General features: G+C 36.2%; 7 protein-coding genes and 2 pseudogenes across 22 annotated transcripts; all 9 read left to right on the top strand.

Moving 5' to 3' along the window:
- Window positions 1–11,946: 11,946 nt before the first annotated feature.
- LOC127091072 (40S ribosomal protein S10-1-like) lies at window positions 11,947–13,824 on the top strand (annotated as a pseudogene).
- Window positions 13,825–14,521: 697 nt separating this feature from the next.
- On the top strand, window positions 14,522–15,988 carry LOC127091081 (uncharacterized). The gene is made up of 3 exons (XM_051029613.1): window positions 14,522–14,788; window positions 15,512–15,666; window positions 15,922–15,988. The coding sequence occupies exons 1-2, from the start codon at window positions 14,627–14,629 to the stop codon at window positions 15,653–15,655; spliced, it is 306 nt and encodes a 101-aa protein (XP_050885570.1). The 5' UTR covers window positions 14,522–14,626; the 3' UTR covers window positions 15,656–15,666; window positions 15,922–15,988.
- A 3,728-nt stretch (window positions 15,989–19,716) lies between these two features.
- Window positions 19,717–35,313, top strand: LOC127091076 (uncharacterized). Of its 5 annotated transcripts, none has more exons than XM_051029604.1 (4): window positions 19,717–19,905; window positions 20,172–20,362; window positions 21,006–21,160; window positions 35,295–35,313. In XM_051029604.1, exons 2-3 carry the CDS (start codon window positions 20,201–20,203, stop codon window positions 21,147–21,149), a joined length of 306 nt encoding a protein of 101 aa, XP_050885561.1. In that variant the 5' UTR covers window positions 19,717–19,905; window positions 20,172–20,200; the 3' UTR covers window positions 21,150–21,160; window positions 35,295–35,313. The 5 variants fall into 5 exon arrangements, with proteins under 5 accessions (XP_050885561.1, XP_050885562.1, XP_050885560.1 ...); XM_051029605.1 differs by lacking the exon at window positions 35,295–35,313 and adding an exon at window positions 32,325–32,565; XM_051029603.1 differs by lacking the exon at window positions 35,295–35,313 and adding an exon at window positions 24,388–24,407.
- Window positions 19,756–35,382, top strand: LOC127091079 (uncharacterized). 4 transcript variants are annotated; one of them, XM_051029609.1, is made up of 4 exons: window positions 19,756–19,905; window positions 25,494–25,684; window positions 26,408–26,562; window positions 35,295–35,382. In XM_051029609.1, the coding sequence occupies exons 2-3, from the start codon at window positions 25,523–25,525 to the stop codon at window positions 26,549–26,551; spliced, it is 306 nt and encodes a 101-aa protein (XP_050885566.1). In that variant the 5' UTR covers window positions 19,756–19,905; window positions 25,494–25,522; the 3' UTR covers window positions 26,552–26,562; window positions 35,295–35,382. The 4 variants fall into 4 exon arrangements, with proteins under 4 accessions (XP_050885566.1, XP_050885564.1, XP_050885567.1 ...); XM_051029607.1 differs by lacking the exon at window positions 35,295–35,382 and adding an exon at window positions 33,474–33,686; XM_051029610.1 differs by lacking the exon at window positions 35,295–35,382 and adding an exon at window positions 32,325–32,565.
- On the top strand, window positions 19,758–38,988 carry LOC127091075 (uncharacterized). 8 transcript variants are annotated; one of them, XM_051029597.1, is made up of 4 exons: window positions 19,758–19,905; window positions 31,097–31,271; window positions 31,915–32,069; window positions 33,474–33,686. In XM_051029597.1, exons 2-3 carry the CDS (start codon window positions 31,110–31,112, stop codon window positions 32,056–32,058), a joined length of 306 nt encoding a protein of 101 aa, XP_050885554.1. In that variant the 5' UTR covers window positions 19,758–19,905; window positions 31,097–31,109; the 3' UTR covers window positions 32,059–32,069; window positions 33,474–33,686. The 8 variants fall into 8 exon arrangements, with proteins under 8 accessions (XP_050885554.1, XP_050885553.1, XP_050885556.1 ...); XM_051029596.1 differs by having other exon boundaries at window positions 19,836–19,985; window positions 31,081–31,271; XM_051029599.1 differs by lacking the exon at window positions 19,758–19,905 and adding an exon at window positions 19,962–19,985.
- LOC127091073 (40S ribosomal protein S10-1) lies at window positions 23,004–24,721 on the top strand. Its single transcript, XM_051029590.1, has 3 exons — window positions 23,004–23,510; window positions 23,597–23,738; window positions 24,388–24,721. Exons 1-3 carry the CDS (start codon window positions 23,326–23,328, stop codon window positions 24,460–24,462), a joined length of 402 nt encoding a protein of 133 aa, XP_050885547.1. The 5' UTR covers window positions 23,004–23,325; the 3' UTR covers window positions 24,463–24,721.
- On the top strand, window positions 30,665–38,988 carry LOC127091080 (uncharacterized). Of its 2 annotated transcripts, none has more exons than XM_051029611.1 (4): window positions 30,665–30,814; window positions 36,402–36,592; window positions 37,316–37,470; window positions 38,776–38,988. In XM_051029611.1, the coding sequence occupies exons 2-3, from the start codon at window positions 36,431–36,433 to the stop codon at window positions 37,457–37,459; spliced, it is 306 nt and encodes a 101-aa protein (XP_050885568.1). In that variant the 5' UTR covers window positions 30,665–30,814; window positions 36,402–36,430; the 3' UTR covers window positions 37,460–37,470; window positions 38,776–38,988. The 2 variants fall into 2 exon arrangements, with proteins under 2 accessions (XP_050885568.1, XP_050885569.1); XM_051029612.1 differs by having other exon boundaries at window positions 30,745–30,894.
- Window positions 33,911–35,628, top strand: LOC127091074 (40S ribosomal protein S10-1). Its single transcript, XM_051029591.1, has 3 exons — window positions 33,911–34,417; window positions 34,504–34,645; window positions 35,295–35,628. Exons 1-3 carry the CDS (start codon window positions 34,233–34,235, stop codon window positions 35,367–35,369), a joined length of 402 nt encoding a protein of 133 aa, XP_050885548.1. The 5' UTR covers window positions 33,911–34,232; the 3' UTR covers window positions 35,370–35,628.
- Window positions 38,989–40,152: 1,164 nt separating the features above from the next.
- Window positions 40,153–42,063, top strand: LOC127091082 (mitogen-activated protein kinase 4-like; annotated as a pseudogene).
- Window positions 42,064–70,581: the final 28,518 nt, after the last annotated feature.

Below are 70,581 nucleotides of genomic sequence, written 5' to 3' on the forward strand. Positions count from 1 at the left end.
TTCAAGAGGGAGATCATGTGTTTCTTCGTGTTACTCCGATAACTGGGGTTGGTCGAGCTTTGAAGTCGAAAAAGTTGACACCTCGATTTATTGGTCCTTATCAGATTTTGGAGAGGATAGGGGAGGTAGTCTATCGTATCGCTTTACCGCCGTCACTTGCGAATTTGCATGAGGTTTTTCATGTGTCTCAATTGAGGAGGTACATTCATGATCCGTCGCATGTGGTCCAAGTAGATGATGTACAGGTGAGAGATAACCTGACTGTTGAAACATCACCTATGAGGATCGAGGATCGAGAGTTGAAGCAGTTGCGGGGTAAAGAGATTGCCTTGGTGAAGGTAGCTTGGGGAGGACCAGCAGGTGGCAATGTGACTTGGGAATTTGAGAGTCAGATGAAGGAGTCCTATCCAGAGTTATTCGCTTGAGGTATGTTTTCGAGGACGAAAACTCTTTTAGTGGGGGAGAGTTGTAACACCCCGATAAAAATAAGATAATTATTTAATTTAAGTTAATATTATATTTATTAATTTAATTAAGTAATTGGAATTATTGGATTATTATTATTATTATTATTATTGGAATAATAATTATTGGAAAGTATATAAGTGGGAAATAAGAAAAGAGTTTCATTTTTGGTAAAGAGGGTTTTACGTGAGAAGCAGAGAAGCGGTTGAAAAGGGAGAGAAGGGCAAAGAGGAAGAGCAAGAGAGCAAGGGTTGAAGAAGGGAAAAGCTCGAAGCTGAAGGATTGCCGGATTAACTCAGGTAAGGGGGGTTTATCGTCGTTTAATGGGTATTATGGGTTAACATGTAATGGGTAGTAATAAGCCATTGATTTGACCTTAATTGGGATGTTGAATGCTGAAAAATTGTGTTGGATAAGTTGTGTTAAAGCTGTAATTGAATCTGTATTTGTGTGAGTCGTGATTTCCCGAACGTATAGCTTTTTACGGAATTGGAATCGGAGGTCCGGAAGTCCTCCAACGGCGGAAAATGCGGAGAATTCTGCATTCTGCTTCGTGTTAGCGCAGGGACAGCTTTCTGTCTTGCGTTAACCGGTTAACCCAGGGTGTTAACCGGTTAACACTGTTGTGATTTATGAAAATTGCTGTTCTGTTTGCGTTAACCGGTTAACCCAGGGTGTTAACCGGTTAACACTGTTAAAATGTGCCAGGAAGCGTGTTCTGTCTGCGTTAACCGGTTAACCCAGGGCGTTAACCGGTTAACCCAGGGCGTTAACCGGTTAACACTGTTGAAAAGTGGAAAAATTTATATTTAAAATGTTGTGTACATGTTTGATGGTTGGCCTATATCGGTGTATGATATAGTAGGGATCATTTCCCGTTGTTTTGAGCAATATAGGTATTAGTAGAGTGTGTTAATACTGTGATTGAATTAATTGGCATGACATGATATGAGTATGTGATAAATATGCAGATGATGTGTGAAAATATGCATAATGTTGTGAATGTATATATTATGCATGTATTTGTGAATGGACTGTTTTATGGCTTAGAGTGTGAGCATATGTCATTGTGGATTGTTGTTGATGGTTGTATGCTAGGTGAATTAGCATGCATATTGTGGCCTTTATGGTGGTAGCTAATTCCCATGGTGAGGAATTAGTGAGTAAATCATTGTGGATTGTTGTTGATGTTTTCATGCTAGGTGATTAGCGTGCATAGCATAGCCCTTGGGGTGGTAGCTAATTCCCATGGTGAGGAATTAGTGAGTGAGTCACTAGGTCTCAAATGAGTGGGACTAGTGGGCTTGGTAGCCGTATCTAGATTTGATCGGTGAGGTTGAACTATATGTTCACGAATAGTCGGTACCGCATGCATGGAGTCTCATTGCATAATGTATGTATGGCGTATAATATGAATGGATGTATTCCAATATTATACGTGTGTTTGTGTTGATATTGAGTATGAGTATGAGTTGTATTGGTATTGAGTATGATGTTGAGTTGATGTGCCGTTACCGGATGTGTGATATGATTAGGGTGATTAATGTGTTATTTACTTAGCATTACATGATATTTTATAATGCTTATTATATCGATTGAGGAACTCACCCTTACAACTATGTTTCAGGTAACGAGCAGTGATTGAGTAGAAGCTAGAGCTTGGAGTCTAGTGTAGTTCCTTAGTGGGTCATGCTCTGATAGATGTAACATCGGGACGGGATGTTTTACCTTGTTGAATAATTTTACATGTAATGTGTTACATGTTTTGCATGATTGATTTGATTTCTATCCGCTGCGTATTGTGCAAATGCTTTATGTTTTGAATTAATAAAAGAGCATGACAGTTATTTTGATGAATGTGTGAAGTGATTGTGTGACACCCTTAATTGCACCTTTACTCTGATGTATATATTTGTTGTTTTAATTAAATATTTGGGGTATTTTAGAAGGGTGTTACAATAACTATTAGGCTCGAGTCAGTCTCCCTTCTAGTTTGTCATTTCCCAGTCTCTGGTTAGGATAGAAATTTCTCCCATGTTCAGGGGAACTACGTCACCCTGATCCTCATACCAGATGAGGTACGTAGGCAGGAGATCGTGCGAGATCTCTCCGAGCGCCCTTTTTCTTTTTCGCGTGTGTTTTGCTTGACAATTATTAGACTCGAGTGCCAGACTCTCTATTAACTTGTCTGTTTGATAACCTTTTTATGTGTGTTAGGAGATGAATGTAAGACCAGCGATTGGCAATCCATATCCTCTTTGCGTTTGTGTGTTTGGAGGCTGATGTAAGTCCAGCGATTGGCCTTCGGCTTCCTTGTGTTTCTTTTGTTTGGAGTCGGACGTAAGCCCAGCCATTGGCAGTCAGTTTCTAGTTGTGTGTTTGCTCTGATGTTTCAGCGTCTTGGTGTGTGTTCGTTTCGGCGTGTGTTAGCCGAACTACGGTAGCTCTGATTCTCATTCCTGATGAGATACGTAGGCATAAGATGCGATATCCTAGCGAGCCCGTTCCCCGTTTCCCCAAACTACGTCGACTCTGATGTTTGTTTCTAACAAACTACGTAGGCCCAGGATGCGACATCCTACCGAGTCCGCTTCCGTCTCCTTCCACCTGTGTTTTATTCCAGTGTGCGTGCATTCTTTTGAGCAGTGTTTAACAACCTTTCTTCTATCCTTTTGAGCGTGGATCCCGTCGAGTACGACGGATGCGTAGGGGTGCTAATACCTTCCCTTCGCATAACCGACTCCCGATCCCATCTCTCTCTAGTCGCGAGACCATGTCTTTTCCAGGTTTACTTCGAGCGTTTCCTTTCCCTCGTTTGGGATAAATAACGCACGGTGGCGGCTCTGTTTGTTTTGCTTTTTCCCGCCGGTTGTTTTTCGCGGATGCGTCACTACCCTACCCGTTTCTGAAGCATAAATGCTGAACGAAACCACCTCACCATCATCTTCCTCACCTTCATCCCCACCATACTATATTCTCTCATCAGACAACGAACCATCTGACCCTCAATCCCCCACTCTAGCCCAACTTCAGGCACGTGCTCTGGCCTCACAGCAGCCATCATAACTTGAACCTCAACCTGAAGTCACCTCTCCACCCCCTGAACAACAAAATCCACCTCCATCTCATCAACCTCAAACACCAACCCCTGAACAAAAAAATCCACCTCCATCCCATCAACCTCAAACACCAACCCCTGAACAACAAACTAATCCACCTCCTGAACAACCAGTACCTTCAATTCCCTCACCATCTAAACATTAACCAAATCCACAACCTGAACAAACAACGTCACCTCCCTCTGATATTCCCCCGTCACCAACCTCTGATGCCATCATCACTCCTACTCATGACCCCGTTGACACCAATCCAACTCCATCATCCTCCCCATCCTCTAACTCTGAACCAAAAACTACCTTCCCCGTATTAGAAGAAGCAATAACTTTGTTTGTAGAGTCTTTAGTGTAGAAGATCAAGTCTTTGTCTGTCAACTCTGGCATCACTGATGATCCTTCTGCAGTGAGAATCCAATGGAATAGAGTGATCAGATGGATGACCTCTGAAGCCTTCAAACTGAAAGGCATCTTTGAACAAGTCCGTAACGACTTCATTAGAGATGCTGGAATAAGGCTACATGCTCGCTTGGGCAGAGAGGTTGAGGAAAAGGTGTAATACCCCAAAATTTACCCTTCATTTTTCTTGGAAGCATGGGATTGTGTTTCACATTGCACTAGCATCATACTAGGTCATACTCATTGCATACTACATCAGTGACTTGGGAAATCAGGGTTTGATTGATCACTCCTTACCAAAAGGAGCCCACACAAGGAAAGACTGAGAATTGAACTTCATTCTCCAAATATACAAGTCTCAAGGGGTTCCATATGTCTTATTATGGTCCTCAGTTCATCAGTGGAAGATTCAAAACTCTCAGAGTGTGCATCTGGATTTAATCAGAAATCGGGGTTTCATGGCTATCTGCAACAGGCAAGATTTGGTTGGAAGTAAAGGGGGCTCATTCATGTCATGATTATAGAGGCATCTTGGCCTAGGAAGATTCATAATCATCTCACAAAGATCCATTGGCAATCAGTGCAATCAGTGCAATCAGTTCCTAGTCATTTTTGCCCTAAAACTAGGGTTTGGTATAAAATCGGTTTATTTCTGATTCCTTGGGTGAAACTCATTTCCATGGCCCTCCATATGTCCACAAGGATCTACATATAAAAAATCAGCTCTTTATTTGAGCCAGAGGTGCTTCAATTGACCAATGGAATCGGGAATCAGACATTTTGGGAAAAGTCAAATGTGGGGCCCAGAAAAGTCAACTCCTGACATTTTGAAAGTGGAATCTCAAAATTAATGCCTAAGGGAGCCTATATGTGAAATTTGATCAAGGTTGGATCATGGATTCATCATTTAATCAGGAGTTGGAAAAGTTACCAAATTGGGAAATAGTTGACTTTCCATTTAAGGCAAGTTTTTATGGTTTTTGCACCCACTTTAAGCCAATTTTACATCAATATGCAAGCTCCATTGGAAAATTCCTCCAACATAAAAGTTGTTCCTCTTGTTTCAAGCTTTCTATAGATATAAAATTTGTTTCATTTGGATTAAAATTGAGAAAGTTAGGCTTGGTCAAAGTAAGACATTATTTAAGAACACTTAGAAATTTTTTTAAGTCCAAAATTTGAAAAATTTGTCAAGACTTATGGGCCAGATTTCTTGCACTTCAAGGAATCTTTTGAAAACATTTTCTTCATGACAGTTGTACCTTGATATGTGCTCTTTCACACCTTTTTGGAACCACCCCATTTGGATCATTGGTTTGGAAGATACACTTATCTAAAGTTGGTATCATAGGCTGAATTTTTTGACAGCATTTAGGCCAAACTGGCCCAACCATTTTGCAGCCATGAAACCTGAACTTTATGGCCATTTTCCACCCCTTTCCACTCACCATTTCAAGATGTGTTCAACATGAAAAATATTAAGTTCCATGCCCTCTTTCTACTGTTTGCATTGCCTTGCCATTTGGACATGTTCTCATCAAGTTACAAGGTCATAAAAAAACCCTCTTGAATTTATTTCAAAACAGAAAAACCATGTCATGTTGCACAAACCAACCAACACACTCTTTTCCTCATTTGGTCATTTGTTTTATGATCACTCACTTAAGTTTTGCTACTTTTAGAACTTGTTCATACCACCCCACTTTTTGCATCATTTTGCATGAATAAAAAAAACAAACATTCCAAGCCCATTAGCCATCATTGAATCCAACATATATAAACATCATAAAACCCTAATCTGAGATGGAGGCTGCCACTATTTTCAAGCAAGCAAGGCAAGAGGAAAAGACCAAGTTTCACTCCATTCTATTTCACAAGCATTGAAGCACCATTGAAGAGCATCTCATTTCCTTCCATTCCTCCACTATCAAGAAGCAGCGGACATTCTTCCACTAGGTAAGTTTGCTACTCTCTTCCATGGCCTTGCTCATTTCATGAATATTATACTTGTTCACCACTTGTTTCTTCCATGCCTACCATCTATACTTCATGCTATTTTTCATTTATACCATGCCATGCCATGCTTATTTTCCATGTTAACAATATACCATGCTTGTTTATGAAGCCCTCACCACGAGGCATTGCTTTAAATTGGAGTTTTGTAACTTTGAATTTTCACTCATATCCATGTTCATATGCTTGCCTTGTTGTTCATTTTTCTTCATGCTAGATTCATCATTTTGCATAAAATAAAATATCATGTTGTTCCTCTCATTTTGTACTTGAAGTTTACTTTTTATATCATCCCGTTTGGAGCACCGTAGCTCGAGTTATGCTGGCTGGAAAACGGACATGAAATGCTGCATTTTTTACAAATCCAATATGCATGTTGTATGTTCTTTTCACGTTGCATGGGAGATAACGCGTGGCAGGCTGTACAGCCGTCCGATCGCGTGCTCCCTGTTCGATCCTAGCCGTGCGCAACATTTTTGTCTTATTTGATTTAACCCCAGCCTCGCCGGTTCGATACCCATTGTTTGCACAAATTTATTTAATGAACCTTTTTAATTCATGTCACATGCTGAGTAATCCTGGACCGGGCCTTAACTTCGCTTGCTACCCACACCCCTTTCGCCAGGCCCACTAACACATTTCCCTTTTATTTTCATTTCTTTTCTTAATTCATTTTTATTTCCTGTTTTTCATTTTAATTAATAAAAATATGTTATTTATTCATAAAAATATAAAAAAATACTTTTTACATTTCTTAATGTCTTATTTAATTTATTTAATTTTTATTTTCATATTTTGTTTAATGTTAATATTTAATTTTAATTATTTATTTCAAGTGGTTCTTTTAAGCATACTTTTTTCATGACTTAGGATTATTTTTAACTTCCGATTTTTGGGATGAGGGTTAAACAATGTTTCATGGTCAACTTGACCTTTTATTGGAATTTTATTGCCCATTTTCAATTTATTTTGGATTTATTTTTGATCTAGTTTGCTTGGTTGACTTTTCATTTGACTTCTGTTTTATTTCAATTAATTTATACACTAATTTTCATTATTTTTGAAATCTTTTTGGGGGATGATGGTGTCCTGACCCCACCTAACTTAGTTTAATTTTTCATAATTTTTGTGATTAATTTACTATTTATTTGACATTTTTTAAGTTGACTTGACTATTCGGTTGACTTTTGTATGATTGATGTTTGACATAGGGATTGCTTAGGGAAATTGAAGAGATCTTTTGATCCTCCCTTGTTCATCTCATATGCCACATATTAGAGGCCTTTCATCTTGATTTTATTTGATCCTTGCATCATTTCCCGATTAAATTATTCATTGGTTCTTTGTGTGCATAGTTTCACCTGTCTGATTTCATCTGATATTTTTTATACTTGTTTCTTTCATCCATGCTTAATTTTATTTGATTGTCTAACATGTTCATACTCTCATACATTGTTTAATGTCTCATTATTTCATTCTTTGATTATTTGATTTGATCATATACTTGTTTATATATCTTATCTGTCTGATTAATAAATGTTGCCTACTTGTATGATGTATGAGGCGTTTATTCTTATTTGTTTGATTGCCATGAGCAATCCCCATTCATAACAAATGTATCCCTCTCCCATGAAATGTATAATATTTTTTTCATTCTTTATTTATCTGTTAATACAAGAATTAAAACGAACATTCGATAACCATTTCAAAACAAGATCAAAACCTCGATCCAACGTCGAGTAATCATTTTTCAAAACCTAACAGAACCAGCACGTATTCATCCACTTACCTTGTAAGTCGATTGCTTTATGCATCGCCATCAACCTTGTAAGTCGATTGCTTTATGCATCGCCATCAACGTTGTAAGTCAATTGCTTTATGCATCTCCATCAACCTTGTAAGTCGATTGCTTCATGCATCGCCATCTACCCTTATCCCTAACACCTCTCCTTGCTTCATTCGTCGATTCTTGTTCCATTTAGGTAGCACCCATTAGGTAGGATTCCCATATCCTTTTGTATGATAACATAGGTAGGATTCCCATATTCTTTTGTATGATAACATAAGTAGAATTCCCATATCCTTTTGTATGATAACATAGGTAGGATTCCCATATCCTTTTGTATGATAACTTAGGTAGGATTCCCATATTATTTTGTATGATAACTTAGGTAGGATTCCCATATTCTTTTGTATGATAACTTAGGTAGGATTCCCATATTCTTTTGTATGATAACTTAGGTAGGATTCTCATATTCTTTTGTATGATAACATAAGTAGGATTCTCATATTCTTTTGTATGATAACATAGGTAGAATTCTCTTATTACTTTGCACGCTAACATTAGGTAGATGTTCCCATTTGTAAATCCTAACATATGGGTCCACATTGCATGACAACTCTAAGGCAGAGCTTCCCCATCTTGTGGCATGTAGTCCATTCTATTGCAAAGAGGTAACTGCCTAAGACTCGATTCAGCGAGCTGCGACATCTGCTGCTAGGACATGAACATATTGCCCACTCTCTTTTGACACAACTGGTGTCCTCCTTTGTAAGTCCATGTTCAGATGGCAACCCGTAGTTAGTCGAACTATGACAACTCTGATTCTCATTCCAGATGAGATACGTAGGCACGAGATGCAATGTCTTGCCGAGTTCTTTTCTTTCTTTTTGACTGACGACTAACAACTAATCCTTGTTTGTTTTCGCCTTTGTTGCGATCCTTTTCTCTCGCCCTCGTTGCAATCGAGACTTTCCCTTTCTCTTGCCCTGGTTGCAATCGAGACCCTTATTCCCGTAGTTTGTTGAACTACGTTTTGCTCTGATTCTCATTTTAGATGAGATACGTAGGCATAAGACGTGATGTCTTAGCGAGCATACATCTCTTTCACCCATAGGTAGCCGAGCTACGAAGACTCTGATTCTCATACTCAGATGAGATACGTATGCAGTGGATGCGACACCCGTGCGAGTCATTTTCTTTTGACCCTTTCTTTTAGTAAATAGTACATTAGATAAACATACACCCTTTAGACAAGAACAACAAGAGTGGATCCCGTATAGTACTATGGATGCGTAAGGGTGCTAATAAGTTACATAAGTTAGTTGTTGGAGATTATGTGGACATGCATTGACAGAGGTATCACATTAAACCATCAGGGAAGATACCTCTGTCAATGCATGTCCACATAATCTCCATAATGCGATGACATATAGGCAAGACATCCTTAACATGATCTAAATGTGCCTACTCCTCCTCTAGTATCTCCTGATGAGTTAGCCTCGGTGGATCTCCTAGAGCAGCCTACACCATATACAAATGTGACACCCATGAAGAACCATATATTGTACCCGTACCCATAGCTCTAGCCGCTCTCAACTATGGTACTTTGTGCCTCCTATAGTACCAGATGACTCTCATAATCATAAAAAAATATCATTCATTTGCCTACGTGTCAAAGCAGGAGGAGCAGATACAACAGGGTGTCCGAGAATGGTTTAAGTGTAGTCGAACTTTCACATGACACACTCAGACAAATGAAGGGAAGTGAGACGTGATCTACATGCCAACCATCCAGAGTATAACATTGTCTCGTCAAATGGTTGTGTCTCACGGTGATCGACATAGCTGTTGAAGTGCATGTCATCGGCAACTAAGCGCTCAAGATACACTTTGAACGTCTCATTCGTCTGGTTCCCTTTGAACGGGGAAAATGCAGTAACACATAACATATCATTCATGTAAGTCGGTACACTCGCCTAGCCAGAGATGCGCAGGAAGTGTTGGAGGATCCAAGCCTGAAATGTTTGGCACACACAAATCATAAGTAATGGTATTATAAATATGAAGTGAAAATGACACAAGAGGATTAAAAGACCAATAAATATTACCGTCAGTAGTGTGATGCTGCATGTGACTTGCTTCGTCTTCTACCTATAACCCTTTGATAACTTCGAGTACAAGTAGACCAAACAAGCGACCCCTTAGTTGTACGCATGGATCTTCTTGAAATTCTCGAAGTACCGTATGTATATGACATTAATATAAGTGGCACTCTTGTCCATAAAAATCATAGTGCCAACCAAATATAATAGGTATGCTCTCATAGCATGCACTCTATGGAGCCCCACCTGTGGCCTGATGTGCTATTTATAACTCATATGTATATACCTTTTTCAGGTATTCAAACCTAGCATGAGCCCCCTGGTCATAACTAACTCCTCCCCCGCCTTCCTTGGGTCATCCCCTAGATAGTCTACCACCATCTCGAGTGCCTCGTCTTTGCTAATCCTCCCATGATCTACAAGTCTCCCCCGATAGGCATCTCACCAAGCGGGAGATGAAATGACAAGGTCTCTGAGCGCCATCTCTCCATGAATGCATTAAGCATCCCGTGGTTGACCGTAGTGTAACCGGTAATGCACAAGTCCTTTATCCCAAATAGGGACAAAACTGCCTGAAACCAATCCTCATTCGGCCGAGGCAAGCCAATAATCTTTCGTTTGTGGTTAATAAACTTCAGTGGATCACGGTCTTGCACAAAATAAAAATCAATATCAGAAACTTGTCAAATAAAATAAACGTAAATTAAAAAGAATGAATCTATCTAATGATACCTCTCTGTCCCAAATATGTCTGGCGGTATGGTCTAGATACAAAGGCAGTAGTGACAACTTTACATGGTCTCCTCTGAATGTATTTGGTTTAGCATCCTGAGTAGTCTCACCATCCAGAGGTGGCACTGGCTCAACATCATCAACAATAGAAGGTGACACTAGCTCAACAACATCAATAGTAATAGGTGGCATTGGCTTAACAACATCAGCAGTAAGAGGTGGCATTGTTTTAACATCATCAGCAGTATAAGGTGACACTAGCTCAACATTAGTAGTAGGAGGAGGTGCCTCTGGTACCACCGTGAATCAGGTACCTCTGACGCCTGAATAGGTGAAACCTGGCGCCTACATGAGGATAAGGGGAATGATACGTCTGTAGGTGAAACCCGTCTTTTAAGGGAAGAAGAAGATAAATAAGCATGGGGAGAATCACATACCCTATAATGCCTCCGCATGGGCACGGAACATGAGCCTCCGAAACCTGACTCTTCCCCCACCACACTGATGCATGCTGTGTAATTCTTCCGTGTCTCAGTCTATCGGGTTTATCAGCCATAATGCCTGAAAGATAAAGTAAATCAGACAATCAGTGTAAGAAAGCAACAATACAAGCAAGAAAATAAAAAAAATACTGAGAAAATTCTAGAGATGCATCTCCGGTTACTGGGAAAATTAAACATTGAAAATTTTTCGGAGATGCATCTCTAGAATTTTCTACAATATCGGTCGCGTTAATGGCACCAATGTACACATGCAATCACAAAAAACAATGTTTTTATCATCCTTTTCAACTAACAAATGTGTTTTACACTATGTCTAAACTATCATACATACAACTTCTACTCACTTATAACCTTAATCATCAATTCCTACTCATTTACACAAACTAAAAAGCTTTTCAAAACATAAAAAAGCTTGCAAATTTCAACTTTGCTTCAGTTTTGAATGATGTCTCTGATGTTGATTGAAGTTTCCTTGAGTTTTGTTATTTTATTTTGGACTTGGTGATAAGAAAAAATTTAAGAGAGTTTAAAGTGGTTTTGAAAAATATCAGAAATGAGGAAGGAAAATGGCTCTGCCCAAGCTCTAAAATATTTCGGAGATGCATATCCGAAATAAGTTCGAAGATACATCTCCGAAATAAGTTCGAAGATGCATCTCAAAAATATTTTAATATTAAATGAGGATTCAGTGCGTTCGGAGATGCATCTCCGAAATTTAAGGGCATTTAAGTATTTTCACGTGGTGTAATAGTAAGATCTAAAGTGCATTAAGAAATTCTAAAAAAAATGATATTCCCATCTTAAAATGAAAATTGGGCCATTATAAATCAGGCCCAAAAAGAAAGGTCCATTATAAACGAAGGAAACATAAATTAGGGTTTTGAGTTCAGATTGCAGCAGCTAAGCGATAGAGAGTATTGGGAGTTTTTGCTGCTGAACTTTCTCTTGTGCCGCCTCCACATTGCAACCATGGTACTTGATTTTCTCGTCTCAATTCCTTTGCAAACACTAATCGAAGTTCTATATCATTGTTGTATTCGAATTTTGCGAATCTATTTTTACATTTCTATGTTTATTTTTACCAGATCTTATCCGAGAAAAATCGCAGAGAGATCTCCAAATACCTCTTCCAAGGTTCGTTATTATTGTTCAGTATTTTAGGGTTTCGTTTTGTTGTGATTTTATTTCGCTTTTGTGTTTGAATCGGTTTAGTTGTTGTTCAGAGGGAGTTTGCTATGCAAAGAAGGACTTCAATTTGGCAAAGCACCCTGAGATTGATGTACCAAATCTGCAAGTGATTAAGCTGATGCAGAGTTTCAATGCGAAAGGAATATGTGAGGGAGACTTTTGCTTGGATGCATTATTACTGGTTTTTGACTAATGATGGAATCGAGTTTCTCAGGACTTATCTCAATCTTCCATCTGAGATTGTGCCAGCTACTTTGAAGAAGCAGGCTAAGCCAGCTGGTAGACCATTCGGTGGTCCACCTGGTGATCGCCCTAGGTAATTTTGGGGTGTTGTTTTTGGTTTGGTTAATTCGATTGCTCTGAGTTTTTGTGTGTTAATCTTGTTTATTTGTCTTTGAACAGAGGCCCACCTCGATTCGAGGGAGAAAGGAGATTTGGCGGTGACCGTGATGGGTACCGTGGTGGTCCAGGTCCCAGAGGGCCTGGTGGTGAGTTTGGTGGAGACAAGGGTGGAGCTCCTGCTGACTACAGACCTTCTTTCGGGGTAATCTTCTTGCATCAGTAGTTAATTTGAATAAGTTTGAAAGTTGTGTTCCTATTGATTTGTCTATTCATTTATTTTCAAAGATGATTTTGTTTTCATTTTATTATGTGGTTAAGGGTGGGTTAATTTTGGTAGCTTAATATCTGCTTCAGTAATATATTTGACACCTATGGTTTTGGATGCTCCTCTTGCTGTTTACATTGCTTTTTGTTTAGTTTCCATTTTCAAGACTGCTTCTCTAAATATAGATTAACATCTCAGTCTTATAAATTTGATTCTGTTAGCATTTAGTTACAGCCATGTTTTATTTTTTCCAAATTATGCTGTTTTCTTGACTTCTCAATATACCTTAGATCTTGGTTGTGATTCCTATGATCAAATTATGTTAGCCTGTACTTGCAAGATTTCTTATGTGACACAATGACTTGTCATGAATGCTCTTCTAATTTCAAATGATGATGCACTAGTTTGTTCTACCTTCCGAACTTCTATCGTTCTACAAATAAAGTATTTTTTGTATTTTTAGTGGAATATTGTTTAACTATGAAGTTCTCTTTCTGTGTAATTCAAATTCTATTCATTCTTTCATCATTTGTTGAGTTTTATAGTCATAGTATTGATCGAAATTTATTCTTCCCATTATTGTAGGGTCCTGGTGGAAGGCCTGGCTTTGGTCGTGGTTCTGGTGGCTTTGGAGCACCAACAAGTTCAAACCATGCTTAAATGTTATGATTTCGGATCCAGTTCTTGCAGTTTTGGCTGTCTTTAGATCCTATAGTATTTCCAGACAATATGCATGATTAATATGAGCAATGAAGTGTAAAATAAATGATTTTTACTTGAAATTCTATCTTACTTTTCTCCCTTCGATGTGATGAACCACAATATTGGAGATTTTGAGTGAAAAAATTGGATTGGGAATGAAGAGCTTTTAGGTGAGGGTTTGTGTTGGAAAACAATAATGACAATGGTTGTGTGATCATGCAGTTGTTTCTTTCATTAGATTATTTCGAAGATGCATCTTCGGAAACATCTAACATGCAAATGTGACATAATATTTCAAAATTTTGTCCAAACTTTTGGAAATGTGGCTTCAAAATTTCTACTAAATTGATCAATTATCAATATATTTCTTGAAATATTTCGGAGATACATCTCCGGAATACAAATAATCCAACTTATATTGCGTCATTCATAACGGTGTATTTTGTGTGTATTAAATTGCATTCAGAGATGCATTTTCAAAAAATATGATACATTTTATTATTTTCCGTGACGAGAAATCCTCACATACTAATACCAAGCCCAATCCATTTCCTTTCCAACTGGCCCATCAAGTCAGTTCTATCAAACAAGAAAAAAAAAATCCAGCACCAGCCGCTTAGGTGTATCAGAAACAAGTTGGAGTCGCCGAACTGAATCAACTCATCGGAAAACGCAGCCAAAACCCGCCACAAACAGTGACAAATCCTTTCAAGTTTTTATTGTTTTTTCGTTTTTTTTTTTTTTTTCTTCACGCCGCATCGAGATTTCACATTAAAGAAGCGCGCATTGACAAAATAGTTCAGTATGTAAAACCTTCACAATCTAAATTTTTGCGCCGTTACGATTATTTGATTTTTAGGAGAATAGTAGTTAAACGTGGTAACAATTATTTGTGATTAATATATTTTTCACTTGGAAATTCACTTGTGATAGTGTGAGATTTTATTTGCTACTAGTTTGTTTTTACTGATACGAATGAATCTGAATTAGGGTTTGTTGGGATTAGGAGATAAGGGAAAATGAAGCAAGTAGTAGGAATGGTGGTTTCGAATAAAATGCAGAATTCGGTTGTGGTGGCAGTGGATAGATTATTTCACCACCCGGTGTTCAACAGATATGTTAAGCGCACTTCAAAGTTCATGGCTCACGACGAGAACAATCTTTGTAATATCGGTGACCGGGTTAGTATTTGTAAAGTTATGTCTATTGATTTGATTGTATAGTGTTGTTGAATAGTGGCTATAACGATGTTATCGATTTTAAAAATTACTATTGTTTGTAATAGGGATATGTAGTACAAAATGTTTTCTGATAGCCGCTATTACGGAATATAGACAAACCACTTTTTTTTTGTGATCCAGGATTGATAACATTTTCTTGTACTACAAAGTGTCAACAAGTATATGTTTCAAAAGGATGTCATGGTTTTAAATTGAAGTTGCGGGTGTTGCGATTGCGGTTCTTGCATTGTGAATTTTTATTGAAAGATGTTCGAAATACATGGTGAAAAAGCACTTAAATTAAGACTTTTTATTTCATCATAAGTAAATTGAGTCAAAGGGTTTTGAAATTTTGATTTTTGAACTTTTGATGAAAATACTTAAGAAATATTTGAGAAATTGTCTGATGTGGTTTCTTATATGATTGGACATTTGATTTTAGATCACATTGCAATTGCGGTCCTATGCGGTTGCAGAAGCTACCGCATCAACAATATTGCAACCACATGCGGTTTTGGATGTTACCGCATCAGCAATATTGCAGCCCCAATTGTGGTTGCGGACTACAATTTAAAACCACGGGTGTTATAATTTGAGACTGATGGAGTTCAACTTTGGATTGGTTGTGTTCTTGGTTTTGCAAGAAAACTAAACAAGTGTATGTTTTGATGGTTCTTATTTCAGGTTCGATTGCATTCTTCTAGGCCTTTGAGCAAGCGTAAACATTGGGTGGTTGCTGAAATTCTCAAGAAAGCACGCATATATGTTCCTCCTTCTGCACCGGTGTCTGAGAATGTGAGCTCCGGAGGACCTACATCTACATCATGAATTGGTTAAAGGTATTAATAAGTTTATCTCTGCTGCTAGATTTATGCAGTTTCTAAATGTTGGTGTGTGGAAGTGGAGTGTGTAATGAAGTTTAGGTGAGTGAAACCACTTTAGTCTAGTACATATAATTGACAATATGGTATATGATACTGTGTTTTCAGTAGTAACTTATAACTATAAGTTTGCATGCTTTTGCTACTTGAATTTTCCCATGCTATTGTGCTGGCAAAATAACTCAATAATGGAAATGCTAATTTTTATGGCAGGAGGAATTTTAATGTGACATGTTCCAAGGTTGATTAGCTTGTTTGTTGATGGGTTAGAACTTAGAATTAGTCTTCTGCAATTTCACGTGATTTTTGAATTCTTATTAGACGTCGAGATGCTATGTGTGATCTTTATTGCCATTTGTGCAAATGAATTATAGTGTAGGATGATTACAAAAGGGTTTGTATGTCTGCAGATTTCAAATTTTCATAATAATTGATAAGACGTTTACATGCGTTATCGTATTGCATTTTCTTTTAATTTCTCAACAAGGATGAAAAGGCCTTAACTTTTGAATTTTGCTATGCTTTAGCGCCTCTATTTGAAAACACTAATAGGCATAGTTCAGATAACGGACAATTGTAGTTTGCCTAAATTCCAACATAGCTGCTATTTGTTATTTGACAACACTTATCACAACTAAAGAAATCACAAATTGGAAAAAGCAAATTGAGATGAATAACGAATTCTATATAGTGATGAATGCTAACCTTAGTCAACTAATGTTATATATGTAGATAGAATCGGACTGTTCATGGTTCAGTTATGTAAGAATAAGAAAACTGAACCGAATCATAAGAGTTCAAAAGAACCAAACCAAATTGTTATAGTTTTTTTTTCCTGAATCAAACCAAACCGAGTTAATAGTTCGGTGAACCAATTCTTAGTTTTGAACCAAACTGAACTGCTATTAAGCCATTTTTCCTGAATTGTACTGTTTTAATGGTAAACCAAACTGTTATATCTTTTTTCTAAATTCTTTTAATAACTACCGAGTTCATGTTGTTTGAACTACTTGTTTAGTGGCCAGTGAATGAATTTGTGGAGAGTATTTTTCAGTTTCATTGTTTCAATTGTTTCAATTTTCATTGCCTACATGATAATGAAACCAATCTTTGATTTCAAAAATAAAGGTAATGATTAAAGTGAAACTGATTGGGAAAATGGTCAAGAAGAATTACATTGAAGAATTCAGCAAAACTCTTTACTCTCACATTACCCTTTTATTTGTATACACGGCTCTCTAAAGTTCATTTGTCGCTTTAAAAACTGAGTCTGAGAGGTTATTTGCTGTTCAGTTCTTACAGTTTGGTTGAGTTATTTCCAGTTTGGTTCTGGTCAGTAAAGTATGGGAAATAATAGTTTGGTTGGCAAATTATCTAAATTGGTTCGATTAATTTCAAGACAGATTGGTTCAGTTTGGCAGTTTAGTTAGCTTAGTCTTGTTCTTCTTTGAGGTTATTTTGACCCAGCCTAGATGTATATATCTAGGGCTTGTTTGAAAGACTTTTAATTTTTAGTTCTAAAAATGTGTTTTGTATATCTGTTTTAAACAATTATTTTAAAAATGAGAATGAGAAAAAAAGTTGCTTGATAATCAATTATTTGAAATCTGTTTTTAGGAGTGAGAAAATATATTTGAATATTTAATTTTTTAAACTGTTTTAAAAATAATAAGATGATAAAATTCTTTGATAATTTAATTTTTAAATTTGATTATATTAAATAACAAAAAATCAGAAATAGTTTTATGATCATTTAGTTCCTAACGAATTATTTTTTATTATAAAGTAGAGTTAAAGAAAAATTTATATCTAATCAAACATGTTTATTATATAGTTAAATATTTTTAATAATGTAGACTGATTGATAATATAAAAATATATACATTAAACTTATTTATAAATTTAATCAATTATAAAATATTTAATATAATGAGTTAATTTGTAATATATTATACAACAAAAAGAAGTTAAAAAATATACAATCTTATAAATCAATAAATAATTAAGTTAATCTATAATATATATATATATATATATATATATATATATATATATATATATATATATATATATATATATATATAAACTGATGGTTTATAGTAAAGAGAATGTACAACAGAATTTATACAAAAGTTTTATATAATTATTGTGCCATTAATAAAAAATGACGTGTTTTTTTTATCATTTTTGAAAACAAAACTGAAAAATGAAAAGAAAAACATATTTATATTGTTTTGGTTTTTTAGTTTTGAAAACTGAAAAATTAAAAATAGTTTTGCAAAAGTATTTTTTAAAACAAATCATTCAAACAAATTTTTTGTTTTTAAGTTTTTAAAACTAATTCAAACAAGTCCCTAGTAGTTCTACGTAGGGGTGTGAAAAAAATGAATTTTTTAATGTTCCATATATATTATTTAGGCACCACATGAAAATATTAAAATGTTTATAAATTTCGAAAATGCATCTCCGAACATATCTCATACACACAATTCATTCGGTTTTGAGTCACGTCCTAATTTTATGACTTAAATTATTCCGGAAATGTATTTCATGTCTTTGGAAATATAATTCTAGAACTCAAAAACATTTCCAAACATTACTTGTATAATCCATAAGTAACTTCAAGTATTTTTTTTAAAAATTCCTCGTCTCTGTTGTTTAAGGATTCAAGTTATACTTTTGATTGATGTATTTTTCATCACATTTAGCTACATGCATCTAACCTACGATATTTTCAACAAAACATTGTCCAAACAACCTTTTTTATTGACAATTATTTCATTCACAACCGATACTATATTTCAGTTTGTCTTTTCTTGTGAGTTTAGGAAATGTATTTTCGGAGACATTCTCAGAATGCTATTCCGGATAAAGTAAGTTATAAAATTGGGGAGTAGTTCAAAAACGAATGAGTTGTGTGTGCATGTGATACGTTCGGAGATGCATTCTTGAAATTTGATGGGCATTTTTGGTTTTTTATAGGGTGTTTTTCCATCCCATAGGATAGGATAAGAAATTTCTGGAAAAAAATAGTTAAAATGTATTTTTTATCACTTTACTTCAAAGTCAATTTTAAATTAAAATGTATTTTTTATAACCATTTAAACGTGACTTTAATCACTATGGTTATAACAGTTTTGATTTTTAGTTTCGATAAGTTTTGTTATTTTAATCTCTACAAAATAAAATTAAAAAAATATATATTATTTTTATTTTTTGATATCAAAATTATTAGATCACGTATGATATCTCTGAAATTACAAAAAATATTTTTGAATTAGTATACATTGAATTTAAACATTTTTTTGTTGTAAATTATTAATCATTATAGTAGTAATTTTGAGTGTGTTTTAAAATAAAAAGAAAATATTCAAGTGAAGATTAATTTTTGAATTCAGAAATAGACAATACTTATGAAGTGTTGGAGTATGTTTAAATTCAAATATAAACAACATTTCTGAAGTGTTGCAACAGATTTGAAATTTATAATTTTTTATCTCATATTATATGTGCATGCTAATATGAAAAAAATTATTTCTTGATCATTTTGATATTAAAAGTAATTTATATTTCTTTTTACTATTCAAAGTTGACAAATGTTTATGAAAAAAGTTATAGAAAATATTAATGATTTTGGTTCATAATTTATTTTCTAATGTGTTTCTTATATGGATATAAAATAAAATAGAACATTATTAAACATGAAATTAAGAAATATAATTCATTATGCATATATTAGTTATGCAACAAAATATTTATTTTAAGAGAATATAAATAAATGGGTATTAGTTAATATGGAATGATTTTTATGTTTTAAACCTCTTTATAAAATAAAAGTTATGATCATGAATGTCTATTGCTATAAATATTTAATACATTGAATATATTTTGGATATATTAAAATATAAGTTTACTATTTTCAAAAATTATGATACATTTTACTATTTTCATGTGAGGAAAAATCCTCAAATACCAATACCAAGCCCAACCCATTTCCTTTCCAACAGGCCCATCATCAAAAAATCCATTTCCTTTCCAACAGCCCATCCAGTCGGTTCCATCAAACCAGAGAAAATGAATCCAGCCGCAGCCGCAGCCGCTTAGGTGTAGCATCAACTTATCGGAAACTAGCCGAACTGAATCAACTCATCGGAAACGCAGCCAAAAATCGCCACAAACAGTGACAAATCCTTTCAGGTTTTTATTGTTTGTTCGCTTTTTCGTTTTTTCTTCACGCCGCATCGAGATTTCGCATTAAACAAGCGCAAATTGACTCCGTATGTAAAACCTTCACAATCTAAATTTTTGTACCGTTACGATTATTTGATTTTTAGGAGAATAGTAGTTAAACCTGGTAACAATTATTTGTGATTAATATATTTTTTCTTGGAAATTCACTTGTGATAGTGTGAGATTTTATTTGCTACTAGTTTGTTTTACTGATACGAATGAATCTGAATTAGGGTTTGTTGGGATTAGGAGATAGGAGAAAATGAAGCAAGTAGTAGGAATGGTGGTTTCGAATAAAATGCAGAAGTCGGTTGTGGTGGCAGTGGATAGATTATTTCACCACACGGTGTTCAACAGATATGTTAAACGCACTTCAAAGTTCATGGCTCACGACGGGAACAATCTTTGTAATATCGGTGACAGGGTTAGTATTTGTAAAGTTATGTCTATTGATTTGATTGTATAGTGTTGTTGAATAGCCGCTATTACGGAATATAGACAAACCGCTTTTTTTTGTGATCCAGGATTGATAATATTTTCTTGTACTACAAAGTTTCAACAAGTATATGTTTCAAAACGATGTCATGGTTTTAAATTGCAGTTTCGGGTGTTGCGATTGCGGCTGTTGCATTGTGAATTTTTATTGAAAGATGTTCGAAATACATGGTGAAAAAGCACTTAAGTTGAGACTTTTTATTTCATCATAAGTAAATTGAGTCATAGGGTTTTGAAATTTTGATTTTTGAACTTTTGATGAAAATACTTGAAGAAATATTGGGGAAATTGTCTGATGTGGTTTCTTATATGATTGGACATTTGATTTTAGATCACATTGCAATTGCGGTCCTATGCGGTTGCAGAAGCTACCGCATCAACAATATTGCAACCACATGCGGTTGCGGAAGTTACCGCTCAGCAATATTGCAGCCCCAATTGTGGTTGCGGACTACAATTTAAAACCACGGGTGTTATAATTTGAGACAGATGGAGTTCAATTTTGGATTGGCTGTGTTCTTGGTTTTGCAAGAAAACTAAACAAGTGTATGTTTTGATGGTTCTTATTTCAGGTTCGATTGGATTCTTCTAGGCCTTTGAGCAAGCGTAAACATTGGGTGGTTGCTGAAATTCTCAAGAAAGCACGCATATATGTTCCTCCTTCTGCACCGGTGTCTGAGAATGTGAGCTCCGGAGGACCTACATCTACATCATGAATTGGTTAAAGGTAATAATAAGTTTATCTCGGCTGCTAGATTTATGCAGTTTCTAAATGTTGGTGTGTGGAAGTGGAGTGTGTAATGAAGTTTAGGTGAGTGAAACCACTTTAGTCTAGTACATATAATTGACAATATGGTATATGATACTGTGTTTTCAGTAGTAACTTATAACTATAAGTTTGCATGCTTTTGCTACTTGAATTTTCCCATGCTATTGTGCTGGCAAAATAACTCAATAATGGAAATGCTAATTTTTATGGCAGGAGGAATTTTAATGTGACATGTTCCAAGGTTGATTAGCTTGTTTGTTGATGGGTTAGAACTTAGAATCAGTCTTCTGCAATTTCACGTGATTTTTGAATTCTTATTAGACGTTGAGATGCTATGTGTGATCTTTATTGCCATCTGTGCAAATGAATTATAGTGTAGGATGATTACAAAAGGGTTTGTATGTCTGCAGATTTCAAATTTTCATAATAATTGATAAGATGTTTACCTGCGTTATCGTATTGCATTTTCTTTTAATTTCTCAACAAGGATGAAAATGCCTTAACTTTTGAATTTTGCTATGCTTTAGCGCCTCTATTTGAAAACACTAATAGGCATAGTTCAGATAACGGACAATTGTAGTTTGCCTAAATTCCACCATAGCTGCTATTTGTTATTTGACAATACTTATCACAACTAAAGAAATCACAAATTGGAAGAAGCAAATTGAGATGAATAACGAATTCTATATAGTGATGAATGCTAACCTTAGTCAACTAATGTTACAGATGTAGATAGAATCGGACTGTTCATGGTTCAGTTATGTAAGAATAAGAAAACTGAACCGAATCATAAGAGTTCAGAAGAACCAAACCAAACTGTTATAGTTTTTTTTTCCTGAATCAAACCAAACCGAGTTAATAGTTCGGTGAACCAATTCTTAGTTTTGAACCAAACTGAACTGCTATTAAACCCTTTTTCCTGAATTGTACTGTTTTTCTAATTTCCTGAATCAAACCAAACCGAGTTAATAGTTCGGTGAACCAATTCTTAGTTTTGAACCAAACTGAACTGCTATTAAACCCTTTTCCCGAGTTAAGTGTTCAGAAGATTTCTTATGTGACACAATGACTTGTCATGAATGTTCTTCTAATTTCAAATGATGATGAACAAGGTTAGTGGTATATTGGTGCAAAATAAAAGCTATTGTTTTAATATTTTTTTGACTAGTTAAGTGAAGATGCACTAGTTTGTTCTACCTTCCGAACTTCTATCTTTTTACAGATAAAGTATTTTTTTGTATTTTTAGTTGAATATTGTTTAACTATGAACTTCTGTTTCCGTGTAATTCAAATTCTATTCTTTCTTTCATCATTTGTTTAGTTTTATAGTCATAGTATGAAATTTATTCTTCCCATTATTGTAGGGTCCTGGTGGAAGACCTGGCTTTGGTCGTGGTTCTGGTGGCTTTGGAGCACCAACAAGTTCAAACCATGCTTAAATGTTATGATTTCTGATCCAGTTCTTGCAGTTTTGGCTGTCTTTAGATCCTATAGTATTTCCCCCTCCTCTCAAAGTTGTTTAATCCCTCTGACATTTTAATTTATAGTTATTCATGCAATGAAGATTTTGAACTGAATGTTTTTGTTTAGTATTATGTTGATTTGTTTATGTTTGGATAATAGATCGTGATGGTGTTGGTTAAAATGAATGTTTTATAGATCGAGGGTTGTTGAGGTAGGATTGGAAAGTGCATTTTATAAAAATCTCAAAAAAAACTTTGAAAAACAATTCTGATTTAGAGATTGGTTATGTTAAAGAAGTTTTTAAAATAAACTAGTTTGTGTTTATTTCTGTATTTGGGAATTGCTCCACTATGCAGTGAATATAGTGGTAAACTAGTTTTCTTGTCAGACATGTTTTCGTAGACAAAATTCCAGCGCTTCCATGATGTTGGAATAAGCGTTTTATAGGACTAATATTTAAACTAATGAATATATTATGTTTTAGGTCGGATTTTATTCTAAATTCTAAATTATTTGACGTATGTTGTCTTAAATTTTTAAAACTTCAAAATCATACTTAAGCATCATGTTTATTTTATGCTGGATTTGGTTGACATTATAAAAATTCAAAGAGCAATTTGATATTTGGAACTTATTTGTTCAAAAATGACCATTTCAATATGCGAAAGGAATATGTGAGGGAGACTTTTGCTTGGATGCATTATTACTGGTTTTTGACTAATGATGGAATCGAGTTTCTCAGGACTTATCTCAATCTTCCATCTGAGATTGTGCCAGCTACTTTGAAGAAGCAGGCTAAGCCAGCTGGTAGACCATTCGGTGGTCCACCTGGTGATCGCCCTAGGTAATTTTGGGGTGTTGTTTTTGGTTTGGTTAATTCGATTGCTCTGAGTTTTTGTGTGTTAATCTTGTTTATTTGTCTTTGAACAGAGGCCCACCTCGATTCGAGGGAGAAAGGAGATTTGGCGGTGACCGTGATGGGTACCGTGGTGGTCCAGGTCCCAGAGGGCCTGGTGGTGAGTTTGGTGGAGACAAGGGTGGAGCTCCTGCTGACTACAGACCTTCTTTCGGGGTAATCTTCTTGCATCAGTAGTTAATTTGAATAAGTTTGAAAGTTGTGTTCCTATTGATTTGTCTATTCATTTATTTTCAAAGATGATTTTGTTTTCATTTTATTATGTGGTTAAGGGTGGGTTAATTTTGGTAGCTTAATATCTGCTTCAGTAATATATTTGACACCTATGGTTTTGGATGCTCCTCTTGCTGTTTACATTGCTTTTTGTTTAGTTTCCATTTTCAAGACTGCTTCTCTAAATATAGATTAACATCTCAGTCTTATAAATTTGATTCTGTTAGCATTTAGTTACAGCCATGTTTTATTTTTTTCCAAATTATGCTGTTTTCTTGACTTCTCAATATACCTTAGATCTTGGTTGTGATTCCTATGATCAAATTATGTTAGCCTGTACTTGCAAGATTTCTTATGTGACACAATGACTTGTCATGAATGCTCTTCTAATTTCAAATGATGATGCACTAGTTTGTTCTACCTTCCGAACTTCTATCGTTCTACAAATAAAGTATTTTTTGTATTTTTAGTGGAATATTGTTTAACTATGAAGTTCTCTTTCTGTGTAATTCAAATTCTATTCATTCTTTCATCATTTGTTGAGTTTTATAGTCATAGTATTGATCGAAATTTATTCTTCCCATTATTGTAGGGTCCTGGTGGAAGGCCTGGCTTTGGTCGTGGTTCTGGTGGCTTTGGAGCACCAACAAGTTCAAACCATGCTTAAATGTTATGATTTCGGATCCAGTTCTTGCAGTTTTGGCTGTCTTTAGATCCTATAGTATTTCCAGACAATATGCATGATTAATATGAGCAATGAAGTGTAAAATAAATGATTTTTACTTGAAATTCTATCTTACTTTTCTCCCTTCGATGTGATGAACCACAATATTGGAGATTTTGAGTGAAAAAATTGGATTGGGAATGAAGAGCTTTTAGGTGAGGGTTTGTGTTGGAAAACAATAATGACAATGGTTGTGTGATCATGCAGTTGTTTCTTTCATTAGATTATTTCGAAGATGCATCTTCGGAAACATCTAACATGCAAATGTGACATAATATTTCAAAATTTTGTCCAAACTTTTGGAAATGTGGCTTCAAAATTTCTACTAAATTGATCAATTATCAATATATTTCTTGAAATATTTCGGAGATACATCTCCGGAATACAAATAATCCAACTTATATTGCGTCATTCATAACGGTGTATTTTGTGTGTATTAAATTGCATTCAGAGATGCATTTTCAAAAAATATGATACATTTTATTATTTTCCGTGACGAGAAATCCTCACATACTAATACCATGCCCAATCCATTTCCTTTCCAACTGGCCCATCAAGTCAGTTCTATCAAACAAGAAAAAAAAAATCCAGCACCAGCCGCTTAGGTGTATCAGAAACAAGTTGGAGTCGCCGAACTGAATCAACTCATCGGAAAACGCAGCCAAAACCCGCCACAAACAGTGACAAATCCTTTCAAGTTTTTATTGTTTTTTCGTTTTTTTCGTTTTTTCTTCACGCCGCATCGAGATTTCACATTAAAGAAGCGCGCATTGACAAAATAGTTCAGTATGTAAAACCTTCACAATCTAAATTTTTGCGCCGTTACGATTATTTGATTTTTAGGAGAATAGTAGTTAAACGTGGTAACAATTATTTGTGATTAATATATTTTTCACTTGGAAATTCACTTGTGATAGTGTGAGATTTTATTTGCTACTAGTTTGTTTTTACTGATACGAATGAATCTGAATTAGGGTTTGTTGGGATTAGGAGATAAGGGAAAATGAAGCAAGTAGTAGGAATGGTGGTTTCGAATAAAATGCAGAATTCGGTTGTGGTGGCAGTGGATAGATTATTTCACCACCCGGTGTTCAACAGATATGTTAAGCGCACTTCAAAGTTCATGGCTCACGACGAGAACAATCTTTGTAATATCGGTGACCGGGTTAGTATTTGTAAAGTTATGTCTATTGATTTGATTGTATAGTGTTGTTGAATAGTGGCTATAACGATGTTATCGATTTTAAAAATTACTATTGTTTGTAATAGGGATATGTAGTACAAAATGTTTTCTGATAGCCGCTATTACGGAATATAGACAAACCACTTTTTTTTTGTGATCCAGGATTGATAACATTTTCTTGTACTACAAAGTGTCAACAAGTATATGTTTCAAAAGGATGTCATGGTTTTAAATTGAAGTTGCGGGTGTTGCGATTGCGGTTCTTGCATTGTGAATTTTTATTGAAAGATGTTCGAAATACATGGTGAAAAAGCACTTAAATTAAGACTTTTTATTTCATCATAAGTAAATTGAGTCAAAGGGTTTTGAAATTTTGATTTTTGAACTTTTGATGAAAATACTTAAGAAATATTTGAGAAATTGTCTGATGTGGTTTCTTATATGATTGGACATTTGATTTTAGATCACATTGCAATTGCGGTCCTATGCGGTTGCAGAAGCTACCGCATCAACAATATTGCAACCACATGCGGTTTTGGATGTTACCGCATCAGCAATATTGCAGCCCCAATTGTGGTTGCGGACTACAATTTAAAACCACGGGTGTTATAATTTGAGACTGATGGAGTTCAACTTTGGATTGGTTGTGTTCTTGGTTTTGCAAGAAAACTAAACAAGTGTATGTTTTGATGGTTCTTATTTCAGGTTCGATTGCATTCTTCTAGGCCTTTGAGCAAGCGTAAACATTGGGTGGTTGCTGAAATTCTCAAGAAAGCACGCATATATGTTCCTCCTTCTGCACCGGTGTCTGAGAATGTGAGCTCCGGAGGACCTACATCTACATCATGAATTGGTTAAAGGTATTAATAAGTTTATCTCTGCTGCTAGATTTATGCAGTTTCTAAATGTTGGTGTGTGGAAGTGGAGTGTGTAATGAAGTTTAGGTGAGTGAAACCACTTTAGTCTAGTACATATAATTGACAATATGGTATATGATACTGTGTTTTCAGTAGTAACTTATAACTATAAGTTTGCATGCTTTTGCTACTTGAATTTTCCCATGCTATTGTGCTGGCAAAATAACTCAATAATGGAAATGCTAATTTTTATGGCAGGAGGAATTTTAATGTGACATGTTCCAAGGTTGATTAGCTTGTTTGTTGATGGGTTAGAACTTAGAATTAGTCTTCTGCAATTTCACGTGATTTTTGAATTCTTATTAGACGTCGAGATGCTATGTGTGATCTTTATTGCCATTTGTGCAAATGAATTATAGTGTAGGATGATTACAAAAGGGTTTGTATGTCTGCAGATTTCAAATTTTCATAATAATTGATAAGACGTTTACATGCGTTATCGTATTGCATTTTCTTTTAATTTCTCAACAAGGATGAAAAGGCCTTAACTTTTGAATTTTGCTATGCTTTAGCGCCTCTATTTGAAAACACTAATAGGCATAGTTCAGATAACGGACAATTGTAGTTTGCCTAAATTCCAACATAGCTGCTATTTGTTATTTGACAACACTTATCACAACTAAAGAAATCACAAATTGGAAAAAGCAAATTGAGATGAATAACGAATTCTATATAGTGATGAATGCTAACCTTAGTCAACTAATGTTATATATGTAGATAGAATCGGACTGTTCATGGTTCAGTTATGTAAGAATAAGAAAACTGAACCGAATCATAAGAGTTCAAAAGAACCAAACCAAATTGTTATAGTTTTTTTTTCCTGAATCAAACCAAACCGAGTTAATAGTTCGGTGAACCAATTCTTAGTTTTGAACCAAACTGAACTGCTATTAAGCCATTTTTCCTGAATTGTACTGTTTTAATGGTAAACCAAACTGTTATATCTTTTTTCTAAATTCTTTTAATAACTACCGAGTTCATGTTGTTTGAACTACTTGTTTAGTGGCCAGTGAATGAATTTGTGGAGAGTATTTTTCAGTTTCATTGTTTCAATTGTTTCAATTTTCATTGCCTACATGATAATGAAACCAATCTTTGATTTCAAAAATAAAGGTAATGATTAAAGTGAAACTGATTGGGAAAATGGTCAAGAAGAATTACATTGAAGAATTCAGCAAAACTCTTTACTCTCACATTACCCTTTTATTTGTATACACGGCTCTCTAAAGTTCATTTGTCGCTTTAAAAACTGAGTCTGAGAGGTTATTTGCTGTTCAGTTCTTACAGTTTGGTTGAGTTATTTCCAGTTTGGTTCTGGTCAGTAAAGTATGGGAAATAATAGTTTGGTTGGCAAATTATCTAAATTGGTTCGATTAATTTCAAGACAGATTGGTTCAGTTTGGCAGTTTAGTTAGCTTAGTCTTGTTCTTCTTTGAGGTTATTTTGACCCAGCCTAGATGTATATATCTAGGGCTTGTTTGAAAGACTTTTAATTTTTAGTTCTAAAAATGTGTTTTGTATATCTGTTTTAAACAATTATTTTAAAAATGAGAATGAGAAAAAAAGTTGCTTGATAATCAATTATTTGAAATCTGTTTTTAGGAGTGAGAAAATATATTTGAATATTTAATTTTTTTAAACTGTTTTAAAAATAATAAGATGATAAAATTCTTTGATAATTTAATTTTTAAATTTGATTATATTAAATAACAAAAAATCAGAAATAGTTTTATGATCATTTAGTTCCTAACGAATTATTTTTTATTTATAAAGTAGAGTTAAAGAAAAATTTATATCTAATCAAACATGTTTATTATATAGTTAAATATTTTTAATAATGTAGACTGATTGATAATATAAAAAATATATACATTAAACTTATTTATAAATTTAATCAATTATAAAATATTTAATATAATGAGTTAATTTGTAATATATTATACAACAAAAAGAAGTTAAAAAATATACAATCTTATAAATCAATAAATAATTAAGTTAATCTATAATATATATATATATATATATATATATATATATATATATATATATATATATATATATATATATATATATATATAAATAAACTGATGGTTTATAGTAAAGAGAATGTACAACAGAATTTATACAAAAGTTTTATATAATTATTGTGCCATTAATAAAAAATGACGTGTTTTTTTATCATTTTGAAAACAAAACTGAAAAATGAAAAGAAAAACATATTTATATTGTTTTGGTTTTTTAGTTTTGAAAACTGAAAAATTAAAAATAGTTTTGCAAAAGTATTTTTTAAAACAAATCATTCAAACAAATTTTTTGTTTTTAAGTTTTTAAAACTAATTCAAACAAGTCCCTAGTAGTTCTACGTAGGGGTGTGAAAAAAATGAATTTTTTAATGTTCCATATATATTATTTAGGCACCACATGAAAATATTAAAATGTTTATAAATTTCGAAAATGCATCTCCGAACATATCTCATACACACAATTCATTCGGTTTTGAGTCACGTCCTAATTTTATGACTTAAATTATTCCGGAAATGTATTTCATGTCTTTGGAAATATAATTCTAGAACTCAAAAACATTTCCAAACATTACTTGTATAATCCATAAGTAACTTCAAGTATTTTTTTTAAAAAATTCCTCGTCTCTGTTGTTTAAGGATTCAAGTTATACTTTTGATTGATGTATTTTTCATCACATTTAGCTACATGCATCTAACCTACGATATTTTCAACAAAACATTGTCCAAACAACCTTTTTTATTGACAATTATTTCATTCACAACCGATACTATATTTCAGTTTGTCTTTTCTTGTGAGTTTAGGAAATGTATTTTCGGAGACATTCTCAGAATGCTATTCCGGATAAAGTAAGTTATAAAATTGGGGAGTAGTTCAAAAACGAATGAGTTGTGTGTGCATGTGATACGTTCGGAGATGCATTCTTGAAATTTGATGGGCATTTTTGGTTTTTTATAGGGTGTTTTTCCATCCCATAGGATAGGATAAGAAATTTCTGGAAAAAAATAGTTAAAATGTATTTTTTATCACTTTACTTCAAAGTCAATTTTAAATTAAAATGTATTTTTTATAACCATTTAAACGTGACTTTAATCACTATGGTTATAACAGTTTTGATTTTTAGTTTCGATAAGTTTTGTTATTTTAATCTCTACAAAATAAAATTAAAAAAATATATATTATTTTTATTTTTTGATATCAAAATTATTAGATCACGTATGATATCTCTGAAATTACAAAAAATATTTTTGAATTAGTATACATTGAATTTAAACATTTTTTTGTTGTAAATTATTAATCATTATAGTAGTAATTTTGAGTGTGTTTTAAAATAAAAAGAAAATATTCAAGTGAAGATTAATTTTTGAATTCAGAAATAGACAATACTTATGAAGTGTTGGAGTATGTTTAAATTCAAATATAAACAACATTTCTGAAGTGTTGCAACAGATTTGAAATTTATAATTTTTTATCTCATATTATATGTGCATGCTAATATGAAAAAAAATTATTTCTTGATCATTTTGATATTAAAAGTAATTTATATTTCTTTTTACTATTCAAAGTTGACAAATGTTTATGAAAAAAGTTATAGAAAATATTAATGATTTTGGTTCATAATTTATTTTCTAATGTGTTTCTTATATGGATATAAAATAAAATAGAACATTATTAAACATGAAATTAAGAAATATAATTCATTATGCATATATTAGTTATGCAACAAAATATTTATTTTAAGAGAATATAAATAAATGGGTATTAGTTAATATGGAATGATTTTTATGTTTTAAACCTCTTTATAAAATAAAAGTTATGATCATGAATGTCTATTGCTATAAATATTTAATACATTGAATATATTTTGGATATATTAAAATATAAGTTTACTATTTTCAAAAATTATGATACATTTTACTATTTTCATGTGAGGAAAAATCCTCAAATACCAATACCAAGCCCAACCCATTTCCTTTCCAACAGGCCCATCATCAAAAAATCCATTTCCTTTCCAACAGCCCATCCAGTCGGTTCCATCAAACCAGAGAAAATGAATCCAGCCGCAGCCGCAGCCGCTTAGGTGTAGCATCAACTTATCGGAAACTAGCCGAACTGAATCAACTCATCGGAAACGCAGCCAAAAATCGCCACAAACAGTGACAAATCCTTTCAGGTTTTTATTGTTTGTTCGCTTTTTCGTTTTTTCTTCACGCCGCATCGAGATTTCGCATTAAACAAGCGCAAATTGACTCCGTATGTAAAACCTTCACAATCTAAATTTTTGTACCGTTACGATTATTTGATTTTTAGGAGAATAGTAGTTAAACCTGGTAACAATTATTTGTGATTAATATATTTTTTCTTGGAAATTCACTTGTGATAGTGTGAGATTTTATTTGCTACTAGTTTGTTTTACTGATACGAATGAATCTGAATTAGGGTTTGTTGGGATTAGGAGATAGGAGAAAATGAAGCAAGTAGTAGGAATGGTGGTTTCGAATAAAATGCAGAAGTCGGTTGTGGTGGCAGTGGATAGATTATTTCACCACACGGTGTTCAACAGATATGTTAAACGCACTTCAAAGTTCATGGCTCACGACGGGAACAATCTTTGTAATATCGGTGACAGGGTTAGTATTTGTAAAGTTATGTCTATTGATTTGATTGTATAGTGTTGTTGAATAGCCGCTATTACGGAATATAGACAAACCGCTTTTTTTTGTGATCCAGGATTGATAATATTTTCTTGTACTACAAAGTTTCAACAAGTATATGTTTCAAAACGATGTCATGGTTTTAAATTGCAGTTTCGGGTGTTGCGATTGCGGCTGTTGCATTGTGAATTTTTATTGAAAGATGTTCGAAATACATGGTGAAAAAGCACTTAAGTTGAGACTTTTTATTTCATCATAAGTAAATTGAGTCATAGGGTTTTGAAATTTTGATTTTTGAACTTTTGATGAAAATACTTGAAGAAATATTGGGGAAATTGTCTGATGTGGTTTCTTATATGATTGGACATTTGATTTTAGATCACATTGCAATTGCGGTCCTATGCGGTTGCAGAAGCTACCGCATCAACAATATTGCAACCACATGCGGTTGCGGAAGTTACCGCTCAGCAATATTGCAGCCCCAATTGTGGTTGCGGACTACAATTTAAAACCACGGGTGTTATAATTTGAGACAGATGGAGTTCAATTTTGGATTGGCTGTGTTCTTGGTTTTGCAAGAAAACTAAACAAGTGTATGTTTTGATGGTTCTTATTTCAGGTTCGATTGGATTCTTCTAGGCCTTTGAGCAAGCGTAAACATTGGGTGGTTGCTGAAATTCTCAAGAAAGCACGCATATATGTTCCTCCTTCTGCACCGGTGTCTGAGAATGTGAGCTCCGGAGGACCTACATCTACATCATGAATTGGTTAAAGGTAATAATAAGTTTATCTCGGCTGCTAGATTTATGCAGTTTCTAAATGTTGGTGTGTGGAAGTGGAGTGTGTAATGAAGTTTAGGTGAGTGAAACCACTTTAGTCTAGTACATATAATTGACAATATGGTATATGATACTGTGTTTTCAGTAGTAACTTATAACTATAAGTTTGCATGCTTTTGCTACTTGAATTTTCCCATGCTATTGTGCTGGCAAAATAACTCAATAATGGAAATGCTAATTTTTATGGCAGGAGGAATTTTAATGTGACATGTTCCAAGGTTGATTAGCTTGTTTGTTGATGGGTTAGAACTTAGAATCAGTCTTCTGCAATTTCACGTGATTTTTGAATTCTTATTAGACGTTGAGATGCTATGTGTGATCTTTATTGCCATCTGTGCAAATGAATTATAGTGTAGGATGATTACAAAAGGGTTTGTATGTCTGCAGATTTCAAATTTTCATAATAATTGATAAGATGTTTACCTGCGTTATCGTATTGCATTTTCTTTTAATTTCTCAACAAGGATGAAAATGCCTTAACTTTTGAATTTTGCTATGCTTTAGCGCCTCTATTTGAAAACACTAATAGGCATAGTTCAGATAACGGACAATTGTAGTTTGCCTAAATTCCACCATAGCTGCTATTTGTTATTTGACAATACTTATCACAACTAAAGAAATCACAAATTGGAAGAAGCAAATTGAGATGAATAACGAATTCTATATAGTGATGAATGCTAACCTTAGTCAACTAATGTTACAGATGTAGATAGAATCGGACTGTTCATGGTTCAGTTATGTAAGAATAAGAAAACTGAACCGAATCATAAGAGTTCAGAAGAACCAAACCAAACTGTTATAGTTTTTTTTCCTGAATCAAACCAAACCGAGTTAATAGTTCGGTGAACCAATTCTTAGTTTTGAACCAAACTGAACTGCTATTAAACCCTTTTTCCTGAATTGTACTGTTTTCTAATTTCCTGAATCAAACCAAACCGAGTTAATAGTTCGGTGAACCAATTCTTAGTTTTGAACCAAACTGAACTGCTATTAAACCCTTTTCCCGAGTTAAGTGTTCAGAAGATTTCTTATGTGACACAATGACTTGTCATGAATGTTCTTCTAATTTCAAATGATGATGAACAAGGTTAGTGGTATATTGGTGCAAAATAAAAGCTATTGTTTTAATATTTTTTTGACTAGTTAAGTGAAGATGCACTAGTTTGTTCTACCTTCCGAACTTCTATCTTTCTACAGATAAAGTATTTTTTTGTATTTTTAGTGGAATATTGTTTAACTATGAACTTCTGTTTCCGTGTAATTCAAATTCTATTCTTTCTTTCATCATTTGTTGAGTTTTATAGTCATAGTATGAAATTTATTCTTCCCATTATTGTAGGGTCCTGGTGGAAGACCTGGCTTTGGTCGTGGTTCTGGTGGCTTTGGAGCACCAACAAGTTCAAACCATGCTTAAATGTTATGATTTCTGATCCAGTTCATGTAGTTTTGGCTGTCTTTAGATCCTATAGTATTTCCCCCTCCTCTCAAAGTTGTTTAATCCCTCTGACATTTTAATTTATAGTTATTCATGCAATGAAGATTTTGAACTGAATGTTTTTGTTTAGTATTATGTTGATTTGTTTATGTTTGGATAATAGATCGTGATGGTGTTGGTTAAAATGAATGTTTTATAGATCGAGGGTTGTTGAGGTAGGATTGGAAAGTGCATTTTATAAAAATCTCAAAAAAAACTTTGAAAAACAATTCTGATTTAGAGATTGGTTATGTTAAAGAAGTTTTTAAAATAAACTAGTTTGTGTTTATTTCTGTATTTGGGAATTGCTCCACTATGCAGTGAATATAGTGGTAAACTAGTTTTCTTGTCAGACATGTTTTCGTAGACAAAATTCCAGCGCTTCCATGATGTTGGAATAAGCGTTTTATAGGACTAATATTTAAACTAATGAATATATTATGTTTTAGGTCGGATTTTATTCTAAATTCTAAATTATTTGACGTATGTTGTCTTAAATTTTTAAAACTTCAAAATCATACTTAAGCATCATGTTTATTTTATGCTGGATTTGGTTGACATTATAAAAATTCAAAGAGCAATTTGATATTTGGAACTTATTTGTTCAAAAATGACCATTTCAATATGCGAAAGGAATATGTGAGGGAGACTTTTGCTTGGATGCATTATTACTGGTTTTTGACTAATGATGGAATCGAGTTTCTCAGGACTTATCTCAATCTTCCATCTGAGATTGTGCCAGCTACTTTGAAGAAGCAGGCTAAGCCAGCTGGTAGACCATTCGGTGGTCCACCTGGTGATCGCCCTAGGTAATTTTGGGGTGTTGTTTTTGGTTTGGTTAATTCGATTGCTCTGAGTTTTTGTGTGTTAATCTTGTTTATTTGTCTTTGAACAGAGGCCCACCTCGATTCGAGGGAGAAAGGAGATTTGGCGGTGACCGTGATGGGTACCGTGGTGGTCCAGGTCCCAGAGGGCCTGGTGGTGAGTTTGGTGGAGACAAGGGTGGAGCTCCTGCTGACTACAGACCTTCTTTCGGGGTAATCTTCTTGCATCAGTAGTTAATTTGAATAAGTTTGAAAGTTGTGTTCCTATTGATTTGTCTATTCATTTATTTTCAAAGATGATTTTGTTTTCATTTTATTATGTGGTTAAGGGTGGGTTAATTTTGGTAGCTTAATATCTGCTTCAGTAATATATTTGACACCTATGGTTTTGGATGCTCCTCTTGCTGTTTACATTGCTTTTTGTTTAGTTTCCATTTTCAAGACTGCTTCTCTAAATATAGATTAACATCTCAGTCTTATAAATTTGATTCTGTTAGCATTTAGTTACAGCCATGTTTTATTTTTTTCCAAATTATGCTGTTTTCTTGACTTCTCAATATACCTTAGATCTTGGTTGTGATTCCTATGATCAAATTATGTTAGCCTGTACTTGCAAGATTTCTTATGTGACACAATGACTTGTCATGAATGCTCTTCTAATTTCAAATGATGATGCACTAGTTTGTTCTACCTTCCGAACTTCTATCGTTCTACAAATAAAGTATTTTTTGTATTTTTAGTGGAATATTGTTTAACTATGAAGTTCTCTTTCTGTGTAATTCAAATTCTATTCATTCTTTCATCATTTGTTGAGTTTTATAGTCATAGTATTGATCGAAATTTATTCTTCCCATTATTGTAGGGTCCTGGTGGAAGGCCTGGCTTTGGTCGTGGTTCTGGTGGCTTTGGAGCACCAACAAGTTCAAACCATGCTTAAATGTTATGATTTCGGATCCAGTTCTTGCAGTTTTGGCTGTCTTTAGATCCTATAGTATTTCCAGACAATATGCATGATTAATATGAGCAATGAAGTGTAAAATAAATGATTTTTACTTGAAATTCTATCTTACTTTTCTCCCTTCGATGTGATGAACCACAATATTGGAGATTTTGAGTGAAAAAATTGGATTGGGAATGAAGAGCTTTTAGGTGAGGGTTTGTGTTGGAAAACAATAATGACAATGGTTGTGTGATCATGCAGTTGTTTCTTTCATCAGATTATTTCGAAGATGCATCTTCGGAAACATCTAACATGCAAATGTGACATAATATTTCAAAATTTCGTCCAAACTTTTGGAAATGTGGCTTCAAAATTTCTACTAAATTGATCAATTATCAATATATTTCTTGAAATATTTCGGAGATACATCTCCGGAATACAAATAATCCAACTTATATTGCGTCATTCATAACGGTCTATTTTGTGTGTATTAAAGTGCATTCAGAGATGCATTTTCAAAAAATATGATACATTTTACTATTTTTCGTGACGAGAAATCCTCACATACCAATACCAAGCCCAATCCATTTCCTTTCCAACTGGCCCATCAAGTCAGTTCTATCAAACAAGAAAAAAAAAGAATCCAGCACCAGCCGCTTAGGTGTATCAGAAACAAGTTGGAGTCGCCGAACTGAATCAACTCATCGGAAAACGCAGCCAAAACCCGCCACAAACAGTGACAAATCCTTTCAAGTTTTTATTGTTTTTTCGCTTTTTCGTTTTTTCTTCACGCCGCATCGAGATTTCACATTAAAGAAGCGCGGATTGACAAAATAGTTCAGTATGTAAAACCTTCACAATCTAAATTTTTGCGCCGTTACGATTATTTGACTTTTAGGAGAATAGTAGTTAAACGTGGTAACAATTATTTGTGATTAATATATTTTTCACTTGGAAATTCACTTGTGATAGTGTGAGATTTTATTTGCTACTAGTTTGTTTTTACTGATACAAATGAATCTGAATTAGGGTTTGTTGGGATTAGGAGATAAGGGAAAATGAAGCAAGTAGTAGGAATGGTGGTTTCGAATAAAATGCAGAATTCGGTTGTGGTGGCAGTGGATAGATTATTTCACCACCCGGTGTTCAACAGATATGTTAAGCGCACTTCAAAGTTCATGGCTCACGACGAGAACAATCTTTGTAATATCGGTGACCGGGTTAGTATTTGTAAAGTTATGTCTATTGATTTGATTGTATAGTGTTGTTGAATAGTGGCTATAACGATGTTATCGATTTTAAAAATTACTATTGTTTGTAATAGGGATATGTAGTACAAAATGTTTTCTGATAGCCGCTATTACGGAATATAGACAAACCACTTTTTTTTTGTGATCCAGGATTGATAACATTTTCTTGTACTACAAAGTGTCAACAAGTATATGTTTCAAAAGGATGTCATGGTTTTAAATTGAAGTTGCGGGTGTTGCGATTGCGGTTGTTGCATTGTGAATTTTTATTGAAAGATGTTCGAAATACATGGTGAAAAAGCACTTAAATTAAGACTTTTTATTTCATCATAAGTAAATTGAGTCAAAGGGTTTTGAAATTTTGATTTTTGAACTTTTGATGAAAATACTTAAGAAATATTTGAGAAATTGTCTGATGTGGTTTCTTATATGATTGGACATTTGATTTTAGATCACATTGCAATTGCGGTCCTATGCGGTTGCAGAAGCTACCGCATCAACAATATTGCAACCACATGCGGTTTTGGATGTTACCGCATCAGCAATATTGCAGCCCCAATTGTGGTTGCGGACTACAATTTAAAACCACGGGTGTTATAATTTGAGACTGATGGAGTTCAACTTTGGATTGGCTGTGTTCTTGGTTTTGCAAGAAAACTAAACAAGTGTATGTTTTGATGGTTCTTATTTCAGGTTCGATTGCATTCTTCTAGGCCTTTGAGCAAGCGTAAACATTGGGTGGTTGCTGAAATTCTCAAGAAAGCACGCATATATGTTCCTCCTTCTGCACCGGTGTCTGAGAATGTGAGCTCCGGAGGACCTACATCTACATCATGAATTGGTTAAAGGTATTAATAAGTTTATCTCTGCTGCTAGATTTATGCAGTATCTAAATGTTTGGTGTGTGGAAGTGGAGTGTGTAATGAAGTTTAGGTGAGTGAAACCACTTTAGTCTAGTACATATAATTGACAATATGGTATATGATACCGTGTTTTCAGTAGTAACTTATAACTATAAGTTTGCATGCTTTTGCTACTTGAATTTTCCCATGCTATTGTGCTGGCAAAATAACTCAATAATGGAAATGCTAATTTTTATGGCAGTAGGAATTTTAATGTGACATGTTCCAAGGTTGATTAGCTTGTTTGTTGATGGGTTAGAACTTAGAATCAGTCTTCTGCAATTTCACGTGATTTTTGAATTCTTGAATTCTTATTAGACGTCGAGATGCTATGTGTGATCTTTATTGCCATTTGTGCAAATGAATTATAGTGTAGGATGATTACAAAAGGGTTTGTATGTCTGCAGATTTCAAATTTTCATAATAATTGATAAGACGTTTACATGCGTTATCGTATTGCATTTTCTTTTAATTTCTCAACAAGGATGAAAAGGCCTTAACTTTTGAATTTTGCTATGCTTTAGCGCCTCTATTTGAAAACACTAATAGGCATAGTTCAGATAACGGACAATTGTAGTTTGCCTAAATTCCAACATAGCTGCTATTTGTTATTTGACAATACTTATCACAACTAAAGAAATCACAAATTGGAAGAAGCAAATTGAGATGAATAACGAATTCTATATAGTGATGAATGCTAACCTTAGTCAACTAATGTTACAGATGTAGATAGAATCGGACTGTTCATGGTTCAGTTATGTAAGAATAAGAAAACTGAACCGAATCATAAGAGTTCAGAAGAACCAAACCAAACTGTTATAGTTTTTTTTTCCTGAATCAAACCAAACCGAGTTAATAGTTCGGTGAACCAATTCTTAGTTTTGAACCAAACTGAACTGCTATTAAACCCTTTTCCCGAGTTAAGTGTTCAGAAGATTTCTTATGTGACACAATGACTTGTCATGAATGTTCTTCTAATTTCAAATGATGATGAACAAGGTTAGTGGTATATTGGTGCAAAATAAAAGCTATTGTTTTAATATTTTTTTGACTAGTTAAGTGAAGATGCACTAGTTTGTTCTACCTTCCGAACTTCTATCTTTCTGCAGATAAAGTATTTTTTTGTATTTTTAGTGGAATATTGTTTAACTATGAACTTCTGTTTCCGTGTAATTCAAATTCTATTCTTTCTTTCATCATTTGTTTAGTTTTATAGTCATAGTATGAAATTTATTCTTCCCATTATTGTAGGGTCCTGGTGGAAGACCTGGCTTTGGTCGTGGTTCTGGTGGCTTTGGAGCACCAACAAGTTCAAACCATGCTTAAATGTTATGATTTCTGATCCAGTTCATGCAGTTTTGGCTGTCTTTAGATCCTATAGTATTTCCCCCTCCTCTCAAAGTTGTTTAATCCCTCTGACATTTTAATTTATAGTTATTCATGCAATGAAGATTTTGAACTGAATGTTTTTGTTTAGTATTATGTTGATTTGTTTATGTTTGGATAATAGATCGTGATGGTGTTGGTTAAAATGAATGTTTTATTGATAGAGGGTTGTTGAGGTAGGATTGGAAAGTGCATTTTATAAAAATCTCAAAAAAAAACTTTGAAAAACAGAATTAGAGATTGGTTATGTTAAAGAAGTTTTTAAATTAAACTAGTTTGTGTTTATCTCTGTATTTGGCAATTGCTCCATTATGCAGTGAATATAGTGGTAAACTAGTTTTCTTGTCAGACATGTTTTCGCAGACAAAATTCCAGCGCTTCCATGATGTTGGAATAAGCGTTTTATAGGATGTTTTAGGTCGGATTTTATTCTAAATTCTAAATTATTTGACGTATGTTGTCTTAAATTTTTAAAACTTCAAAATCATACTTAAGCATCATGTTTATTTTATGCTGGATTTGGTTGACATTATAAAAATTCAAAGAGCAATTTGATATTTGGAACTTATTTGTTCAAAAACGACCATTTCAATATGCGTAACTGTAGTCTACTGGCTTTTCAATGCAAGAGTTTTTTGATTATGGTTTAAGTTTTTTCTTTTAGAACGGGTTCAAGTTATTACGGTAAAAAAATGCTGGCTAATGCGTTCAATTTAAAACTTTGAACAAATAATTATTGTGATTTACTACTGACTTAACGATTAACCTTTAAAGAAGCCTTGTTAATATATTAGAGATTGAAAGATGGTTGTGGATACAATGGTTGAAACGCATTTATGTATTATGGTGGCACAAGAAATCACAAGTACTACTTCAAAGATTAAGCTTTTTCCTCTGAACTACTCAATCTAACATCGGCTGGTCATGGTACAATAGAATGTAGTAACGTCAATAAAGATTTTATCGACCTTTGTTTCGTGGTAAAATATCCAAAGTTTGAACGAAATCTCTATTCAGCTATGTTATATTATGTTTCTATCATTATTCCACTATGTTCTTTCCTTCATTTTAAAAAATATAAAATAAATAAATTTAGTAGATGGTTTATCTTAGATATCATCAAATGATATTTTATGCTAATCCCTATCAATATATCTATAAAATCCGCAGCCACTTGGCAAGTAGCACCTACCTACCCAACCTAACATAGAATCCATTAAAAGCATATAATGAGATCCACTCAATACAGAGTTGTTGATTAGAAATATTTAGATGACCAGGTCTTAAAAATCCGTTGACGAGTTAGCTTAGTAATCATAATTATTAACTCGTTCAGATAAGTTAACTTTTAATTTTCTCCTATACTGTTACATCAATATGATCAAATAGCAAAAGCAACTAGTGGCAATGGGTGATTATTATAATAGAAAATTAAAAGTCTTGTTATAGAGAAGAATTCAACCTGATAACAGAATTGAACAGAATCCAAAAATGGATAGCAAAAGCAAAGATGATAATGATACAGATTCAACTAAGAAGGTTTTCACTCATAAAGGTCGTTACGTCCAATACAGTTTGTATGGAAACTTGTTTGAAGTGTCTTCAAAATATGTTCCTCCACTTTGCCCTATCGGTAGAGGTGCTTATGGCATCGTCTGGTTAGTTTTGCTTCTTTATCGTTTGTTCTAGAAATAACTTATACATAAACACTTATGTTATAAATGCTTTTCAGTGCCGCGGTTAATTCTGATACTCGTGAGGAAGTTGCCATCAAGAAAATTGGAAATACCTTTGATAACATTATTGATGCTAAGAGGACTTTGAGGGAAATCAAACTTCTTCGTCACATGGATCATGAAAATGTATTCTAACTTCAGAGGTTTTACTTTCTGCTCATTATTATTATTATGCTATAATGTCCTGATGTTGAATTTTTGTCACAGATTATTGCTATTAAGGATATTATAAGACCTCCACAAAAGGATGCTTTTAATGATGTTTACATTGTTTATGAACTGATGGATACGGATCTTCATCAGATTATTCGTTCGAATCAACCTCTTAATCTCGATCATTGTCAAGTAAGCTTTCTCTCTATTCATGTTATTGAATTTGAAGTGCATAGTTTCATTTATAATTGAGCTTTCCATATAAGATTTTTCTTGAATTCTGCAGTACTTTCTATACCAGCTATTAAGGGGACTGAAATATGTGCATTCCGTGAATGTCTTGCATCGTGATCTTAAACCGAGCAATTTACTTTTGAATGGAAACTGTGACCTTAAAATTGGGGATTTTGGTTTGGCGAGGACGACATCTGAAACAGATTTTATGACGGAGTATGTGGTTGGTTACTAGATGGTATCGAGCCCCGGAGTTGCTCCTTAATTGTTCAGAGTACACATCCGCAATCGATGTTTGGTCGGTTGGTTGTATATTTGCTGAAATCATGACCAGACAGCCTTTGTTTCCTGGGAAAGATTATGTTTATCAATTAAGGCTTATAACTGAGGTAACTGCTTGGTGCTTCCCTTTGAAGCATTCTAGTTAATGTATTACATTGCCTATCTCTTGCATAGTTTATTTGTTGAAATATGCATTTTGTTTTCCTTTTGCTCAAAAAAGTTAATAGGTTCTCCCGACAATTCGAGCCTTGGATTTCTCCGAAGTGAAAATGCGAAAAGGTATCTTAGACAGCTTCCACAGTTTGGGAAGCAAGATCTTTCTGCGAAATGTCCTCGTATGTCGGCCGAGCCTCTGGACTTGCTAGAGAAAATGCTTATCTTTGATCCCGACAATCGAATTACAGGTATATTAACTCGCTCCTCATTGAACAATACAATTTCTCTTATCTTTTCATTGATTTGCAGTTGATGAGGCACTATGTCACCCATATCTATCATCACTTCATGACATCAATGATGAGCCAGTGACTCCCATGCCATTCAGTTTTGATTTTGAGCAGCCATCATGTACCGTAGAGCACATCAAAGAACTCATCTGGAGGGAATCAGTGAGGTTCAACCCGGATCCACTGTCTAAATAGTTCTTTCTTATTTGTGTAAATGGAACAAGATGTAGCATTTCATAATCATTATTCCCATTGTATACACTGTCTGTTATTGGAAACTATAGAAAATTCCCTTCCTTTTAGTCAAGTCCTAAACCATCTAAGGCACTATGTAAAATGGTTAATTATTAGTAATCTAGTTGAATATTGCAAATTAAAAAAGTTGTTGTGTTGATTATACTAAATAATTATTTTGATATCCTTCTTCCGAAAACAAGTAATTACTTTAGGGTGTATGATTAACAGTTTTCTTGTGAGTAGAACTGTTAAACACAATTAATCCTTTATCTTTGTCAATGCCTTATAAAAATTAGTCAGTTTTATTAAGTAACTCTTCGTGTATTCAGTTATGACTCTAAGTTGTATATACATACAGGTCTAATACTATTGTAATATAAAGTTGAGGGATATAATACTCCTCCGTTTTTAAAATAAAATAAAATTATACCACGGTATAAATCATTTACATTATTATTTATTATTTTTTTATTATACCTTTAAAATAATGTTCGCGATCCTTGTAAATATATTAATTTTTTTTAATTAAAAAAAATTCCTTTTTGTGAATGATGTTATAATATTTTTTATCCACAAATCTTTTGTAAGCAATTTGTATTTAGTATGATTCAAACATGAGATCTTGAAAAGAAAATATTCTCAAGATCTAAATCTTCATCACGAGGCCGCACTCACGCACACTTTTCATTCATAATTTTTATCCTTTATTAAAAATGTGATTAAAATGAGAGAATTGAAAATATCCAAATTCTTTAAATGAGACCCACTCAAATTTTTATATTATATTACACTTTATTATTTTTTTAACAATTCAATTACATTTTCTAAAGATCAATATAATCTATCCCACCAAATATCTTGCAATTTATCCCATTGCTTCTAATTGGTACTATTGGTAGTGAAAATAGTTAAAGAACATTCTCAAATGTGAGAACTTGGTCATATGTAAACACGCCTTGCTTTCTCAAAAATCTAAATACACTGCCATGATGCCTTTAATTACTGTGTAGACACACTAATCTGGCCAACTATATTCATGCTCTATGAAAGAGAGATAGATGAAAGAGAAAAGTTAAAAAAAAAAAAGCATGGACTCCGATGAACTTTTATCTAACCCCTAAAAGTGCCAAAAATTAGTTTGTTGTCAAGTCACATCAATTTTTTTCGTAAGACACGTTTAAGATTTGATTGATAATGAGAAGAAATTGAAAAGAGAGAAATATGTGAGAGGGTGTGAAAGAAGAGAGAAATATAGTTGATTTGATGTGTCGAATGATATAAGAAAAATATATATGTGAAATAGAGAAGATTGAAATGTTGATTGTTTTTAAAAGTTCCAAAATATCCTTAATTAAAAATTCTTAACAAAAATCATGTATTAAATAACTAAACTCAAATTTCTATTCTAGTAATTTAATGGAATTTAGTTTATTTTAAGTTAGTTAAGATTATTATATTTAATTAATTTCTAATTTTAATTAAAAAAAAGAAAATTAAACAAAGGTAAGGAGGTTTGTTATCTATAACAATATATAAAGGGAAAACTTAGTTTTGGTGTAGCATGTTTTTCTACCGATTTTATCCTTAGATAACTTACTAAATAACTTCTATTGAAACCACTATTATCTTCTTTCACATAACATCCTACTATTAACTTCTTATATTACTTCCAATTAATATTAACATTGAATAAAACAATATCGTATATATTTTCACGTATATTTATTTAAAAAGCGGACAGAGTGCCCGTCTGGACGCTAGTATAAGATAAAAGAAAAAGTATGGTCATCACATAAATATATTACATAGTAAGAGGTATTAAAGGAAACAAAATTAGTATTTAGCTTTTAGATATTTTCTTCACTAGATAAGAGAGGGTCCAGTGGAGCACATCACCATTCATTTATCTTTGAATTAATTTTTTAATATATACTTGAGAAAAATTATTGAGATTTCACTAATTTATTTTGAACTGAAACAATCTATTCCCATTTTGAAAATGAACGATGATATGTTCTAGAGGATCCTCTCCCAGAGATTGATATAAAATTATTTCAAATTCATCCTTGAGCCATTTCATCAGAGGATTGGGGCTCAGATTGATCAGTGCATTGCCAAATTCATCTATCAGTTGAAAAGTCAACTGTGGTCAACTGTGCTTGATTTTATGGATTTGGAGGTGGGAGAGAGTTGGATACACTTTATTCATGTTGGAACAAGCTTCATTTGACATGTCAAAGCTCAAGAATGAGGAAAATAAAGTCAGACAAAAAAATTTCCAAAACGATCTCGAGTATTACACGTGGGTGATATACCAGCAAAGGATGAAGCGTGATAGAGGAAAAGAGGCTAGCAGCCATTTGTCATGGGCAGTTATACCAGCAAAGGATGAAGCGTGATTTTGACAAGAAGGTGCGACCTCGAGTATATCACGTGGGTGATATGGTGCTGAAAAGGATCCTTCCTCCTCAAAACGATCGAAGGGGCAAATGGACACCGAATTATGAAGGTCCATTCGTGGTCAAGAAGGTTTTCTCTGGTGGAGCCTTGTTGTTAACGACCATGGATGGTGAGGATTTTCCATCCCCTGTGAATGCGGACGCAGTTAAAAAATACTTCGTGTAAAGAGACCCGCTGGACGAAAAGAATAAAATAGTCCAGGCAAAAATGGGCATCCCGGCGAACCAAAAAACAGAAAAAAAGGTTCGGGCAAAAATTTATGTAAAAATGCACTATTTAAGCCTAAAAATGCAAAAATTTATGTAAATACACGTGCCAGCAAAAGCCCGTGAAAAAAACGGGGCGGACACATTTGAGGGTGAGGACCTAAATCCTTGGCCCGCCCCGCACAAAAGTGCGGTCAAAACAGGCATGTCCAGCGGGCCGAGCCCATTTTGCCACCCCTACATATATGCATAATTATGGTGACTTTATTTGATAATAAAAATGCATAAGACTAAAAATGCAAAACTGGACAAATGGACATGTATCAGGTGAATTTAAAATGCCTGAACAAAATTTGGGTATGATAGTTGCCCCTATTTAATTACCTTAAACCAGAACGTATGAATGACAACGATATTCGTACATTTGTGGTGGAAGATAATTAAATACGAAAATACCCTGGATTTTATCCTCCGAATGCAGTGAGAAATATAGTGAAATAGTCATTAGAAGGTGATTGAAACAATCAAAACTCTCTAATAATCGGCAAAACGATATCTTTTATGATATAATTGAGACTTTCTGAAGATGGAATGAAATCCCAATCTTATCTAAGATTCTTGAGGATACTAGAGCGGTAACGAGATGAAAGCGCACGAGATTTCCAGAGGATCGACAAAGCAATATCTTATATGATATAATCGAAGTATTCCAATAATGGAATGATACCTCAAGCATATCTAAGATTCTCTGAGGATATTTGACAAAATAAAAACTTATGAGACTCCTTGAGGATCAACGAAGCAGTATCTTATATGATATAATCGAAATGTTCAAATAATGGAATGATACCTCAATCGTATCTAAGATTCTCCGAGGATACTAGAGCAATATCTCAAACAAAATTCAATGAGATTCTATGAATCCAGGAAGTAGTATCTTATATGATATAATCGAGATATTCCAATAATGGAATGATACCTCAATCGTATCTAAGATTCTCCAAGGATACTAGAGCAGTATCTCAAATGCGTATCTGTTGGGAAAAATAGTTCCAAAAAAGACTCCCTTTGGAGGAGGTTTACTAACAAAGCTCTGTAGGGGAAAAACTCATAATAGACTTTTTTAGGGTAACCTCTGCTTAGGGAGTAGAGTAGTATAAAAGTTGAGAAATATTATCAACACAAAGTTGAAGAATGACTTACTGAGAAATAATTCCACGAACACATGCAGGGTAAGAACTCATTTAGAGAAGTACCACTAACTTCAGTGAGGATTGTCCTGGATACTATGATTGAACTTGGATCCTGAATTATGTCATGTTTGTTATGATATTTCGTACGACATTCCACTTTGGGTGGAAGTATCATGCATGGAATGATGCATGAAGATGCGTGTATGGATGCAATTGCTGGGGATTTTTAGATGCATGTAGAAATGTGAACAATTTTGTTCATCTTTGTTAAAGCTTCTTGTCTCGACGGGAAAGCTATGCATATGTATGCTAATGATTAATATGATTGTATTTTTGACATTTTCAATTTTTGCGAGAAAGTTATGCATGAAGTGATGCATATGATGCAAGTGGGAATGAAGCCGAGTACTAGGATTTTTTATAGGGTTTTGTTTTTGTCTCCAATGAGAGATGGTTGGGGAATATCATCATCAAAGGATTGATGAAAGATAGAATTTGACATCGTCAAAAGGTTGACGGAAAAGACTTCATGTGGAATGACATCATCAAAGGATTGATGAAAAAGAATCAATTAGGGAATATCATCATCAAAGGGTTAATGGGAAATGATTTATGGTCATAAAAGGATTTATGGAAAGAACTTCACTATGGAGTGACATCATCAAATGGTTGATGGAAATGAATATCATCATCAAAGGGTTGATGGAAAAGAAACAACTTATGTAATATCATCGTCAAAGGATTGACATGAAGACTTTATATAGGTAAAATCATCATAAAAGGGTTAACGAAAAGAACTTCACTAAGGAGTGACATCATCAAATGGTTGACAGAAAAATATCAATTAGAGAATATCATCATCAAATGGTTGATGATAAAAGATTTGTGATCGTCAAAGGATTGACGGAAAGAACTTTACTATGGAGTGACATCATCAAAGGGTTGACGGAAAGGAATATCATCATTAAAGGGTTGATGGAAAAAAAACAACTTAGGTAATATCATCATCAAAGGGTTGATGGGAAGGCAACTTATTTTTGTTTTATTTATTTATTTAATCAGCTAACCAAAAAGTCAACCCTGAATTTATCATCCCTTTTAAAATCCCTTGAGCCTATTATCCCATTTTTTGTTTAAAACTCATTACAAATCGAAAAATGAAAAACAATGGTATCACCTTGTAACACCTCAAAATTTGCCCTCTTCTCTTGGGACTAGCATATCATATTACATATCATTTTTAGGTCATTAGGCATTGCATATTGCATATCATGTGGTTACATTGTACAAGTCATCCTCACAAGTCTTGATCAAGAAGATGAAGAGGTTATGTGCAAGCTAGGGTTTCATTGGACTGGATCACTAATCATCTGAGGATGGTGATTTAAATTAGGGTTTTTGATTCTCAGGGAGATTGATCTACATCTTGGTTGAAGTGATACATCATCATCATCATGGTTTGTCATCATCAAGTGTTGAAGATTCCTTGAGATTAGGGTTTTGACCACTGGTCAACCCTAATCAGTTGTATTGGGCCAATCAGGGCATGGCTAGGAGATGGGGTCTATGATGGAGATGGGGATCATTTCATGGTTATATGGAGCTTATTGAGGCTAGGGTTTCATCCTTGAGCCATTTCATCAGAGGATTGGGGCTCAGATTGATCAGTGCATTGCCAAATTCATCTATCAGTTGAAAAGTCAACTGTGGTCAACTGTGCTTGATTTTATGGATTTGGAGGTGGGAGAGAGTTGGATACACTTTATTCATGTTGGAACAAGCTTCATTTGACATGTCAAAGCTCAAGAATGAGGAAAATAAAGTCAGACAAAAAAATTTCCAAAACGATCTCGAGTATTACACGTGGGTGATATACCAGCAAAGGATGAAGCGTGATAGAGGAAAAGAGGCTAGCAGCCATTTGTCATGGGCAGTTATACCAGCAAAGGATGAAGCGTGATTTTGACAAGAAGGTGCGACCTCGAGTATATCACGTGGGTGATATGGTGCTGAAAAGGATCCTTCCTCCTCAAAACGATCGAAGGGGCAAATGGACACCGAATTATGAAGGTCCATTCGTGGTCAAGAAGGTTTTCTCTAGTGGAGCCTTGTTGTTAACGACCATGGATGGTGAGGATTTTCCATCCCCTGTGAATGCGGACGCAGTTAAAAAATACTTCGTGTAAAGAGACCCGCTGGACGAAAAGAATAAAATAGTCCAGGCAAAAATGGGCATCCCGGTGTTAGACGGTGTGGCTAGTGATCGAGAGGGGGGGTGAATAGATCACCTCTTTAAAATTTACGGATTTTTGCGTTTAATCAGAGTTTTCAAAAACAGCGTATAAAGCAGTCCCGAATCGACTTCCGTCTATTCTGAACCGCTACTAGAAAGCCGGACACGCAAGTGCAGTTGCTGGATTTTAATGAGAATGACAGAATTAATACACACAGAATGTTAACAGATTGAATGCGCTTATCCTCAAATACTATTTCCAATGAACACAATCAAGTTAACCGTTTTGTCAAACAGTTGGTGTGTGAGTGTTTGATGATAAACAGCAATGGTGTATGACTAAAGGTTTTGTTATCACTGCTGTCCAGAAATTTAATCAATCACCACACACTAACAGAATTTGCAAAACAGTATTTGAAACGTAAAGAAGATTAAGGTAAAAGAAGATACGCAGAGATTTGTTAAGGAAGTTCCCCACGTCGTCCTCGCGTGTGGGTACGTCTCCCTCTCAATTTCAAATGAAATTGAGAACTTTGATTATCAATTATTGCCGAATCCGTTGATACAAGGTTTTGATACAAAGACAGAATTTCTAATCTCCAAGAACCTCTTCTTGTATAAACCTTCACTTGATCTGAGCTTGATCAAGATTTTCCTGCACAAAGTTGCAAACAATTCACCGGTTCCACGACCTGCTTGCGAAATCCCCCGATCTCCAAACGCAACGCTGCGGCTGAATCTGTTCTGCAAATGTGACTCCGAAACCCTCAAGAACAGTCCAGTTCTTGAAGGACAAACCAGTAGGTTTTTCCTAGAAACCCCCTTCAACCTTCAACCCAGCTAGATCCTCGATCGTTCCACTGCAAACCACAGCTAGATCCTTGATCACACCACTGAACGTTATCTCAATCCCTCTTTAGTCCAAAGAACAAGAATTGTTGTGTGTAATTGTTCTTGAAGAAAATTGATTGAGAAGATGAAGAAGATGAAGTCTCTTTCAGGTTTCTAAATGCTCAGACAATTGCTCCAACACTTGTTTGATCTTGTGTTCAATTGTCTTTTTGCTCAATGAATTCGTAACCTTCAATTGCTGTCAAAACCTGTATATATGTACTGCAAAACAAATTCTGTTATGACTTAAAACAGCCTTGTGTATTGATACACAGGAGTGTGCATCGATGCATACTGTAAGTTGTTTGTAATTTGGTCAAATTAATTAATCATGTATCGATGCAAAAGTCGTGTGTATCGATGCATGTGGTATTTTACACTAATCTGTATCGATGCAGGAGTCGTGTGTATCGATGCAGGTGGTATTTACACTAATCTGTATCGATGCTTAATGCTCATGTATTGATGCACAGGCTAACACAAGTGGTCATGTATCGATCCAGAAGTCGTGTGTATCGATGCACAGAGCTTTTGCACTTCCATGTATCGATGCATGGCTCGTGTGTATCGATGCATACTGAACATAATTTGTTTTGTCATTTAATCAAGGCTGCATGTATCGATGCACAGATTCATGTATTGATACATACTGTTACAAAATGCATTTTAATAGTTATTTTAAGTAATTTTTCAATGTACATGTGTATGTGTGGTTATGCAACAATGGAGTGAGATGAATCACAAGGTAAAAACACAATTATATCATGTAATGCAATGCACAACCAATTTGGATGATGTTCACACAATTTGCTATCATTAAAAGTTAATTCAAGTTAAAGAATTCTTTCACAAACTCCCCCTTTTTGATGATGGCAAATTCTTGGCAAGATGTGTGATACTCCCCCTGAGTTTGTGCATATCTGCATTTTCTCCCCCTTTGTCAACATCAAAAAGAGGAAGAACCATAGTTGTCAAGTATAGAGTGAAGCAGGGCATGGCAAAAAAAGATAATACGCTATCAATCACACAGAGAGAAGCGGCAAGTTAAAGAATCATTCACAAAGAATCATTCAAAAGGTACGGGCAATAACAGAGAGAAATAAACAGAACCTTAAAAGCATTTAAAGTGTGCAAACAAGTTTAGGAGTTACATAAGCTAGAACAAATAATGTGCAACCAAATGAAATGAAATGCATTGAAATGAAAGGTATGGTGGGTTAATTTGGATTGTGGCCACCACAGGATTCCTCATCATGTCTGTCGGGGTCTCGGTAGCTTGGCGGAGGTGGAGGAGGAGGCATCGTGTCTGGATTATGTCCCATGAATGAGTATTGCCTGAACCGATTTTGAACCTCAACGCTTCGAAAGCTGTCCATAATCCCAGGATTTTCACGGCAGTCATCCATAAAACCGGACATTTCGTTGTAGAACACTTGATGCCATTTGACCAAGTCTTGGTGCCAAGCATGTTGATTGTGATACATCCGAGTGTGCTCATCATGCCACTCACGATGCTCATTATGCCATTCAGTTTGTTGAACATGCCAATAGCGTGCTTCGTCATGGCGTTCCTTGTTGACAAGTTCCATCTGTTGCAGCATGTGTGTGATGTCCGCAGTTGGTGTTGATGCTGAAGTACCACCGGTGAATGGAGGGGCTGTAGGTTCAGGTACATAGTTGGTAGGAGACCATCTTCGTGGCACCCATTCACCCCAACCAGTATTGGCCTCAGCTTGTGGTGCATCGGTATCAGCCGCATCCTGCATCTCTTCATCAGGCTGATCTTCAGCAACATGGATGCGTTCCGAAGGGATGTCAAAGTTGTAAATTCTGGTTTTGGATTTCCTTTCGTAAAAATAGAAGCACTTGCGGTCTTTGTCCCATCGATATCCCATATGCGAAAGAGTGGCAGAGTCAAACTCTTGAGCAGCAGACGGGGATATAAGAGGAACAATAGGGATTGTGACTTTCCAGAACTTTAGAATTTTCATGACTTGAGAGGCATACCCTAGCGCTACAGTTTTGCTGTCTCGCACATAAAATAGACGTTTTACAAAGTAGTTCGCCCAATTTAAGTGAATCTTATTTTGCAGAATGTAGAGAAGGTGTATGCTAGGCCTATCCAACCGAGAGTGGCCACTGTTGGTTGGACGCAGAATGTGAGTAATGATCCAGTGCAGAATACGCGAAGTTTGTTTGATCATACCTGACGTGACGTGTTCGTCCTCACTCAACGGTCTATCAATCTTTAGGATAGAAGTTGTAAAGTCCCTCAGGTCAAATTCAGGATCAAAGTGCAGGTCATGCCAGGACTTGAAAGCCATCGACGGAAGCGGCATTTGAAACACCGTTTCCCAATTAGCGGCTTCAAAGGTATATGTTCTGACTCCGATAGAACACCGGAACATATAGCCTGGACCAGTGTGTAAACCAGCATAAAAGGCCCGGATGAAATCCTCATGATAGGCATCTTTTGTAGATAGAAAGGACCCAAGTTTTTGTGCATGTAACAGTTCAACTACTTCATTTAGGTGCAGGTGAACAGCATCTGTTTTATCAAAGATATGAGGTTTCATTACCAACCTGGCCTTGAAGGATTCCTCAAATTCAGCAGCAATGGCAGGATGAAGAATGTCTAAGGCATTTGAAGGAACATCTGGTGGTTGCTGAGACGTACCGACTGCTTCCTTTCCCTTGCCTTTTCCTTTGGCTCTGACTGGAATAGTGCGTGGAGGCATGGTGATGTTTAGATTTTAGGGTTTTACCAAGTTTGTGAGAGAGTGAAGATGAGAAGGATTAGGGTTAGCCACTGGTTTTGGGGTTTTTGAGGGCAGATGAGATGAAGTAATGAGATAAGAGATGATATGATTGGTTGATGTGTCGATGCATGTGAGAGAAAAAAATGCAATTAATTCAGATGACAGCAGTGAGTATCGATGCAGAGAGTTATGTATCGATGCTAGGTATTTGAAAATTTTCATTGTATCGATACATACGATGGATGCGTCGATGCCAGGGTTTACAATTCCCTTGTGTATCGATACATGCGATATATGCATCGATGCATACTGAAGCTGTATTTCAAAAAATTTAATTTTAGAGTATGTGCATCGATGCAGGCTGCGTATGTATTGATACATACTGATGCTGAACTGGTTTTTTTTTTTTTAATGTGTTTTAATGCAGAATGATTATGCAGGTTGCAATATGACATGTTAATGAGCACACATTATGGACAAAGAGTATATTCAAGCAAACTTTACATCAACTAGAGTAAGCACATTTGATCTAACAGCCACAATCACTAATCAATAAGAAAATTGTAGAAAGGATTGATATTACCTCTGTTGGAGAGATCTTGTGAAGTATAATTGACATCTAAAACAGTGCTTGTCACACACGGTGAGGCATAATATAATTAAGATGCAACATGCCTATGACATCAAATGAGATAGATCTAAGATTCCTAATTCGCGACGAATGTTGAAGAAAGGTTCCGTTGCCAATGGTTTAGTGAAAATATCAGCAAGTTGGTTTTTGGAGTCAACGTGCTCAAAGACAACGTCTTCTTTTTCAACATGATCACGAAGGAAATGATGTCTAATCTCTATGTGTTTAGTGCGTGAGTGTAAAACAGGGTTTTTAGTAAGGTTTATGGCACTAGTGTTGTCACATTTGATAGGAACACGTTTGAGTTGAATGTTAAAGTCTTGTAGTTGCTGCTTCAGCCATAGAATCTGAGCGCAACAACTACCGGCTGCAACGTATTCAGCCTCTGCAGTTGACAAAGCCACAGAAACTTGCTTTTTGCTGTGCCAACTGACCAAGGAGTTTGAAAATAGGTGACACGTACCACTTGTACTTTTCCTATCTGATTTGCAGCCAGCAAAATCAGAATCGGAGTACCCTACTAAGCTACAATCACTTCCTTTAGAATACCAAAGCCCATATTTGGATGTTCCATGAAGATATCTAAATATGCGCTTCACCGCTTTTAGGTGCGATTCTTTAGGATTTGATTGATAGCGTGCACACATGCAAACACTAAACATGATGTCGGGTCTAGAAGCAGAAAGATACAAGAGAGATCCAATCATACCTCTGAATCTTTTGACATCTACACACTTACCGTGTTCATCCTTTTCTAGATTTCCGTTGGTAGGCATTGGAGTGTCGATTGATTTTGAGTCATTCATTCCAAAGCGCTTGAGTAGTTCTCTGCAGTATTTTGTTTGACATACTGCAGTACCTTCCTCAAGTTGCTTTATTTGCAGTCCTAGGAAGTAGTTTAGCTCCCCCATTAGACTCATCTCAAATTCACCCTGCATAACCTTAGAAAATTCTTCGACCAAGTGTATGTTAGTTGAACCAAATATGATGTCGTCGACATAAACTTGAACTAAAAGAATATGCTTTCCTTTGTGTTTAATAAAGAGAGTATTGTCCACTTTACCTCTTGAATATCCATGATCAATTAGGAATTTGCTAAGTCTTTCATACCAAACCCGAGGGGCTTGTTTAAGACCATACAAAGCTCTTTTTAACTTGTAAACATGATCTGGATTTTCAGCATTTTCAAAACCGGGAGGTTGTGAAACATATACTTCTTCATTTATGACACCATTAAGAAAGGCACTCTTTACGTCCATTTGGTAAAGCTTAAAATCCTTAGAACACGCATAGGCGAGCAGAAGACGTATAGCTTCGAGGCGAGCAACTGGAGCATAAGTTTCCTCATAATCTATGCCCTCCTCTTGGTTATATCCTTGTGCTACTAAGCGTGCCTTGTTCCTAGTAATCACTCCGTTTTCATCAAGTTTGTTTCTAAAAACCCACTTAGTGCCTATGATATGATGATCTCGCGGACGAGGGACAAGTTCCCAAACGTCATTTCTTTTAAATTGATTAAGCTCTTCTTGCATGGCCATTAGCCAAAACTCATCAATCAAGGCATCTTTGGCATTTTTAGGTTCTACTTGTGACACAAACGCGAAGTGAGAACAAAAGTTACTTATCTTAGACCGGGTCATTACTCCCTTTGAAATGTCTCCCAAAATGTTGTCGATGGGATGGTCTTTTGAGGATCTCCAAGCAGTTGGAAGGTCATTCACTTCAGCTGTCTTTTCTTCCTCAATTTCTTCATGACTTGCATCTTCCTCCTTCTCATAGGCAGCAGTTTTGGACTGATCAATTTCCTCAACAGCTTCCTTGAGTATGTCTTCTGTAGATACACCTGCGTCATCAAAAGAAATACCTTTTCCGACATTTTTCGGATAAGACTCATCAAACGAAACATGAACCGACTCTTCAACAGTAAGTAAACGCTTATTATACACTCTATATGCTTTACTTGACATTGAGTAACCAAGAAAAATACCTTCATCCGCTTTTGCATCGAACTTCCCAATGTTTTCCTTACCATTATTCAAAACAAAACATTTACAACCGAATACGTGAAGATGTGACAAGTTTGGTTTTCTTCCTTTCAAAAGTTCATAAGGAGTTTTGTTCAAAATAGGGCGAATTAAAATTCTGTTTAGGACATAACAGGCTGTGCTAACAGCATCAACCCAAAAGTATTTTGGTAATCCACCCTCATTAAGCATTGTTCTTGCCAACTCCTCTAAAACACGATTTTTCCGCTCCACAACGCCATTTTGTTGTGGAGTGCGAGGGGCTGAAAAGTTATGCTCAATGCCATACTTGTCACAAAACTTCTCAAAGTGATAATTTTGAAACTCACCACCATGATCGCTACGAATTGTAACTATTTTGGAATTCATTTTGTTTTGGGACAGATTTGCAAAATTTTTGAAAGCAGAAAAAGTTTCATCTTTGCTATGAAGGAATATAGTCCAAGTGAATCTAGAGTAGTCATCAACTATTACAAAGCCATAGTAGTTTCCACCTAGGCTCTTTGTCCTAGAAGGTCCAAAGAGGTCCATATGGAGAAGCTCAAGGGGTCGTGAAGTTGAAATTACGTTTTTAGATTTAAACGACACCCTTGTTTGCTTTCCCATTTGGCACGCGTCACATAGGTGGTCTTTTGAAAATTTTATTTTTGGTAGACCAACTACTAGATCCTTAGATACAACCTTGTTTAGCAAATCGAAGTTAACATGAGCTAAACGTCTATGCCAAAGCCAAGAATCATCATTCAAGGTGACTAGACATTTAGTATTTGTTAACGGTACATCAAACAAGTCAAGCATATAGATGTTGTTTACTCTTACACCTTTAAACACAATGTTTTGTTCAACATGCTCAATTATGCAACAAGTTTTTGTAAATGACACTTTATAGCCCATGTCGCATAGTTGACTTATGCTTAACAAATTGTGTTTAAGTCCCTCAACTAAATGGACATTTGAAATAGTAGTGGTAGAGGGATTACTTACACTACCTTTGCCGAGTATGGCTCCTTTGTTGTTGTCTCCATACGTAACATATCCCTTCTTCTTTGCCTTGAAGTCTATGAAAAGCGATATGTCACCGGTCATGTGCCTTGAGCAGCCGCTGTCAAGAAACCACCTTCTATCCGCGGAGGCAAGGCACTCATCCTACAACATCAAAAGAGAGAAGTTGGTACCCAATTTTCATTGGGTCCAAGTGGGTAAGTGCTAACATGGTTGCCTTTTGGCTTCCATCGATAAATGCCTTTAGGGACAAGAAATCTCCTAAATTTGCACTTTTCAATGGTATGGCCAGCATGGCAACAATAATGACATAAACGATGATGGTATGTTTGTTGTTTCTTGTTCATTGAATCCTTTAGAATAAAAGAGTATTTTGCATATGGAGGATTCAATGACTTTTTAAACAACTTAGGATCAACGGCATAAGTAATTTTAGGTTGTAGCGCTTTTTCTAATTTGACCTTAAGAGTGTTTACCTCTTTTTGCCAAATATAGCAAGCGTTACAATACCTAACTCTACTACATCCGTCAATATCAATATCTTTTGAATTTTCTGCAATACTACGCTTCAATGCTTCTAACTCAATTTCAGCTTTGTTTACTTTACCTTCCAAAAATGAAAAGATATGTTTGTCGGAAGATAATCGTTTAAAAGCATCTATCGCTTCGTTATGCAGTTTTTCAAAAGCTATCTTTAGTTCCGAAAATGACATAGAGGAGAAGTTATTGTAGTAGGCTTGTTTTACCTTTTTGTCATTGTTTTTCTTCTTGTGGTAGGGCAGAATTTTTGTGTGAGCCATGAGGCATAGATTTGCCGCTTCATCATCATCACTTGAGCTTTGCGTGCATGATGAGTCGCTATCACTTTCCCATGCAATGTACGCTCTTCTTTGTTTGCTGTACCCTTTTGGTGAATCCTTTCTTTGATCCTTATACTTTATAGGGCAATCCGTTTTGTAATGTCCGGATTTACCGCAATTGAAACAGGATCCTCTTCCTCTACTTTTCTTGTTCTCTTCTTGTTTTGAGTTTGTAGATTGTTTTCGAAACTTCATGAGATTTTTGTCGGAATGCTTGACTCCATTCTTTCGAATGAATCTATTGTATCTTCTTACAAACAGTCCCATTTCTTCATCATCCGTGTCTTTGTCACTACTTGAATCATTGTCGCTTTGCTCTTTTCGTGAGGATTTAGAGCTAGAGGCCACAAGAGCTATTGGCTTCTTCTCTCCCTCTTTGTCTCTTTTCTTCTCCTTTTCCTTCTTACTTTTATTCTCATATTTTTCAAGACTTTCTAAAGCTTGCTGATGTTCTTCCAGCTTTCCAAACAGTGTTGTAATCGTAAGTCTTGTAAGATCGTTGGCTTCCTTGATTGCTGTAACTTTAGGTTGCCACTCCCTGCTTAGACACCTGAGAATTTTATTAGTAGCAATTTCATTGGAAATAGGTTTTCCAAGAGCATTCAATCGGTTAGTTAGATGAGTGAATCTCTTTTGCATGTCGGAGATGGATTCTCCTTGTTTCATGCGAAAGAGTTCAAACTCTTGATTGAGTGTGTTAATGCGGGACTGTTTTACTTCAGTAGTGCCCTCATGAGCAACTTCTAAAGCGTCCCACATTTCTTTAGCTGTCGTGCAATGTGATACTCGATAATATTCATCAACACCAAGTGCTGAAATTAACATGTTTCGAGCTCTCCAATCACACGACCACTTTTTCTCATCTTTCTCATTCCAATCATCTTCTGGTTTAGGTACTATGGCGCCAGCCGCATTGGTCATTGTAATTTGAAACGGACCGTTTTCAATGGCAGCCCATACTAGCCTATCCACAGAATTTATATGGACTCGCATGCAGTCTTTCCAGTAGCCATAGTTTTCACCGTTGAAAATAGGCGCTCTATTATACGCCCCCTTTGGTTCAGAATCCATACTGTTACAGGCAGCCACAGAGCACCAGCGAACCGGCGCTCTGATACCACTTGTTAGACGGTGTGGCTAGTGATCGAGAGGGGGGGTGAATAGATCACCTCTTTAAAATTTACGGATTTTTGCGTTTAATCAGAGTTTTCAAAAACAGCGTATAAAGCAGTCCCGAATCGACTTCCGTCTATTCTGAACCGCTACTAGAAAGCCGGACACGCAAGTGCAGTTGCTGGATTTTAATGAGAATGACAGAATTAATACACACAGAATGTTAACAGATTGAATGCGCTTATCCTCAAATACTATTTCCAATGAACACAATCAAGTTAACCGTTTTGTCAAACAGTTGGTGTGTGAGTGTTTGATGATAAACAGCAATGGTGTATGACTAAAGGTTTTGTTATCACTGCTGTCCAGAAATTTAATCAATCACCACACACTAACAGAATTTGCAAAACAGTATTTGAAACGTAAAGAAGATTAAGGTAAAAGAAGATACGCAGAGATTTGTTAAGGAAGTTCCCCACGTCGTCCTCGCGTGTGGGTACGTCTCCCTCTCAATTTCAAATGAAATTGAGAACTTTGATTATCAATTATTGCCGAATCCGTTGATACAAGGTTTTGATACAAAGACAGAATTTCTAATCTCCAAGAACCTCTTCTTGTATAAACCTTCACTTGATCTGAGCTTGATCAAGATTTTCCTGCACAAAGTTGCAAACAATTCACCGGTTCCACGACCTGCTTGCGAAATCCCCCGATCTCCAAACGCAACGCTGCGGCTGAATCTGTTCTGCAAATGTGACTCCGAAACCCTCAAGAACAGTCCAGTTCTTGAAGGACAAACCAGTAGGTTTTTCCTAGAAACCCCCTTCAACCTTCAACCCAGCTAGATCCTCGATCGTTCCACTGCAAACCACAGCTAGATCCTTGATCACACCACTGAACGTTATCTCAATCCCTCTTTAGTCCAAAGAACAAGAATTGTTGTGTGTAATTGTTCTTGAAGAAAATTGATTGAGAAGATGAAGAAGATGAAGTCTCTTTCAGGTTTCTAAATGCTCACTGACAATTGCTCCAACACTTGTTTGATCTTGTGTTCAATTGTCTTTTTGCTCAATGAATTCGTAACCTTCAATTGCTGTCAAAACCTGTATATATGTACTGCAAAACAGATTCTGTTATGACTTAAAACAGCCTTGTGTATTGATACACAGGAGTGTGCATCGATGCATACTGTAAGTTGTTTGTAATTTGGTCAAATTAATTAATCATGTATCGATGCAAAAGTCGTGTGTATCGATGCATGTGGTATTTTACACTAATCTGTATCGATGCAGGAGTCGTGTGTATCGATGCAGGTGGTATTTACACTAATCTGTATCGATGCTTAATGCTCATGTATTGATGCACAGGCTAACACAAGTGGTCATGTATCGATCCAGAAGTCGTGTGTATCGATGCACAGAGCTTTTGCACTTCCATGTATCGATGCATGGCTCGTGTGTATCGATGCATACTGAACATAATTTGTTTTGTCATTTAATCAAGGCTGCATGTATCGATGCACAGATTCATGTATTGATACATACTGTTACAAAATGCATTTTAATAGTTATTTTAAGTAATTTTTCAATGTACATGTGTATGTGTGGTTATGCAACAATGGAGTGAGATGAATCACAAGGTAAAAACACAATTATATCATGTAATGCAATGCACAACCAATTTGGATGATGTTCACACAATTTGCTATCATTAAAAGTTAATTCAAGTTAAAGAATTCTTTCACACCCGGCGAACCAAAAAACAGAAAAAAAGGTTCGGGCAAAAATTAGGGATAGAATGAAAAAATGTACACCCGGCAAGTCGAAAACCTGAAAAGGCGACTTGGGCAAAAAAGGGTATCCCGGTGGACTGAAAACCCGAAAGGGCGGTTCAGGCAAAAGAGGGATTGAAACGAACAACTGCGTCCGGCATGATCGTTTGCGCTTTGGTTAAAGCATCATGGATAATACCCGGTAGGGATCAATCGGAATCGTCTTGTTCAGAAGGCAGAAAGCGTGGAGAGTTTGAGGACATATGGGGTGTAACCGAGTTGGAACTCGATGAGATTGCGGGTTTCACATTGCCATTAGGATAGATTTTTCCTTTTGTGCAATTACCTCTTTTCAGGATTTGCTTCCTTTGTATTGCTCAATTTGAGCCACACTTTTCAAATCAATAAAATGCATATTCAGTCAAATAATTTTGTTTTTGTTTTTCATTACCGCTTTGATTGCGAAAACATCCGATTATTTTGATAAAGAATCTTGCATTTTAAGACGTACAGGTTCCCTTCCAATGCATGTTTATAAGATTGAAAGCTTGAAATCTTATTCGGAAGGTTGAGTGACCCAAGTGTTGAAATCTTGACACGCCTGGGGCACGGTTTTATCTGACGGTCTGTTTTGCAGGTACTGTTAGATATTCTTCACTCACTTGCAGGTTGTGATGTGGAAGCTTTGTAACAGATCCCCAGAGAGTTCGCTCAGGGACGAATGAATGAAGATGACGAAGTGACGTTGGGGTGTACGACGATCCTTGATGATAATCAAGAAGACTCTTCAAAATCGGAAGATTGGAAAGTTTGTAGAAATTCCCCGCAGAGTCTGACCAGAAACGAATGAGGATGAAGGGACGAGGGGAGACGTCGAGACGTCCGACGACCTTTGGAATTAATCAAGACTACTCTTCAAAGTCGGAAAATTGAAATTATGTATAAATCCCAGGAGTATGTTTCCGTCGAGCGCGGAGCGATTGGGAATACAAGATGATGGAGCAGAAAAGGTCCAGACGAGTCTGGGAATTCTCAAAAGTGGAAAACGGATACGAAATTGGGAGGTGGATACCATGGTTCGACGAGTCGACGGGTGTTCTATACCAACTTTTCTCATTTCCCCAGCTAGGTCCCCAAGCAGAATTAGAGTGCCAACTCCCTAGCAGATCCAAAGGTCTGTGGATCCCCTAGCTGAGTCAGGATGATTATCCTCGGCAGGTTTAAAACGATGTTTCCTCAGCAGCCAGGCCCGAAGGTTGCTATTCCCGAGTGGAGCGGGTTTCAATGAAATATATCTCCAGCAGTGTTCATCCTACCAGTGGATTGGATGAGTTTCCGTAGCGGACTGATATCTGCATCCCCAGCTGAGTTGATTCTACCTATGGATTGCATGGGTAATCCCCAGCGGAGTGGCATTCGCTTCCCTAGCAGGGTCAGGATGGTTATCCCTAGTAGGTTTTAGATCGATGCTTCCCCGGGCGCCAGGCCTGAAGGTGGCTGTTTCCCAGCAGAGTATCTGTGAGCATTTCCCCAGTGAAGTCGTCAGGTATCTGTGAGGGTTCTCAAAGCAGGTTCGGGATCGATATCCCCAGCAAGTCAAAGACTGTTGTATCCCCACAGAGCGTTGGTGATTCTTATCCCCAGCAGTTTCTCGAGCGGATTGGGTGTAAAGGAAGTTCTTCCCCAGCGAGGGTTTGCCTTATCTCGGCAGCAGTGATATTCCCCAGCAGGGTGGAGATCGGAGATTGTCGAGTTCCTCAACGGAGTGTCTCATGTTCCTCAGAAGAGTCCCTCGAGGGGGATACCTTTTTATGCATTCATCATGAAAAAATAGCATAGCATGTTGCATAGAAAAATAATAAAGCGCGTAGCATTTTCATAATTATGGAGCATTACGCAGAAAAATCAATCATGCATCATTATTGCACGCATAAGCTAGTCTCAAATCGTGGTTACTGTTTGAGAGGTGGTGTTATCCGTAAAGCAAGATGTTACTCCGAGGAGTCTAGCATCGTGGTTTTAATCAGAGGTATTCCCCAGTAGTGCGATATTGGAGGAATTTTTCCGTCGAGCAGAGATGGGAAATGTTATGTGATCAGCGATTCAAGCCGTGGTTACCGCTTGAAGCTTTTGTTTCGTCGGGTGGTGAAGATGTTACTCTGAGGAGTTTAGCATCATGACGTCAGATCGGCAATGTTCCCCAGTAGTGCGATATTGGAGGAAATGTTTCCGTCGAGCAGAGATGGAAATAAAATCAGAGGACGTTACGCGATCAGCGCGATTTCGGGGTTCAAATGGAGAAGAGGAGGTGCTGAGGCATTTTCTGGGGTTCAAATAGAGATTGGAGTTGAAGATTGTATCCGGGATGAGGTCCTTAGGATTATCTTCTGTTCATGTGTCACCTTAGACTCTGACTGAGGCCGATGGAGGTCGTTATAGGTGTCTTCTGAGGAAGAGATACACATGCTACCTTCCTTGGTGAAGGTATACCCTCTGACATGTCGCCCTCAGAGTGGTGTTTGGTGTTATTTCCGACGTTGCCAGCGGAATTATCACGAGAGATTGGAGATCGGGGTTCAAACGGAGAAAAGAAGATGTGGAGACATTTTCTGGAGACGGGGTCCAAATGGAGAAAGGGAAATGTTGCGGCATTTTATGGAGAACGGGGTTCACAATGGCGATCGCAAGTTATCGTCAGGCGACTGGGGTTCAAACTGGAGAACGGGGTTCATTATTTTGGCAGACAGGAGAGCGGGGTTCAAATGCGGTGATCCGAGGATCATTTGCGCAAGAGAAAATTTTGGGGTTCAAGAAAATGGAAAAAATAGAGAAAACTTCGGGGTTCAAGGAAAGCAGAAAAAGAAAATATAATCCCCAGAGGATGTGTGGTGTTCAAGACATGGTTATCCCTGCGTTACCATTTATTTTGGTATCCAGGTCGATGTTTCTGTTTCGGTGTTTAGGCCGACTTTTCCGTACCAGACGGATTTTTGCTTCAAGATTGTGTTTCTTTGCCGATTCTGGTTGGCATTGCTGATTATTTTCCCATCAGAGTGCAAATTGTTCGTCTGTTTCTTGGTATTCAATCACTCTTCATCCTGATCATCTGAAAGCTGAGGCTATTCATATCGACAGGTTCACAGTGGATTGAATAGGGGCAGCTGTAACTCCTCAAAATTTGCCCTCTTCTCTTGGGACTAGCATATCATATTACATATCATTTTTAGGTCATTAGGCATTGCATATTGCATATCATGTGGTTACATTGTGCAAGTCATCCTCACAAGTCTTGATCAAGAAGATGAAGAGGTTATGTGCAAGCTAGGGTTTCATTGGACTGGATCACTAATCATCTAAGGATGGTGATTTAAATTAGGGTTTTTGATTCTCAGGGAGATTGATCTACATCTTGGTTGAAGTGATACATCATCATCATCATGGTTTGTCATCATCAAGTGTTGAAGATTCCTTGAGATTAGGGTTTTGACCACTGGTCAACCCTAATCAGTTGTATTGGGCCAATCAGGGCATGGCTAGGAGATGGGGTCTATGATGGAGATGGGGATCATTTCATGGTTATATGGAGCTTATTGAGGCTAGGGTTTCATCCTTGAGCCATTTCATCAGAGGATTGGGGCTCAGATTGATCAGTGCATTGCCAAATTCATCTATCAGTTGAAAAGTCAACTGTGGTCAACTGTGCTTGATTTTATGGATTTGGAGGTGGGAGAGAGTTGGATACACTTTATTCATGTTGGAACAAGCTTCATTTGACATGTCAAAGCTCAAGAATGAGGAAAATAAAGTCAGACCAAAAAATTTCCAAAAATAGAAAGTGACTTGTAATTGAAAACTGCCAAAAATGGAAAGTTTTCCTCCTCAAAATTACGTGTCCAAAAATGCTTCAAATGAAATTTTGTCCAACATGAAAGTTGTAGATCTTGCTCTCACCTTTCCAAAAAGTCCAAGAACATGAATTTCTCATTTGTGGTTGGCAAGTTATGGATTGGTCTAAGCACAAAAAAAGTTGAATTTCAAAGTGGCATAACTCTTGATTCACAAGGCCAATTCATGTGGTTCTTTCTTTGAGCAAACTCCATTTGACATGTACTATCATAATCCATCATCATATTTCATGAAAACTCATCACATAAAAAGTCCATTTTTCAAGTGATTTAATTTTAAAAAGTGGAGGGAAAAAGTGATTTTGAGAAATATTCATGGTTTACACATAATTTCACTTGCATTGGCTTACAAACATCATTTGAAACTTGCTCCAAAACATATTTTTTTGAGTAAATTTGAAGGAAAATTCATGCACTATTCACCATGCATTTTCATGCATAGGGTGAAAACTCAATTTGCCAAAACACTCCCTAATTCATTCATTTCATTAACATTTGGCTTAAGTGTGATTAGAGAGTGATTAGTAGAGCATATATATACTCTAATCATAACAGAATTTGGGGGGTTAATCACTTTTTTCACCATTTTTGGATCTTGAAACTTTTTCCCTCCAAAATTTTCTCTCAATCAAAACTTGAGAATTCTCCACATAGCATAGCATTTTTCTTCCATATTCTGGTTTATTGAGTGTAGTGGATGAAGAATCAAGCATTGGATCATCAAATTCGAGCAAAATTTGTGTACATTTCAAGCAAACTCATGAAGATGGAAGTGGAAAATTAATCAAGATCTAGTTCGTTTCAAGCTTCAATTCACACATAAAGCTTCAAGTTATCATCTCAGGAGCTGATTTGGATCATTTAAAGCCTTGGATCGTGCACATTTAGGGACTGCTCTTCAAGAGGTTCAGTTTTCGAATCTCTCAATTCTTAATTCCATTAACATGTTTAGATAGAGTTTTTCATGCTGATTAATCTGATATAAAATTCGTGTGAAATAGATAAAAAATGAATGAGTTATGCTTGCTTAAAGTTTGACATGTCAAAATGTTTTTGCTCGGATCTCTTAATCCATGGATTGTTAGGTTTAGATATTGATTGATCTGTAATTTACATTAAAAGAGCTTTCTGTTGATGTATGCATCTCAAAATTCTGGAAAATTTTCTGAACACAGCTCCGCCGTCTTCGCGAAGAAGATGGTGGAAACCACCGCTGGCCATACGCGTATCACTATGCGCCATACGCGTATCACTGTGCGTCATACGCGTATCACTATGCGCCATACACGTATCACTGAGCCACCACTGGCCATACGCGTATCACTGTGCACCATACGCGTATCACCTGCAGCATGTTTTCAAACTTAAATCCATTTTATTTTTCCCTCCAATTTCCATATGCATTGTTTTCCAAACTTCAAAAATTCATAAGTTCTTCATTTTTTGTCCAAATTTGATGAGAATTTTTGAATTATTCTCCTTGTGATGTGTAGTTTTTTATGGTGATTTTTAATATTTTTTTGTACGTGTAGAAAAATAAATTGCCTAGGGATTGTTTGAATGTATCATTTGTGTACCATGCTCACCATATCATTCATAAAATGATGATGCTTTCAAAGAAATGGATGAAAATTTTTGTGCTTCTTCTGGACATGTTGATGGTTATTTTCATGTAGAGTTTGTGATTTTTGGATACTTGGTTGAGTAGATATGAAATTTTGGATTAAGGTGTGACAATTTGTGTCACACCAAGCTAGGTCAACTTTCTGATTTTATTTAAAATGCTTAAGGATGTTGATTTGATCTGAAATTTTGTGTGGATGATCATTGATGTGTCAAGATAACATGTGAATATTTCTGGGATTTTTGGTTGCAATTTCAAATTGATTGATAATTTTCTTCTCTGTTGGTTCATTTTGCAGCATTGTGTAACACATGTTTGTATTTCTTTTGTGAAATTCTCATATGGTATTGGATGAAGATGAAATTTGATATGAGCATTCTAGACACATTATAGGACATCATGGTTTTGATCCCATTCATTTATAATATGTTGTCACTGTTTTATGAATTATTGAAGTGGATGCTTCCTTGAATGTCTTGGTTTGGCTTGAATAATTGTGTCTGGATTTCTTGATTTTCATTGACCTACTTTCTTTTGTCCAATTGAGCTGAAAATTGACATGCTATACATTGATTATGTCCTGTTTTGGTGTGAATTTTTGTGGAATTAATTGAATGGTTTTGGTATGCTTTTGAGTGAAATAGTTCTATTTGGTCTTTTGGTGTTGCAAATTGCATGTTTGATGGTAGATTGTGCATGAAATGATAATGGTGAATGGTATGAGCATAGGACCAATTGCATTTGCTTTTGAATTGTTTTAATGTGATTTTGGTTGAATATTACTTGCTGTTTAGGATTTTTTATCCCTTTTGGACCCTAGGCTTGGCCTAGTGGTCTAGTTTCTCACATTTGGTTTGGATTTTCATGATGAAATGCACAATGCTTAAGGAGATTGCTTCAAGGCAATTTGAATTGAGTTTGGTTGATGTTTATAAACTAACTTGACTTTGTTTTGTAGGGATTGTTGCTTGAGCTTGAGCTTATAGCTTGCACTTGTGTGCATTAACTTGTGTTGTCTGTATAGATTGACATTTGCTGTTTATTGTTGGCTTGTCTGAGTACTGATGATACTTGATTGATTTCAGGTACATTTAGTCGCTTACGGTTCTTTAAGAACTTGCTTGCTGCTGCTTGGTTTTTAAAACCACTTGAGGTAGGACTTCTATTCTCCATGTAGTCTGGAAGACCTGGCCTGTTACTTGGCCAGGCAACTGTCTGAAGTCCTCCTTAAGAGGCGATGTTTGTGGTTGTTTACATTTGTGCCAAGCAGGTAAAGACCTCTATGAGGCAATTGGTGGATCAAAGGGATATGCAATCTATCCCCCACTATTCTGTTGAGTCGTTCCCCTGCTCACACGGCTGTGTGTTGATGCATTAGGACACAAACCCAAGATCTTGTGCTGTTGCACAATCGAGTCAGGGTCTTTGAGCGTAGAAGGGTCCCTCCATTCTGGACCCACGCTCCTTTGTCTGAAGCTCTCCCTGGTCAGGGATAAGAGCTGTGAAGTCTAATCTTCACTCACCTTTCATCTGCTTCACCTTAGCCTCGCAATGGCAAGGTTAAGAGCGAATAATACCCTTGTACAGATGACTTGCTTCGGCAGTCAAACCCATTGTTTGAGCCTCACTTGACTGGTTATAGTGTGTGCTTTGTGAATATTTGTTTGATCTGTTTGCTTGTATGCTTGTATGCTTGCTTTCTTCCTGGATAGGATTAGCTTGCAGTTGCGCAAGTAGGTAGAAACCTCAACGTAGGGCAATGATGCATGACAACACTAGGCTCGAGTACAGCTCCCTGGTAGTGTGTCTTCCCTTGGTTTCTGGCTAGATTTTCTTTCCCTTTCGGGGGAACTACATCGCCCTGATCCTCGTTCCAGACGAGGTATGTAGGCAGGAGGTCGTGCGAGGTCTCTCCGGGCACTTTTTTTCTTTTTGTGTGTTTGCTTGTCATCTGATTGTGTCGGTTTGGTTCGGATGCTGACGTAAGTCCAGTGATTGGTTGTCGGGCTCCACGTTTGCCCTTTTGAGTGTGTTTTGGTTCGGAAGCTGACGTAAGTCCAGTGATTGGCTGTTAGGCTCCATGTTTGCCATCTGTTTGTATGTTTTGTGTTGTTTGGCGTGCGTAAGCCGAACTACGGCAGCTCTGATTCTCGTTCCAGACGAGATACGTAGGTATAGGATGCGATGTCCTATCGAGCTCCCTTCCTTTTAACCCCACCTGTGTTGTCTTCGGTGCGTGTGTGTGTGGTGTTTTAGCAACCTTTTCTTTTCTTAGAGCGTGGATCCCGTCGAGTACGACGGACGTGAGGGGTGCTAATACCTTCCCCTTGCGTAACCGACTCCCTTACCCTTTCTCTTTGGTCGCGAGACCATTTCCTTTCCAGGTTTCTCTGAGCGTTTCCTTTCCCTATCTTGGGATAAATAACGCGCAGTGGCGGCTCTGTTTGTTGTTTTTTATTTCAGCCCGCCGGTTGTTTTTTCGCGGATGCGACAGCTGGCGACTCTGCTGGGGACTTCAAGGTGTTGACCTGTGCTGGTCCATCTTCCCTAAGCGAGTCCTTCCTAGCGTGCTAGGATTAGTTTAAGTTGCTTGTGTTGTGTTATTTATTGCATTTATTATTCTAACCAGTGTATATATTTGCATAAATATTTGCATGCATCATACTATCATGTTGCCGCCCTCTGTGCAGGTGGTTCTTCTGTTTGGGGTGGGTGTTCTGAGTGGGGCTAAAACCCAGGCCCGAGTATACACCTAGGATTAGCGTGGTCTCACGTCTCTCACATGCCGGTTGGGCACATTGTTGCGACGTGACATACCACAAGCCGGACGAGGTTCATCTGAGAAGTGCTCTTCCAGTGGGGTTTTCCACTTTGGTTGGGTTATCTCTTTTGAGCTATTGACTCTGGTGACCGATCATTTCCCGGATCTTTGGTTTAGACGATCTTAAGGGAGCTACAATGGCACACCCGAAAGGGCAGACCCATTGAGTATCTCTGCCCGATTGTCGAGATTATTGTCCGTCTTAGGATGACCTGATTAGAATTTACCTGTGAGGGGAGGGCTGATTCTTTCAGATGCATTGCTCAGATGGTGACTTTAATAGTGGCTTTTGCTCTGTGGATCAGAGTCATATTTATAAGTCGGATTTATGGCCAGTTGTGTCTGAGATGCCGGAATGCTGTCCGTGGTATTTATCAGTGGGGATCCGTTTATTTCAGGATTCCCCGGGCCGATTCAGAGATGGTTATGGGTATCTGCTCAGAGAATGTGATGATGATGATGTATCTTTATTCCGTTTATTTCGGAACCCTTGAGATGGATTGGTGGTTACTTGTTCCCTCAGATGGTTATGATCAGTTCAGAGACCAGGTTTCAGTGCAGATGATCAGACGGCTGGGAGGATGGCAACGCATTGCATTCATTCATCAACATCATTACATAATACATGTATTTGCATCTAACACATGTTTACCCATATGCAGGGACCCTTTTGATCGAGATCCTGGTTGAGATATTTCTTAGGCATGAGGAGACCCGGTTTGAAGGATGATGTTGCCTACAGTTTCTTCGACCCAGAGATCAGTGTGCTGAAGGATATGATAGCTTTGATTGCACCCGACCATGTGGGGTTGTTTCGTGAGGTGTATGGGGGAATTCTGAAGATGGTTTTCAGACTCACTGACAGAGACCGGAGCGCCATTCATACTCTTCTCCAGTTCTATGATCCTGAGTTGAGGTGTTTTGTCTTCCCAGATTACTTACTCGGGCCGTTGATGGAGGATTATGTTGATATTTTGGGTATTCAGATCAGAGATCAGGTTCCTTTCTATGCTACCAAGGAGGAACCTGATATTGGAGGGATTGCCCGTGCTCTTTATTTGAGTCCGGAGATGGTGAAGGGTAATTTGAAGGAAAAGGGGAAGTTGCCTGGTTTTCATCTGAGTTCCCTGGAGGCTAAGGCTAAGGAGCAGGCTGAGTTGGGTCACTGGAAAGCTGTCTGTGCTTTGATTGCTGCGGGCATTCATGGGATCATTCTGTTTCCTAACCAGAAGAACTTTGTGGATATTAATGCCATTCGCTTGTTTGTTCGAGGAAATCCTATTCCCACCTTGATTGGAGATGTCTATTACTCGGTCCATAACCGGAACAAGAAGAAGCGTGGGGGTTTGATTCGATGTTGTGCTCAGTTGCTATACAAGTGGTTTATGGGTTACTTGCCGTCTAAGGGTGCTTTTGTTCTTCTTGGTCAGAATGTTAATTGGGCGACCAAACTGATGGGTTTAAGGGCCAAAGACATAGATTGGACTCACAATAGTGGGGTTGGACAGGATTTCATCTGTAGTTGCAGGGGTTTTCCCAATGTGCCGCTTATAGGAGTTCAGGGTTGCATTAATTATAACCCGACACTTCTCAAGAGGCAGATGGGATTTGCTATGGAGCTTCCTCCGTACAAGAGTGAGGTTCAGGAATCTGTGTACTTCCCAGTTGAGGGTAATCAGGCCCAGGTGAAGCAGGTAACTGAGGCATGGCGCAGCATTCAGAGGAAAGGCAAGGTTTCCTGGGGTAGAGCTAATAACAGATCTTTTCCTCCGTTCGATGACTGGCTCAGTAAGAGAGTGGAGCTTACTTGTCTACCGTTCCCTATGGTTGATCCTTGGTATCCGTTGGTTGAAGAGACTCCTTCTACTGTTAGTATGGACGGGTTCTTAGAGATGAAGCGGGAACGAGATCAGTTGCTCGCAGAGAAGACGGAATTGGAGATGAGTGTTGCTCGGGTTCAGAGGGTTAACCAGGAGATCAGAGTGAAGATGGAAGATCAAGACAAGCGGCATGCCTTGGAAGCAAAGCGTTTTGAGATGGATACTGCTTACTATGGGAAGGTCAGTCCAGCTTTGGCATCTTCAACAAAGGAGCATGACATCACCAAAGAGAGATTAGCTAGAGCTTCAAAGGTCATTGAAGATGAGAAGAGGAGGCAGATCCTCGTGAGAGATCAGAGAGATGCTAGAGCCAGAGTCCTTGCTGCAGGATGGGAGGCAGAGAATCTGAAGATCATCGCCGAGAGAGATCATTACATTGCTGAGAGAGATCATTACTTCAGGCAGATGAAGATTCACCAGAAGGAGGTGGGGAGATTACAGCAGGAGAACACCGAGCTCAGGTTCGCCGTAGAGTTCGCGAAGATGGAAGATGAGATAGGGCCATCTGTGGGACCCTCATCAGGCTAGCTTTGTCATTTGTGTTGGATTATCGTCAGGCTTGTTGACGGAATTCATTTGCTTGTATTTCTTTCCTGATTCTGGAGGATTGTATTTGAATTTTATCTGATCTGATGTATGACTATGGCACTTATTGTGCATTTTGTTATGTGATGGTGATTTTTCATTCAGTGATTGATCTTCAAGCTTTATTTGCTTTACCGTATGCACTCACACAAGCACACACATGGTTGGGGGTATCATGCTAAATCATATACCTCTGGATCTGCACGATGGAATCAAATGTTGATTATCAAAATATTGATGCCGGATTATTATTTGTCTCAATGATGCCAGGATCGAGAGACAAAGTGTTCCTCATGTGGATAAACACTGCATTCATGCATTGATCATAATAACTTGTGTTTTATTTTGCAGGTATCTGTTGCTAACGTGCTTGATTGTTACAGGAATCATTGCTCGTGCTCGCAGAACTGTACCTTTGCACTCAACTCGTCCTCACAGATACTTCACAAGGCGCAATACTCCCAGACTCATGGATCTTCCCAACACAGATATCCTCGAGCTGAAGGATAAGATGACTGAGCTGATCAACATCATGCAAGGCTTTGCAGTTGGTCAGAAGGCGTTGGCTGATAAAGTTGAAAAGCTCGAGCGGGCTTCTGCAGCAAATAGTGGTGTAAACCTGGAT

Source organism: Lathyrus oleraceus, chromosome 6 (assembly GCF_024323335.1).
Source record: "Lathyrus oleraceus cultivar Zhongwan6 chromosome 6, CAAS_Psat_ZW6_1.0, whole genome shotgun sequence".
Taxonomy (NCBI): domain Eukaryota; kingdom Viridiplantae; phylum Streptophyta; class Magnoliopsida; order Fabales; family Fabaceae; genus Lathyrus; species Lathyrus oleraceus.

Coding starts and splice junctions, on each gene's coding strand:
- LOC127091076 (XM_051029604.1), top strand. CDS start 20,201: ATGAAGCAAGTAGTAGGAATGGTGGTTTCGAATAAAATGCAGAAGTCG. Junction 20,363..21,005: donor TTTGTAATATCGGTGACAGG/GTTAGTATTTGT, acceptor TTCTTATTTCAG/GTTCGATTGGATTCTTCTAG.
- LOC127091080 (XM_051029611.1), top strand. CDS start 36,431: ATGAAGCAAGTAGTAGGAATGGTGGTTTCGAATAAAATGCAGAATTCG. Junction 36,593..37,315: donor TTTGTAATATCGGTGACCGG/GTTAGTATTTGT, acceptor TTCTTATTTCAG/GTTCGATTGCATTCTTCTAG.
- LOC127091073 (XM_051029590.1), top strand. CDS start 23,326: ATGCGAAAGGAATATGTGAGGGAGACTTTTGCTTGGATGCATTATTAC. Junction 23,511..23,596: donor CCACCTGGTGATCGCCCTAG/GTAATTTTGGGG, acceptor GTCTTTGAACAG/AGGCCCACCTCGATTCGAGG. Junction 23,739..24,387: donor ACTACAGACCTTCTTTCGGG/GTAATCTTCTTG, acceptor CCATTATTGTAG/GGTCCTGGTGGAAGGCCTGG.
- LOC127091074 (XM_051029591.1), top strand. CDS start 34,233: ATGCGAAAGGAATATGTGAGGGAGACTTTTGCTTGGATGCATTATTAC. Junction 34,418..34,503: donor CCACCTGGTGATCGCCCTAG/GTAATTTTGGGG, acceptor GTCTTTGAACAG/AGGCCCACCTCGATTCGAGG. Junction 34,646..35,294: donor ACTACAGACCTTCTTTCGGG/GTAATCTTCTTG, acceptor CCATTATTGTAG/GGTCCTGGTGGAAGGCCTGG.
- LOC127091075 (XM_051029597.1), top strand. CDS start 31,110: ATGAAGCAAGTAGTAGGAATGGTGGTTTCGAATAAAATGCAGAAGTCG. Junction 31,272..31,914: donor TTTGTAATATCGGTGACAGG/GTTAGTATTTGT, acceptor TTCTTATTTCAG/GTTCGATTGGATTCTTCTAG.
- LOC127091079 (XM_051029609.1), top strand. CDS start 25,523: ATGAAGCAAGTAGTAGGAATGGTGGTTTCGAATAAAATGCAGAATTCG. Junction 25,685..26,407: donor TTTGTAATATCGGTGACCGG/GTTAGTATTTGT, acceptor TTCTTATTTCAG/GTTCGATTGCATTCTTCTAG.
- LOC127091081 (XM_051029613.1), top strand. CDS start 14,627: ATGAAGCAAGTAGTAGGAATGGTGGTTTCGAATAAAATGCAGAATTCG. Junction 14,789..15,511: donor TTTGTAATATCGGTGACCGG/GTTAGTATTTGT, acceptor TTCTTATTTCAG/GTTCGATTGCATTCTTCTAG.